Here is a 72,089-nt window from a genome sequence, read left to right as displayed (position 1 = left end):
AAAGTGGACTTTGGTTCGGTTCATTTGAAGTGTGAAAAAACTTTCTGGATGGTTCTGGATAGTTTGGATTTTCAGACCAATTATAGGAAATTGAGGCAGCGTGTCATCATTAATTAAACAATAGAAAAATAAAAATACTGGAGCAGAGCTGCGGTCGCACAGAGAGGATCAGAGCACAACCCTGTTTCCAAAATGGTTGGGATGCTGTGTAAAATGTCTAAAATCAGAATGTGATATTTTTCAAATCACATAAACCCATATTTAGTTGAACAATCGACCAAAGACAACATATCAAATGTTGAAACAGACTCATTTTTATTGTTTTATGAAAAATATGTGCTCAATTTGAATTTGATGGCAGCAACACATCTCAATAAAGTTGCCACAACAAAAGACTGGAAAAAAATGCTAAAAGAAACACCTGGTGGAACATCTCACAAATAATTAGGTTACCTGGCAACTGATTGGGTATAAAAAGATCATTTCAGAGAGGCAGAGTCTATCAGCAGTGAAGATGGGGAGAGGTTCACCACTCTGTGAAAGACTGTGTGGGAAAATAGTGCAACAATCCAAGAATAATGTTCCTCAAAGTAAAACTACAAAGAATTAGTGGATTTCATCATCTACGGTTCATAATATCATTAAAAGATTCAGAGAATCTGGAGAAATCTCTGAACACAAGGGATGAAAACCAATATTGGATGGTGGTGATCTTCGGGCCCTCAGGTAGAACTGCATTAAAAACAGACAATTCTGGAGTCAAAATCATTGCATGGGCTCAGGAACACTCGTGAAAACCATCGTCTGTGAACACAGTTCATCGCTGTGTCCACAAATGCAGGTTAAAACTCTCCAAAGAAGAAACCAGATAGAAACATTACCCAGAAACACCGCCGCCTTCTCTGGACCCGAGATCATTTAAGATGGACTGTGGTGAAGTGGAAAACTGTCCTGTGGTCTGATGGATCACAATCTGAGATTCTTTTTAGAAATCATGGATGCGGCATTCCAGGTTAAAGAGGAGAGGGACCATCCAGCTTGTTATCAGTGCTCAGTTAAAAAGCCAGCATCTGTGATGGTAGAGGGATGTGATGGTACAGGGATGCATTAGTGCACATGGCATGGGTAGCTTGTACATCTGCGAAGGAACCATTAATGCTGAATGATATATTCAGGTTTTGGAGCAACATATGCTGCCATCCAGACAACGTCTCTTTCAGGAAAAGTCTTATTTATATCAGTGAAACAATGTCAAACCACATTCTGCATGTATTTCATACATATCATTTTAATAAAACAAAAATTCAGTTTCAACATTTGTTATGTTGTCTTTGGTTTATTTGCAATTAAATATGAGTTTACATGATTTACAAATCATTGCAATCTGGTTTTATTTACATTTTACACAGCACCCTAACTTTTTTGGGAAATTGTATAGTGGTTTGGGCCTTTTTTGCTGTATCTGAATCAGGACAGTTTTCAGTCATTAATGGAACAATGAATATGAATTAGACCAATGAATTCGAAAGGAAATTGTTAAAACACCTGTTTTGGTGTTGTATAGAGAGGCTGCATCACTATCAACAAGTGTCAGAGAGGCTGCACCACCATCAACAAGTGTCATATGCAGAGAGGCTGAAGCTCTAGCAACGAGTGTCATATGCAGAGAAGCTGCAACACTATCATTAAGTGTCATATGCAGAGAGGCTGCAACACTACCAATGAGTGTCAGAGTAGCTGCAGCTCTATCAATGAATGTTGTGCACAGAGAGGCTGCAGCTCTATCAACGAATGTCAGAGTAGCTGCAGCACTATCAACGAGTGTCATACACAGAGAGGCTGAGGCTCTATCAACAAGTGTCGTATGCAGAGAAGCTGCAACACTATCATTAAGTGTCGTACGCAGATAGGCTGCAGCTCTATCAATGAGTGTCAGAGTAGCTGCAGCTCTATCAATGAATGTTGTGCACAGAGAGGCTGCAGCTCTATCAACGAATGTCAGAGTAGCTGCAGCACTATCAACGAGTGTCATACACAGAGAGGCTGAGGCTCTATCAACAAGTGTCGTATGCAGAGGCGGCAGATCTATCAACAAGTATCGTACGCAGAGAGGCTGCAGCACTATCAATGAGTATCATACGCAGACAGGCTGCAGCTCTATCAACTAGTGTCAGAGAGGCTGCACCACTATCAGCAAGTGTCGAATGCAGAGAGGATGCAGCTCTATCAATGAGTGACGTACTCAGAGTGGCTGCAACACTATCAATGAGTGTCATACTCAGATAGGCTGCAGCTCTATCAATGAGCATCGTACTCGGAGAATCTGCAGCTTTTACAACAAGTGTCGTACGCAGAGAGGCTACAGCTCTATCAACGATGGTCAGAGAGGCTGCAGCTCTAGCAATGAGTGTTAGAGAGGCTGCAGCACTATCAGCAAGTGTCGAATGCAGAGAGGATGCAGAGAGGATGCAGCTCTATCAACGATGGTCAGAGAGGCTGCAGCTGTATCAATGAGTGTCAGAGAGGCTGCAGCTCTATCAATGAGTGTCGTACTCTGAGAGTCTGCAGCTTTTACAACAAGTGTCATATGCAGAGAGGCTGCAGCTCTATCAACGATGGTCAGAGAGGCTGCAGCTTTATCATCAAGTGTCAGAGAGGCTGCAGCACTATCAATGAGTGTCATACACAGAGAGGCTGAGGCTCTATCAACAAGTGTTGTACGCAGAGAGGATGCATCTCTATCAACGAGTATCGTACGCAGACAGGCTGCAGCTCTATCAACGAGTGTCAGACAGGCTACACCACTATCAGCAAGTGTCGAATGCAGAGAGGATGCAGCTCTATCAATGAGTGGCGTGCTCAGAGCGGCTGCAACACTATCAATGAGTGTCGTAATGCAGAGAGGCGGCAACACTATCAATGAGTGTCATACGCAGATAGGCTGCAGCTTTTACAACAAGTGTCATACACAGAGAGGCTGCAGCTCTATCAACGACTGTCAGAGAGGCTGCAGCTCTAGCAATGAGTGTTAGAGAGGCTGCAGCTCTATCATCAAGTGTCAGAGAGGCGGCAGCTCTATCAACGAGTGTCGTACGCAGAGAGGATGCATCTCTATCAACGAGTATTGTACGCAGAGAGGCTGCAACTCAATAAACAGGTGTTTGTACACAGAGAAGCTGCAGCTTTATCAACAACACTCCTCAACATGGTTCCAGCTCCTGATTTCACTGTATTGGAAGATTGTTCTTTTTTAACTTTTTTTTTTTTTACATTTAACAGTGTTTATAAGATGCAGGTTTTTGTTTTCTATCATTGAACCTCTTCCTATACTGGGCAGCGGTTCTCATAATACCAGTGAAGCGTTATTCATAATATTCGTTACCTCTTCACAGCTGATTTATCATCATCATGGTGAATGACGACTGCAGTACCATAAATTCAGCGATTAGAGCCTGAACCTCCAGATAAGTATGTCAGTTTCCTCCTATGTAAAGTTCAGATGGTGGTGTTGGTCTGCTCCTTCTTCAGTCATTACAAACTGACAATACGCTGCACCACAGAGGTTTTAAAGGGGAGGGGAGGACCTGATCTGATTCCACCTAATTATCTACTCCTCCTACTTCATCACTGCACCGCACTGCACCAGAGATGCACCTGTGCTTGTGCTCAACAAAATACCAATACCAAAAAACCCATTGGCCACACCTACTTGTGTCCTGGCACACCTGCACCTGCGCTGCTACTAGGTGGACAAACAAAGAGCCTCAAGGCAGAGCTGTCTTTGCACCGTCACTATGCTGGTCGGAAAGAGGCCATGGGGTAAATGTTTGAACTATATTTGACCTCGTCTTATTGGAACATCAGAGTATACATGAGAGTACTAAAGTACAGCATTGTAAAACATCTATTGCAGTTTTTTGTGTATTGTGTCCAAATGTCTAACATTCAGGATAATATGGTGTTAAATAAGTTACGTTTTAGAAACAAACAGCTTCCCAAGATAAATTATACTGTATTCTACAATAAGGATCTCACAACAGGATCATAAAACAGCATGGCTTCATATGATATTCTTAATTAACATCATTTAATAACCTTCTCCTGTTCCATTAGTTAAGCTCTCTGCTCAGTCTGTTCTTACATCACCATGTACTTTGGCTCTGCTCCACTGTAGAACAAACAGGTGTCACTGTTAATGGCAGGCATTAGTGCCTCTGGATCAACATCTGTCCTCCTGCTGTCCCTGACAACATCTCTTAGCCTGACCCACTAATCACCCTGAGTGAGAACGAAGTGAAGCATGTTGCGATGATTTCTGCGACACAACATCCCTGAACTCACCTCAGACTGGGGACAGTCACTGCCTGCATGATCAGTGAAGTCGCTGGTAGAGATGGGAGGTAATGTGGGTATTTCCTTCTTCCAGTTCACACCTGGCTGACAGCTAAAAGCACAGGTGTGAAAACACCCATGATTCTTTGAGGACGCGCTGAGATCCGATCTGCTCAGACCACATTCAGTAGTGATCTGGGATGCATGTGCCCTCATTCTTTTAACAGGGTAAATGGTAATGAGTCCTGGGTCACACTGAAGGACCATCTGAGTAATCAATAGAAGTATTGAATTGAAACAAAATGCTGTGTGATTGTGCCAAGTGAAGCTGAACTGTACAGGAAGTCAGATCGACCTGCTGACTGCTGGCTGTATTTATTCACCACCAGAGCCTGACTCTATAACCTGCTGGAATAAATTCAGTAACGAGAACCTGAACAGATCTGATCGGTCCAGCATGACGGGGTTCAGGTGAGAGTTACAAAACGTGTTCAGATGTTTCTCTTTTCCTGCACAACTAGTTTTCAGAATGAGTTTCATCTATTCTGTGTATTTTGTGCACAAAATGAAAGAAAGCCCTGAGAGCCTGCAGCTCCTAATTCACCCTGTTAATGTTCTCAGGAGATCATTGCTCTCCAACGTGTTGTTCCTTGGTGTACCGATGAGAAACTATTTATCCACAATGGAATAGTTCAGAAATGTGACATAACAGGTCTTATCAGACTCAGCTTCACCATCATCATCATAGAAATATCTATTCACACAGCTCTTTTTAAAAACCTGTTCGTGCTTCACAACAATGTTGAACAGAAACAAAAGAAAGGAGGTGGAGTTGGATATGTGATGATTTATTGTATTTCCATATTTTATATGACAATATAATTTGACAGTATAATTCGCCGTAATAAGTTGCAGATGTGAAACACGTCATAAGTAGGCTAATCAACAGTACATTAAAATAAGGAAGTCTCAGTCTGGTGATTGTCTGTTACTCTCATATTACATCTTTATTTATTTGTTTATTTACATGATCTATGTGTTTATTTATCTACAGGGTGGTGAAGTACAACCCCAATTCCAAAAAAGTAGTGACGCTGTGTAAAATGTAAATAAAAACAGAATGCAATGATTTGCACATCACATAAACCAATATTTTATTGCAGATAGACTAAACACAACATATCAAATGTTGAAACAGAGAAATTTTAATGTTTTATAAAAATATATGCTCATTTGATGACAGCAACATGTCTCTTAAAAAGTTGGGACAGGGTCATGTTTACCACTGTGCTGCATCACCTCTTTTAAAAACACTCAGTAAAAGTTTGGGAACTGAGGGAACCAGTTTCTGGAGTTTTGAAAGTGAAATGTTGTCCCATTCATGCCTGATATAGGGTTTCAGCTGCTCGACAGTTCAGGGTCTCCTTTGTCATATTTTTCATGTGATGATGCTCCAGATGTTTTCAATGATTGACATGTCTGGACTGCAGGAGGCCAGGTATCACCTGGACTCTTCTACTACAGAGCCATGCTGTTGGAATACGTGCAGAATGTGGTTGGACATTCTGCTGAAATAAACAAGACCGTCCCTGAAAGAGACGTTGCAGCATATGTTGCTCCAAAACCTGAACATACAGTGCATCCGGAAAGTATTCACAGCACTTCACTTTTTCCACATTTTGTTATGTTACAGCCTTATTCCAAAATGGATTAAATTCATTTTTTTCCCTCAAAATTCTACACACAATACCCCATAATGACAACATGAAATACATTTTTTTGAAATTTTTGCAAATCTATTAAAAATCAAAAACGAAAAAAAATCACGTACATAAGTATTCACAGCCTTTGCCATTACACTCAAAATTGAGCTCAGGTGCATCCTGTTTCCACTGATCATCCTTGAGATGTTTCTACAACTTGATTGGAGTCCACCTGTGGTAAATTCAGTTGATTGGACATGATTTGGAAAGACACACACCATCTATATAAGGTCCCACAGCTGACAGTGCATGTCAGAGCACAAACCAAGCCATGAAGTCCAAAGAATTGTCTGTAGACCTCGGAGACAGGATTGTATCGAGGCTCAGATCTGGGGAAGGGTACAGAAAAATGTCTGCAGCATTGAAGGTCCCAATGAGCACAGTGGCCTCCATCATCCGTAAATGGAAGACGTTTGGAACCACCATGACTCTTCCGAGAATTGGCCGCCCGGCCAAACTGAGCGATCGGGGGAGAAGGGCCTTAGTCAGGGAGGTGACCAAGAACCCGATGGTCACTCTGACAGAGCACCAACGTTGCTCTGTGAAGAGAGGAGAACCTTCCAGAAGGACAACCATCTCTGCAGCACTCCACCAAGCAGGCCTGTATGGTAGAGTGGCCAGACGGAAGCCACTCCTCAGTAAAAGACACATGACAGCCCACCTGGAGTTTACCAAAAGGCACCTGAAGGACTGTCAGACCATGAGAAACTAAATTCTCTGGTCTGATGAAACAAAGATTGAACTCTTTGGCCTGAATGCCAAGCGTCATGTTTGGAGGAAACCAGGCACCGCTCATCACCTGGCCAATACCATCTCTACGGTGAAGCATGGTGGTGGCAGCATCATGCTGTGGAGATGTTTTTCAGCAGCAGGAACTGGGAGACTAGTCAGGATGGAGGGAAAGATGAATACAGCAATGTACAGAGACATCCTTGATGAAAACCTTCTCCAGAGCGCTCTGGACCTCAGACTGGGGTGAAGGTTCATCTTCCAACAGGACAACGACCCGAAGCACACAGCCAAGATAACAAAGGAATGGTTTCGGGACAACTCTGTGAATGTCTTTGAGAGGCCCAGACAGAGCCCAGACTTGAACCTGATTGAACATCTCTGGAGAGATCTGAAAATGGCTGTGCACCGACGCTCCCCATCCAACCTGATGGAGCTTGAGAGGTCCTGCAAAGAAGAATGGGAGAAACTGCCCAAGAATAGGTGTGCCAAGCTTATAGCATCATCCTCAAAAAGACTTGAGCTTGTAATTTCTGCCAAAGGTGCTTCAACAAAATATTGAGCAAAGGCTGTGAATACTTATTATTATTTTCGTTCTTTATTTTTAATAGATTTGCAAAAATTTTAAACAAACTATTTTCACTTTGTCATTATGGGATATTGCATGTAGAATTTTGAGGAAAAAAAATGAATTTAATCCATTTTGGAATAAGGCTGTAACAACAAAATGTGTAAAAAGTGAAGCGCTGTGAATACTTTCCGGATGCACTGTATCATTCAGCATTAATGGTTCCTTCGCAGATGTACAAGCTACCCATGCCATGTGCACTAATGCATCCCTGTACCATCACAGATGCTGGCTTTTTAACTGAGCGCTGATAACAAGCTGGATGGTCCCTCTCCTCTTTAACCTGGAGGATGCCGCGTCCATGATTTCTAAAAAGAATCTCAGATTGTGATTTATCAGACCACAGGACAGTTTTTCACTTCACCTCAGTCCATCTTAAATGAGCTCGGGTTCAGAGAAGGCGGCGGTTTTTCTGGATCATGTTTCTATCTGGTTTCATCATTGTAAAGTTTTGACCTGCATTTGTGGATGCAGCGATGAACTGTGTTCACAGACGATTGTATTCAGAAGTGTTCCTGAGCCCATGCAGTGATTTCCACTACAGAATAGTGTCTGTTTTTAATGCAGTGCCCGAAGGCCCGAAGATCACCACCATCCAATTTGGTTTTCAGCTTTGTCAATTGTGTAGAGATTTCTCCAGATTCTCTGAAATCCACAAAATCTTTAACATTTTACGTTGAGGAACCTTATTCTTGGATTGTTGCACATCAGTGATCAGTGTGAACAGTGTGACTGATCACGAGAAGCTACAGTGATGAAGGTTTATTTTTAGGGGCAGCAGCTCAACATGATGACTGGAAACAGTGAGGAGGTAACATGATATGAGAGGGACATGCTCCTCCTGGCAGCGTCATAAAACTAATCACTAAGGGAGGAGATGGCTGCGGGATGGGATGTCTGTAGTGGCCATGTCAAATGGTTGATGTCAGCGGTGGACATGTCAAACTGTTTTGTGTAAATCAGTGGTGGACATGTCTGCTCCTCAGTGAAACTCTGTCCTCTTAAGGACCTGCAGTGTGTGCTGTCTATGGGACATTTTCCTTCCTAACAGTCAACAGTGTGTCCTCAGCAGAAGGGTGTGCAGGTGTTTCCGTGCTGACAGATTGGTCAGATGCTGCAGAGACCTCCTCTTTTATGTGAATGCGCTCAGAGCTGAAAGCAAAAAGTCTGAGTTAACAGAGAAAGCTGATAACCACCGTCGCACTACCGATTGTCTCTGACGGTGAGTTTCTGCTTTGTTGAGCAGCTCGGACAAAGAAAGTCTTGAACTTGCTTTGTAGTTCACCCCTCTGTTCCCATGTTGTTACCTGCCTCATATTGTGTTTCCTGTTTTGTCACAAACATTAGGACTAAAACTAAGATGAAACGTTCAGTGTAGATTAAACTTTTAGCGCCTCGTCACGCTGCTGAGGTTAATTAAAAACACTAAACTCCTTGGTGGACATGGGTTGTCGGTAACACTGCAGGTGACACGGCAGGTAACACTGCAGGTGACATGCTAGGTGACACACTAGGTTACATGGTAGGTAACACGGTCGGTGACACGGCAGGTAACACTGTAGGTAACACTGCAGGTAACACACTAGGTTACATGGTAGGTAACACGGTCTGTAGGTAACACGGAAGGTAACACGGCAGGTAACACTTCAGGTGACATGCTAGGTGACACAGTAAGTGACACGGCAGGTAACAAGGCAGGTAAAATGCTAGGTAACATGCTAGGTAACATGCTAGGTGACACGCTAGGTTACATCGTAGATAACACTGTAGGTAACATGGCAGGTAACATGGCAGGTAACACGCTAGGTAACATGGCAGGTAACACGGTAGGTAACACGGCAGGTGACAAAGAAAGGTAACACTGTAGGTAACATTGCAGGTAAAATGCTAGGTAACACACTAGGTTACATGGTAGGTAACACAGTCTGTAGGTAACACGCTAGGTTACATGGCAGGTAACACGCTAGGTAACATGACAGGTAACACTGTAGGTAACACTGCAGGTAACACGCTAGGTAACACACTAGGTTACATGGTAGGTAACACGGTCTGTGGGTAACACGGCAGGTAACACAGTCGATAACACGGCAGGTAACATTTCAGGTGACACGGTAGGTAACATGGCAGGTAAAACACTAGGTGACACGCTAGATAACATGGTAGGTGACACGCTAGGTAACACACTGTTACATGGTAGGTAACACGGTCTGTGGGTAACATGGTAGATAACACGGTAGGTGTTACCTACACGGTCTGTAGGTAACACGGCAGGTAACACGGTCGATAACACGGCAGGTAACACATTAGGTGACACGCTAGATAACATGGTAGGTAACACGACAGGTAACACGGTCGGTAGCATGGTAGGTAACACGGTATGTAACATACACCCAGGAGTATGGAACAACTGCAAACGGTTCTCTATGGAGCAGTACCAGATCCAAGTATTCACCCAGTAAATGTGTCGGTCTGACTACACAAGGCTGAGTAGACGTGTCATGTCTTGTGATGTCTGTTTCTGGGTTGCTGCAGGTGAAGACACTCAGAGTTATATTTAACCATGAGACTGAATATAGAACACCCTTCTCCTCCTTCTTGGAAAACGCTGACTGAGTATTAACGAGTGCACAGCCTCCCTATGCTGTGGTCACATTACAAACCGACGGTGATGTCATGGAGCAGAGTGAGGTGGTCACACACATACATGGGGAGGGGTCCAACACATACTAAAAGCATTCACATAGTACAAGAGTGTGTGTGTGTGTGTGTGTGTGTGTGTGTGTGATACTTATAATTATCCACATCACATGCATATATGTATATATCTACACACACACATACACATATTTACACACATAAAATATAGAGGATAAATCTGGAATCAATCACGTTTTAATAAACTGATAAACTCTCATGCAGTGAGCTCTTCAATATTTAGTCACATGCAATCATGCTGCCTTTGTGTTTAGTGGATGGCATCCATATATGTTTTATAAATTATAAAATTATAATTTTTTTTTTTAATGAATGTCGGTGCAGTAAAAAAGGAAACTTTTTGGGTATTTTGATGAATGCAACAGTGAAGGAGGAGGAATAGATAATTAGAAGGTGTGTCACAGCTGACTGCAATCACAGCCAATCAGATAAGCTCCTCTCCGCCCCTTTAAAACTACTGTGGTGCAGCATGTTGTCAGCAGGTTAATGTCACGATGGCAAAAGGGGAGGGAGTTTTGGAGAAAACATGCATGCTGGCCATGAAGCTGCAACATCCTTCCAAAATGTTGGATTAGATATGGCACACATACACGGACACACTAGGTTTATGTTTGTGGGAGGTTACTCTGACAGACTGGGTGACCTTCTTCCCTTCAGTAGCCCACACTTTGACTCTACTGGATGCAGATTTGGGGCCCAAATGAACATGTTTATACATTTACAGTTTACATGTAAACTTATTGAGTTGCAAAGGTCCATGGGGGGTTTGTAAAGTCCTGCTCTTGTGCAGAATAATGCCACCTGATTTCATGCTTACATTCTCAATTTGACCACCTTCAAACAATAAGTCATAAAACTCAATGAGTCCAAGATCTCTATTTCTGTACTGGCACAAAGCTGTTCGAACAACATCTGCACACAGCGGGAGGCTGTGGCTCAGTCAGTAGAGTGGGTTGCATACTAATCAGAAGGATGGTGGTTCAATCCCCAGCTTCTCCTGTCCACATGCCTAAGTGTCCTTGAGCAAGACACTGAACCCCAAAATTGCTTCCAATGGTGTACCATCAGTGTGTTGTAAGTCACTTTGAATAAAAGCATCAGCTAAATGAAATATATAAAAAAAAAAAAAAAAAAATTAAATGTTGGTTCAGCAGGGACTTCTTCTGTCCAGTTGATAATTTTGTGTCTTCACATGAACCCAGCTATGCCATTATGAGCAGAACAGCCCAACAGGAGGCATATCGGTGAAGACGGTGTCATCTTTGAGGTGACATCACGCTTGTGTTCCCGCCAGTTGAAACCAGGTCAGACTGAAGCGTAGCGGATGAAGGGCGATTTTTCTGACTTCAATCCACTTTACATAAAAAATAAAAACAAGATCTTTTGAATGCGACTTTTTGAGTCAGTTAATCATAAAAAAATTAAGCTGAGTCTTGCCTGTTGAAGTGATGTGAAGTCAGTTGGAACACGTCATGCCAATCTCAGCCGATTCCCTGCTACTCATTGTAAAATCTCAAACAAGCTGCTTCAACCCGTCTACCCTTCTGCTTCCTCTGCAAGCCGCTGCGAAGGCTCCCACATGACAACGTCTTGGCTATCCTTGTACACATTTCAACTCACCCTGCAGCTCATCATGTCGATGCTGGTCCATGATGAGGATCCATGGCAGATTGTCTGCATCATGGACTCACAGCACCAGAAACCTGAAGCAGAGGAAGCACTTGGGAAAAGAGCACCGTTTTCATCCGTAGCAGCTCTCGTCTGGCAAGTAAAAATTTTTAAAAACTCTCAGCATTACTGAATCTCCAGTGTGCAGGCTCCTGGAGGCCTGAGGCACTGCAGTTCCAGTGTGCTGGACTTTCAGCCCCAGTTTGAAAGCCAGCTGACCTGAAAGGATAACTCCATCTAGTCAGCCCTGTCCAGCATCCAGTCATCACTTGCTAATATGATCTCCAGAATCCAAGCCCTGGAGTCCGGTTCGATACCATCAGAATCATAATTTCATCCATGCTCATTCGGCCCATCTTCCTCCTCTGCCCATGCCTCAACCACGCCGCTGATCGATGACATCACTCCAGCCAACGTCAATGGCATTACAATCCAGCGGAGGACGCTGAGAAGTGCAGTTCCAATTTCTAGGATTCCCTTCTTCCCTCCTGCTGCTGAAATATCTGCCAGTCTAAGGAGCTAAATCCTTGCAGGTAATAACATCAACCTAACTAAAATGTAAGAAACAAAAGGAGATAACTGACAGACATATTGTGGACTGTGGAGACGTGTCAGTGATGCAAAAGGATAGAGACGCCCGGCTTTCCAAACCCTAACACTGGCTGAATCTAATATGGCTTTTGGCGTGTTCCGTGATGTCATACATGAAGCGTACCCATCTTATACTGTAGAGTCCAGTTGGACACTTATTTGGTCATCAGATCAGATTTGGCCATGACCTACGGAGGGACTCTATTCTGAAAAAAGTCTTTTTCAACAAAAGCTGCCACAAATATTTAGGGGTTCAACCAGAGACCGGACTGGTCAGTGGTCGACCTGGCTCTCATCAGCAGACATTTCTCCTGCTCCATCTGCAGCTCCTTCTGTCACTCCCCAAAAACACAGTCGGTGCTCAAAATCTGTGGCTGTATGCCAACTCCCCAAACCTTCCCTAAGCCCAAACCTGGAGATACTAAGCTACCCAAACTCTGTGGCTGTAGGACAACTCCCCAAGCCCCAACCTGGGGAGACTTTTCAACAAAAGCTGCCACAAATATTTAGGGGTTCAATCAGAGACCGGACTGGTCAGTGGTCGACTAAGCTACCCAAACTCTGTGGCTGTAGGCCAACTCCCCAAACCTTCCCGCAAACTCTGCGTGCCTGAGATGAACCCGCCTTGTGAGGAAAGACAGGTAGAAAATATATCAACCTGGATCAACATCCCTGAGCTGGGGAAAGCTCTGAAAAAGCATCCTGACCGCTGTTTGGTCAAATATTTGATAGGTTCAAGGGTTCATGGCTGGCCTACATTTGCAATAACTTACAATCTGCTTTGAAGAACCTGAGATTGTTGATGCATTACTGGAAAAAGAGGTGAAAAAGGGTTTATGATAGGTCCATTTGATAAAGGCTCACCTTCGGTTGTCGCAGCACTCCAAAAGTATTTGATACCTTGTCAGAGTGCTCTACTACATTCTGTTAAATAACTGCAAACTGCCCTTCGTACTTCATCCTTAAGATTATTTTCTGCTGGTGGATTATCCAAATTCAAAACCAAATCAATGCATCTCATCCCTCAAGCATACCTTTGCTAAGTTGGGTGTCCCTTTATCTGAGGGAAAAACCTCAGGCCCTCTTAAGGTTATGGAAGTTCTAGGTGTCACCTTAGACAGTAACCTGATGCTTGGACATCTCAGTTTTGCAATGCACATTATTCCCCAGAGACATTCTTTAATACTGAGTCTCTTCAACCTCTTTAAATCTGTTTAGAAACTCCATGACGCGATGAGATGGATGAAGGCTGCAGGTCAGAGTTCAGGTCTTAGTCTCTCGTGATAAACGGAAGGCATTTCATTCTTTTATAATGACAGCCAGGAATCATCCTTAGCGTTCCAGCCATAAAGAGACGCAGCACCTTTTCTGTTTTTTTTCTCAAAAATGAATGGTTTACTGATGAATGGCTACAACAAGGGTCATCTTTGCAGTCGTTATAGCTCGTCTTCTGCTGACTCTTTGACCCATTCTGAATTTCAGAAATTCCACCAACTCAGCTCCATCCAGCCTGACCTGCCCTGTTCATAAAACAGGGCTAGACTAAACACAACCCTGCAATCATATATGTATGTATATGTCATATCTCCATATTAAAACTGTATGATTCTGGATGGTCTTATTTCCGTTCTTTTTGTGCCACCATCTCTGTGGTTATATTGCCTGTCAATATACCCATCATAGGTGCTTTCATAGGTCACTGTTTTTATCCTGACTTCACGCAATCTTTTGACCCTTCATTCGACCACACTATAGCCAATGAAATGATTCACCCTCACCACGTTTCATATCATTATTTTTATAGCACTCTAAGACTGATAGGGTTAATGAAGGAACAACCATTTTAATCTTGGGGATTCACTTTTTTGATCTCTGTCCTCTACGATGCACCACCTGAGAAGTCGTCTCCATGGCAGCAGCCAGGAGATTCGTTTCGCCACTGAGGAGGGAAAACCCATGTCACCCACCTGGTTTGCCTCTCGCCTTCACCTCCTCTACCAGTCCTGTGGGCTCCAGACACAGCACAGTCTTTGCACGTAGGAGCAGCAACAACTGCAGCATCTAAAGCTCCCATCGCGACACTCAAGGCTATGGGTCGATGGTGATCATCTGCCCATTAACGCTACCTACGACCAGGGGCTTAAGCTATCCTCAATGCTCAAAAAACCTTGAATGCCCTGTGATCTGATGGCTTATTGAATACATGTTTTGGCAACTGCTGAGCTCCCCTTGTTAATCTATAGCTGCTGTTGCTCCAATATGCAACTGTGTAGATTAATATAGTCTAATTGGCCTCCTTCTTAAAATGCTATCTAGTTCCTTCTACAGGTTCTCCCATGTAAGTTTGTAGGAGGCCAGGGAAGTTTGCTGGTATTTTGCAGGTCTTTCTGTTGCTCCTTACTGTTGTTATTATCTCCCTTCATGCTGCCTGAGGGGCAGCACTGCATTAAAAACAGACACTATTCTGGAGTGGAAATCACTGCATGGGCTCAGAAACACTTCTGAAAACCATCGTCTGTGAACACAGTTCATCACTACATCCACAAATGCAGGTTAAAACTCTCCAAAGAACAAACCAGATAGAAACATGATCCAGAAACACCACCGCCTTCTCTGGACCCGAGATCATTGAAGATGGACTGAGGTGAAGTGGAAAACTGTCCTGTGGTCTGACAATTTGAGATTCTTTTTGGAAATCGTGGACCATCTGTGATGGTACAGGGATGCATTAGTACACATGGCATGGGTAGCTTGAACATCTGGAAGGAAGCATTAATGCTGAATGATATATTCAGGTTTTGGAGCAACATATGCTGCCATCCAGACAACGTCCCTTTCAGGGATGTCTTGATTATTTCAGCAAAACAACGTTAAACCACATTCTGCACATATTCCAACAGCATGGCTCCGTAGTAGAAGAGTCCAGGTGTAAACTGGCCTACCTGCAATGGAACAGTGCTAAACTAAATGGAATGGAAAAATGGCCAAATAGTGGCACTAATAGCCCTCCATACCAAGTATACCAACACCTTTTGTAGATTGAATGTATGTGGGTTAGTAAAAGAGAGAGAGAAAGGAAAAAGAGAAAGCGTTTAACAAGCAGTCTGCTGCCGTGGGAAGTGTGGTAATAAATACTTTTATCATGCAGGAACCAACGCACAGACGTGTTCCGCGGGTCTCGTTTCTGGTCTTTTATCCAATTAAAGTACAGATTGCTGGCTTAACACGGTGGTGGTGACTGATACACACAAACCCAGTGAAACACTGTAACAACACAACAGTATGGAGCTTCAAACCGCACAACATAACGGGACTCGGTGGTCCGTTCAGAGACGAGTTTGTCAAAACACACTTATAAACTGTCTGCACAGACAAAAGATTCTTTATGCCTCTATTTCTTCTGATCGCTTTGGCATCATGTGTTTTAAAGTTATATCCATCAGTGTCCAACTGCGACTTCTGCGTCAGCTCCTCGACAGACTCTGATGTGAGTGGAAGGACTGTGGTCTAGACTTACAAAAAAAAGCTCGGAGGTTCGCTGTTGCCTCTTCTTTTGCAGCAACGGGAGTCGCACGTGAAAAGAGACATGTGTTCTTAGAAATTTAACGGGCACATGATGCTCATGGGATTCCTGCTTAAACTGGTACTCTACCTGCTCAGTGTTCAGAGAGTTCAGAGACCCAAAACCTCTGTGTCTTTCCCCGGTGACTTTTATGAAGTATAGATTAATGTCATTGTGTTTTTTGACTAAAACATTCATACATGTCATGAGAATGCATCTTATAATAAATAAATTTAATGAAATATCTATATGCAATTAATCTGATCTTCCTGTCTACTTATGGTGATAATATAAGTCTTTCAACTTCGGCGACACATTCACATAGTCAGCAATGTTTTGCACATCCTTCCATCATTCAGCTGATGCAGCTGTGCTGCTCTCAGTTGGATTATGTGTTTAACTTCATTATAGTTTTTTTTTAAATTATAATTTGCTCCTCGTTTTTAAAATATGTGACTATCAGTACACTTGTCCAGGTTGGTGATTGGTCAGATGCTGCAAACTCCTCCTCTTTTATTTGAATGTGCTCAGAGCCGAAAGCAGAAAGTCTGAGTTAACAGAGAAAGCTGACAACCAGATATGTTGAACTTGCTTTGTCATTCACTCCTCAGGACTGTCTGTGTGGTCCAGGACTCCACCTTTCCTGACCCGGTCTGATTCAGGTTCCTCTGTTGCCTCAGTGACAGGACATCTTTCATCTGTTCAGAATCTCTAACAGTTCTGTCATATTAGCTTTTTAATATTTCTACTTCCTCACCTTGAGGCTCTTTGACCCATCAGAGCCATCAGTGTTTACATACCTGTGTGAGTGACACCTGGGCCTCTTTATCACCTGTTCTGGCTCTAAACCTCTTCACTCCCCTGACCTTTGACCTCTTATGTAACAGTTGCTGATTGTCGTGGAGGTCATCTCGTATACAGAAGGTTCACTGTGCTGGTCTGAAGTGTGACACTTAATCATACTTCAGAGTCCGGAGCACTTTGTTAGTCTGCAGTGAGCCGGAGACGGAAGTGTGATTCAGTGTTACACAGAGCTGTGTGTGTTACTGTGTGTCTGTGTGTGTATTTTTTCCTCCATTCTTGCAGGTCATGTCTGTAAATGATAAAATGTTCTTTCTGGTCAGCTGATAGTTAAATAGTTAAATATAAAATCTAACTGTTGAGGAGTCACACTGAACATTCACAGTGTGTTTGTGGTTATTGTGTCTTTGCGGCTTCATTTTATGTCCTTCATTGATCTTTAAACCTGATTCAGCTGCTTGAACTTTTAACCATGATCATTAACCATCATTTTGAAATAGTTTGTTTTATTAAAAAGATGTAATTTTTTCTCTGTATTACCACATACAGGTTTATATGTATTTGATTTTCAAGTGTATTTGTGATTCCCTTTACAATGAAAGGAGGTGATGAAGAGTCCATCTATGTGTGTGTAGGAGGGACAGGTGGTGGGAGTGGTTCATTGGGACAGGTAACAAGGACAGGTGTCCCTGTGTTAACGAGTTACTTTGTCTTCCTTAACGTCAGCAGCAGACTGGGACAGAGCGGCTCTGACTGAAACTGTGTTTACAATTAAAATTCTGTTAAGAGGAAAAATCGAACGGCATCATCTGTAATAATAATAACGATAACAATAATAATAATAATAATAATAATAATAATAATAATAATAATAATAACAATAATAATAACAACCGGCGTCAACAAGGAGCTTTGTTATACTCTGAAAAACATAAATGTTGAATTTATAATGGTTAATTACTGTATTCTGACCCTCATAGATAGATAGATAGACAGATAGTTACTTTATTAATCCTCAAGGGGAATTATTTTTGCTGCAGCAGCATTTATAGATACAGGAAAGCAATAAAATAACAGTAACAAATATTAAATATAAAAATGCACAGTATATACAATCAAATAGAATAAAATAAAATAGAATAATTAAATTAAAACTAACTAAACAATAGTGCAAAGTTTTTATTTTTTTATTTAAACAAACAAGAAAAACAGACAACAGTGTTATTGTTGTGTGATGGATTTTTGCCATAGGTGAGTTATTGTACAGTCTTATTGCAGTGGGCAAGAATGATCTCCTGTATCTGCCCTTGTGACAGCGGAGCTGGAGGAGTCTTTTGGAGAAAGTGCTCCGCTGTCCCTGCAGCAGGTGGTGGAGAGGGTGGTCAGGATTATCCAGTATGGATAATAGTTTCCTCAGCGTCCTCCTCTCCACCACCTTTTCCAGGCTGTCCACTTTGCAGCCAATGATGGAGCCAGCCTTCTTAACCAGTTTGTTAAGTCTGTTGGTGTCGATGGCCCCAATGCTGCTCCCCCAGCAGACCACAGCGAAGTACAATGCACTGGCCACAACAGACTGGTAGAACATCTCCAACATCTTGCTGCACACATTAAAGGATCTAAGTTTCCTCAAGAAAAAGAGTTGACTCATCCCCTTCTTGTAGACAGCGTTGATGTTGGTCTTCCAGTTCAGTCTGTTGTCGATGGAGACACCGAGGTACTTGTACTCCTCAACCATGTCCACCTCCTCTCCCAGAACTCTCAGCGGTTGTGGAGCCGTCGTCTTCCTCCTGAAGTCGACCACCATCTCTCTGGTCTTGGCCACGTTCAGGAGCAGGTGATTTCTTCCCGCCCACTCCACAAAGTCCTCCACTACTGCCCTGTACTCATCCTCCCGTCCATCCCTTATACACCCGACCACTGCAGAGTCATCAGAGAACTTCTGCAGATGGCAGGACTCTGAGTTGTACTGGAAGTCAGTGGTGTATAAGGTGAACAGGAAGGGAGACAGAACAGTTCCCTGTGGAGCTCCAGTACCACTGACCACCGCATCAGACGGCACACTGCCCAGACGGACAAACTGTGGTCTGCCTGTCAGGTAGTCAGTGATCCAGGAGACGGTGGACGTGTCCACCCCCACCACCCGCAGCTTCTCACTCAGCAGCAGTGGTTGGATGGTGTTAAATGCACTGGAGAAATCAAAGAAAGTGATTCTCACAGTCACCGGTTCCATCCAGGTGCGACTGAGCTCGTTGCAGCAGGTAGATGAGGGCGTCGTCCACTCCCACATGAGGCTGGTACGCAAATTGCAGCGGGTCCAGTGAAGATTTTACCAGCGGCCTGAGGTGGGCCAAGACCAGCCTCTCCAGCACCTCATGATGAGGTTTGGAGAATAAGGCTGAATTTGTATGAGATTTACAGTCAGCTCTGAAAACACCTAGTTTGCCTGTGATGTCATTCTAACCTGCTGAGACGACGATGTCATCTCAGAGGTGATTTTCTAAGATATGATAATGTCCAATTAGTTTTCTTTTGCTGTTCCAAGTGAAGGCTGGAGCTAAATAAATAAATATTCAGAGGAGTGACCTGTTCCCAGAGGCAACGACTGAACCTATGAACAGGTGTTTTCTATCAACAGGTAGATCTATGACATCAGATACAAACTGCACCTCGCCACACTGGAAGAGTTTTCTTCAAACAAAGTGTTCAGAGAATTCTTTTAAATGGGTCGTCAGTGATGACATAATTGGATTACGTGTCATTGTAAAAATGATGTCCAATAGGATCTAAATATATAATCCTTTTCTCTTTTGCTTGTGTTCCTCTCATTGTGAACGTCCGACTGAAAGAATGAAAACAGAAAGAGATGATTTGAGTGAAGTGAAGCAGAGAAGCAGAATGAGCAGTTTTCAAAATGTCTGGCGCCAAAGTTGGAAGATGTTTCTGTCTGATTGAAGGATTACTGTTCTAACAGTGGTGAACATGTCCAGTCTGTCATGAGTCAGCACACACACCCACATCGCCAGTCAGCCAGACGACTCCTTCCTGTGTCCGACTGCAGCTCCTCATAGCAGCTCAGTTGGGACGAATGTCTCAGTGCTTTGATGTGGTGGATGTAAAAACAACCACGGTTATCCCGTCCTCTGGGTTCCTGCTCAGGTCATTCAGGACACAGCGAGCACGTGGACGAATCAGAGACAACAAACAATGACTGAGGTTTGTCTTCTGTTAGAAAAATTACTCAGAGGCTGGATTCAAAATCAAACATATCGGACATTTATTCTTGCAAGAAGGAGCAAATACATGTACACTCAAAGGATGATGCCCAGCATTGCTCAACGTCACTCTTCCGTAGGGCAGCTTTTATACAGTGTGACAAACAATTGACAGTCACCCCCATTTCCTTTGTACCTACTTTCATATGGTAATATTGAGTTGGTTGTAGGTCACAAGATAAGGACACAGGGGAGTCGTAAATTAGATGCCGAAAAAGAAACAAAAGAAACTTTCCGGAGCCAAATGCAAATAAGATGAAACAATCTTATTTTCTTTCCATCATCTTCAAAGACACAAGACCAGGAAGCTGTTTACCAAAAGGAGAATAAAGAGATCCAGAATAACGGAGTAAAACCAGGCTTCATAACCCAGTCAATCTATCCTTAATCTGTTTCATCATTACTAACCTGGCTGATCAGGTGCAGTTACTTCAAACCAGATATAATTAATCTGGATAAATTAACATTCACGTCTGTCTTCAAAAGACCACAAGGTCGATCACAGACTCATTGATGGAGAAGCAAAGACATGTCGCATGGCCTCTTACTTCTTGTGAGAAACATACAAGGAGAAAAATGATAAAATATGTAAAATAAATTAAACACTACTGCTGTAATTAAAGAGCGTCAAAAGGTGTTTTTAGGATACTAAAATAAACATTTATTGACCACTGAGCTTCACTAAAACCTTCATTTTGCGATCCAGGAGTGAAAAAGTTGTACTTTTTTTTATCATGTCATTCATGTTTGTTTGTAAAATTCCTCTTTAATGTAGATTCTTCTGTGGCCAGGGAATTAATGAAAATGTCAAAATATTGTCCCTTCCGACAATCGCCACCTTAACGTGGTGGAGGGGTTTGAGTGGGTCAGTGATCCTGGGAGCTATGTTGTCAGGGTCTCTCAAGGCAAACTGGTCTCAAGGGAGAGTCGAGACTAAGAGCGGTTCAAAAGACCCCCGATGAATAGCAGCATAAGGAATGAAGACACCTCACCCGGCTCAGGGAAACCGGGGCACCCTGACGGAGCCAGACCTGGGAGGGGAGCTCGCCGGTGAGTGTCTGGTGGCCAGGCCTCCGCCCATGGGGCCTGGTAGGGTTCAGCCCGAAAAAACATCATGGAGCAGCCACTCTGTGGACCCACCGCCCGCAGGGACAAGCATCGGGGTCAGGTGCAATGCAGACCGGGCGGCAGGCCGGGCCGGGCCAGGGTCCCAGGAGGGCCGATCACCGGCAGCATAGACTACCTCTTGGGACGTGGAACATCACCTCGCTAGCGGGGAAAGAGCTGGAGCTGGTTGGGGAGGTGGAGCGGTACCAGCTAGATAAATTTGGGCTCACCTCCAAGCACAGCACTGGCTCTGGAACCAGACTCCTGGAGAGGGGCTGGACTTTATCCTTTTCTGGAGTTGCCCAGGATGAGACACTTTGTCGTCATATCATCTGATCTGCGGCCGTATGTCTTGGACACTCGGGTGAAGAGAGAAGCAGAGCTGTCAACTGATCACCACTTTGTGGTGAGTTGGATCAGATGGCGTGGGAGTCGTCTCGAAAGACCTGTCAAGCCCAAACATGTCGTGAGGGTGAACTGGGAACATCTGGTGGAGGAACCTGTCCGGGAGGTCTTCAACTCTCACCTCCGGAAGAACTTCTCACACATCCCGAGGGAGGTTGGAGACTTGGAATCTGAGTGGACCATGTTCAAAGCCTCTATTGTGGACGCGGCCGCAGGAGTTGTGGTCGGAAGGTCATCGGTGCCTGTCGTGGGGGCAACCCGAGAACCCGGTAGTGGACACCAAGGTTGAGGGAAGCTGTCAAGCTGAAGAAGGAGGCCTTTTGGGCCTGGTTGGCTCAGGGGTCTCCGGAAGCAGCTGAGAGGTACCGGCAGGCCAGAAGGGCTGCAGCTGCGGTGGTTGCGGATGCTAAAACTCGGGCATGGGAGGAGTTCGGGGAGGCCATGGAGAAGAACTTTCGGTTGGCCTCAACAAAGTTCTGGCAAACCATCCGACAACTCAGGAAGGGAAAGCAGGGACTACCCCAGACTGCTCTCAGCAGGGGGGAGGGGACTGCTGACTCGGACGGGGGACATCGTCGGGCAGTGGAAAGAGCACTTTGAGGAACTCCTAAACCCAGCCACCAGGAGGGAGCATCTGAAGACTTGGGGGGCTCGCACCCATATCTCTGGCAAAGGCCTCTGAGGTAGTCAAAAAGGTCCTCGGTGGCAAGGCACCGGGGGTGGATGAGATCCGCCCTGAGATGCTGAAGGTGCTTGACATTTCTGGGCTGTCTTGGCTGTCACGCCTCTTCAATGTTGCATGGGGGTCGGGAACAGTACCATTGGACTGGCAGACTGGGGTGGTGGTTCCCGTTTTCAAAATAGGAGACCGGAGAGTGTGCTCCAACTATCGGGGTATCACATTACTCAGTCTCTTTAGATTTACCGGTCGATCTACTGTCCGACCCTCACCGATGGTCACGAGCTCTGGGTCGTGACCGAAAGAATGAGCTTGCGGCTACAAGCGGCTGAAATGAGTTTCTTCCGTAGGGTTAGCTCTAAGGTCAGCCTTAGATATAGGGTAAGGAGCTCGGACATCAGGAAGGATCTCGGAGTAGAGCCACTACTCCTTCGAGTCGAAAGGAGTCAACTGAGAGGATGCCCCCTGGGTGCCTCCCTCTGGAGGTTTTTCAGGAGACCCCGGGGAAGACCCAGAACACGCAGATTATATCTCACAGCTGGCCTGGCAACGCCTCATAATCCCCCAGGATGAGCTGGAAAATGTTGCGGGGGAGAGGAAAGTCTGGGCCAGCTTGCTTGGCCTGCTGCCACCGCGACCTGACTCCAGATAAGCGGAAGAAGATGGATGGGTGGATGAAAATATTGTTTTAATGTCAAATGTACTCTTTTAATAGAGCAGCTAATAACGGCTCTGATTAGATTTTCAGCGTCTTCTGCTGAATGAAAAGAAACATTTCACTTAAAAAAAATTTTGCCTAGTACTTTATCGTCTATTTCTAATAATCTCAACAACTACCATAAAGAATTCCTCAAATCTCAACGAGCAATGTGAACAGCAGTCTTAATAAACCTAAACTTATTTTAATCACTTATTTCAAAGTAAAATGGCCGACTTCCATCAGAACACAAAATAACTGTAAGAAACTAGTTTCTGATCAGAATAAACACAGAATAATACTAATGTGCTCCAGTGATGGCACATTTCCTGCCGAACTGACCACACACACACACACACACACATACACAGACAATGCAATGTGAATGGAACCCTTGGCAGAGGTTCGTAGAGCTTCATATTATCTCAGTTCCTTCAGCATCTCTCCACTTTATCTCTGAAGAACACATGACAGAGTCAAACCGTCACCCGTCAGGCTTCTCGTGCTCGCTGTGATCCATTCGCACTCTGACACTGTTCTTTCTTTTTCTCTGTGTTCAGCCAGACAGAGCAGCTGCAGCTGTGTTCACAACTAGAAGATGAAATCCATTCCAGTTTGGCTTTTTCACATGAATGAGCAGTAAATGCAAAGTGTCCCATCATCTCTCCTTCTTGTGGTATTCGCAGAATGTTTCCTTTAACTGACAGCGTGTTGTAGCTGAACTGCACTAACACACTGTCCATGAGGACCAGAGCAGCTGAGTGCAAACGGACAGGAAGGAACAAGAAGAAAAGTATTGCAAGGTAATGAAAAACCTATTGCAAGGGAACGCAAAAGTAGTCCTCAAAATTTTTTTGCCGTGACCCTCTGGGGGTCCGTAATGACTAAATCCCTAAAAGACATCCAAATACACAAATGTTAACAACATTTCCTTCCCTCTGTTGGAGATTTTTCTCCCTTAAATAGTAGTTTTTCCCCTCCTTGCTTATGTGGGGATTGTTGGATTGTTGGATTTCTCTGTATAATGCTGTACAATTCTGTTGTAAGGACTTTATTGTGTTAAGTACCATGAAATAACCTGTGTTGTGATTTGGCACTTTATAAATAAAATTTAATTGAAATTAATTGAACACGGAGCTGAAATTAAGAGCTTGAGGTTCCCAGAGTTTCCAACAATAGAACTGGAGGCTGAACCTTCATCTTTCCTAGACTGTGGAACCAGCTCCCAGTTCTGGTTCTCCTGTGAAACCGGCTCCCAGTTCTGGTTTTCCTCTGGAATCAGGTCCCGCTTCTGGTTCTCCTGTTGAACCTGCTCCAAGTTCTGGTTCTCTTGTGCAACCAGCTCCCGGTTCTGGTTGTCCCTTGGAACCGGCTTCTAGTTCTGGTTCAGGGGGCAGACACCCTCTCTGCTTTCAACATCAGGTTTTAAGCTCTACTAACTACTAAGTACCTGCTCAGGTAAATTTGAGTCAACCCTTTAGTATAATTTACTGCTATAGGCCATAGGCTGCTGGGGGATCTCCCATGATGAACTGGGCTCCTCTTATCTACACCCAATTTAACTCTCCATATATGCGGACATTGGCTCATTTCATGGTTAATTGGTGGTGTAGATTAACAAAGTAGTGGGAATAGATGATTAGAAGGTGTGTCAGTCATGGCCAATCAGATTAGCTCCTGTCATCCACTTTAAAAGTGCTGTGGAGCAGCAGACTGTTATTTTCTAATGACTGAAGAAGGAGAAGACCAACACCACCATTTAAACGTTACACAGGAGGAAACTGGCATACTTGTCTGGAGGTTCAGGCTCTAATCTCTGTATCATCAACCGAGATACTCATCCTGGAGGAGGATGTAACAACCTCAACCATCTCAACTGTGAGCATCAGGGGTTTGTCAAGTATCAAGGTGGTAAAGGTGATAAATTAGAAATCTGGGTAATTTAACTCTGAACAACAATGAACAACACTGATGAAGAGCAATGTGCTCCAAATGTCGCTGATGCTGTGGTGTTGATAAATAAACTGATGTTGTGGTGTTAATACATATACTGATGTTGTGGTGTCATTTTATAAACTGATGTTGTGGTGTTGATAAATAAACTGATGTTATGGTGTTATTAAATATACTGATGTTGAGATGTTAATAAATAAACTGATGTTGTGTGTTAATAAATAAACTGATGGTGTGTTAATAACTAAACTGATGTTGTGGTGTTAATAAATAAACTGTTGTGTTAATAAATAAACTGATGTGTGTTAATAAATAAACTGATGTTGTGTGTTAATACATATACTGATGTTGTGGTGTCATTTTATAAACTGATGTTGTGATGTTGATAAATAAACTGATGTTATGGTGTTATTAAATATACTGATGTTGAGATGTTAATAAATAAACTGATGTTGTGTGTTAATAAATAAACTGATGGTGTGTTAATAACTAAACTGATGTTGTGGTGTTAATAAATAAACTGTTGTTGTGTTAATTAATAAACTGACGTTGTGTTAATAAATAAACTGATGGTGCAGTGTTAATAAATAAACTCATGTTGTGGTGTTAATAAATAAACTGATGTTGTGGTGTTAATTAATAAACTGATGTTGTGTCACTAAATAAAGTGATGTTGAGGTGTTAATAAATCAACTGATATTATGGTGTTATTAAATATACTGATGGTGTGTTAATAAATAAACTGATGTTGTGTGTTAATAAATAAACTGATGGTGTGTTAATAAATAAACTCATGTTGTGGTGTTAATAAATAAACTCATGTTGTGGTGTTAATTAATAAACTCATGTTGTGGTGTTAATAAATAAACGGATGTGGTGGTGTTAATAAATAAACTGATGTTGTGGTGTTAATAAATCAACTGACACATTAGTCTCCCCCTCCCTCCCACCCACTCTTCCACACACACACACACACACACACACACACACACACACACACACACACACACACACACACACACACACACACACCAACATACTATACTGTCGTTTAAATGGGTTTACAAACCAAACAGAAAGACACTGCAGTTGTGAGGAGCAGGGCAATTTCCCAACTGTTGACTTTTCACTTAAATAATTACTCAGGAAAATCAGGCAGGTTTCACCAGCGAGACCGGAGGGAGTGGAAAATACTGCCTGTAATCTCTCTCACTGCTCCTCCCCTCCCCTCTTACAGAGCAAATAATAACACAAGTACACACACACATACACCCACACCTACTGTTTCCAATGTGTTCACCCAAGCTGGTAGACATAAACTCCCAACAACACAGACTGGTACAACTGGCAAGAGGCAGAGTCATAACATTACTACTGACTACAGTCAGTGTCTCAATCTGTCATGAAAGAAAGAAAGAAAGAAAGAAAGAAAGAAAGAAAGAAAGAAAGAAAGAAGGAAAGAAGAAAAGAAAGAAAGAAAGAAAGATATAAAATTAGATTGGGGGTTTCTGCGTCATCACTCTATCTATATTTCATCATTACTGGAAATTAACACAATGGAAAAAACAAGATAAAGCACAAACACACACACGCAAGTTTGTATATCTTTGAGGGCATTCATTGACATAACCTGACCTAAACTTTAAACCTTAAACAGCCTTTTGAAGTGAGTCTGTTGGTCTAACACTCTCACTGGTCCTCACAAAGATGGTCGTACAATGGTAGATGATGGTCGTCCCTCCAGTCTTCCCTCCGGTTTCCCTCTGGTCGTCCCTCCGGTCGTCCGTCCAGTCTTTCCTCCAGTTTCCCTCCTGTTGTCCCTCCGGTCATCCCTCAGGTTGTCCCTCCAGTCTTTCCTCCAGTTTCCCTCCAGTTTCCCTCCGGCCGTCCCTCCAGGTCGTCCCTCCAGTCGTCCTTCCAGTCGTCCTTCCAGTCGTCCTTCCAGTCGTCTTTCCAGTCTTTCCTCCAGTCGTACTTCCAGTCTTTCCTCCAGTGTCTCCTCCAGTCGTCCTTCCAATCATTTCTCCAGTCGTCCCTCTAGTCGTCCTTCCAGTGTTTCCTCAAGTCATCCCTGCAGTAGTTCCTCATGTCGTTCACTTTGTAATCATCCTGTCATTGTCCTCACTGAGGTATCGTCCTGTCCTCCCCACACAGCTTCATGATGACAGTATTAAGTTGTCATGTGATGGATTTTAAAAACAAGAACCGATTCTGCAATTTTGTCCAATTTGGCAAAATACAGGTTACGAAGCAGTGTCCAATGATGTCCATCAAATTATGTCTGTCCAGTGATGTGTGTCCAATGATGTGTGTCCAATGATGTCTGTCCACTGATGTCCATCAAATGATGTTTGTCCAATGATGTCTGTCCAATGATGTATCCAATGATGCCTGTCCAACAATGTGTGTCCAATGATGTCTGTCCAATGATGTATCCAATGATATTTGTCCTACGATGTCTGTCCAATGATATGTGTCCAAAGATGTTTGTCCAAAATGTCTGTCAAATGATGTCTATCCAGTGGTGTGTCCAATGATGTCTGTCCAATGATGTGTCCAATGATGCCTGTCCAACAGTGTGTGTCCAATGATATCTGTCCAATGATGTGTGTTCAATGATATGTGTCCAATGATATGTGTCCAAAGATGTCTGTCAAATGAAGTCTGTCCAATGATATCTGTCTAATGATGTCTGTCCAATGATGTCTGTCCAGTGATGTGTGTCCAGTGATGTGTGTCTAATGATGTCTGTCCAGTGATGTCGGTCCAGTGATCTCTGTCCAATTATATCTGTCTAATGATGTCTGTCCAATGATATCTGTCCAATGATGTGTGTCTAATGATATGTGTCCAATGATGTGTCCAATGATGTGTGTCCAATTATATCTGTCCAAAGATGTCTGTCAAATGAAGTCTGTCAAGTGATGTCTATCCAATGATTTCTGACCAATGATGTCTGTCCAATGATGTCTGTCCAATGATGTCTGTCCAATGATATGTCTAATGATGTCTGACCAATGATGTCTGTCCAATGATATGTGTCCAACGATGTGTGTGGAATGATATCTGTCCAATGATGTGTGTCCAACGATGTCTGTCCAAAATGTCTGTCAAATGATGTCTGTCCAATGATGTCTGACCAATGATGTCTGACCAATGATGTCTGTCCAATGATGTCTGTCCAGTGATGTGTGTCCAGTGATGTGTGTCTAATGATGTGTATCCAGTGATGTCTGTCCAATTATATCTGTCTAATGATGTCTGTCCAGTGATGTCTATCCAATGATGTTTGACCAATGATGTCTGTCCAATGATGTCTGTCCAATAATGTCTGTCCAATGATTTGTGCACAATGATGTCTGTCTAGTGATGTGTGTCCAGTGATGTGTCTAATGATGTCTGACCAATGAAGAGTCCAAGGATGTCTGTCCAATGATGTCTGACCAATGATGTCTGTCCAGTAATGATGTCCAATGATGTCTGTCCAGTGATGTGTGTCCAGTGATGTATGTCTAATGATGTCTGTCCAGTGATGTCTGTCCAAGTATATCTGTCCAGTGATGTCTATCCAATGATATCTGTCCAATGATGTGTCCAATGATGTCTGTCCAATGATATCTGTCCAATGATGTCTGACCAATGATGTCTGTCCAATGATATATGTCCAACGATGTGTGGAGGCAGCAGCACTTTACAGAAATATTAAAAACAGGTCAACAGGGGCGGCACGGTGGTGCAGTGGTTAGCATTGTCGCCTCACAGCAAAAACGTTCTGGGTTCGAATCCGGTCCTGGGCCTTTCTGTGCGGAGTTTGCATGTTCTCCCTGTGCTTGCGTGGGTTCTCTCCAGCTTCCTCCCATCATCCAAAAACATGCACCTCAGGTCAGGTTACCTGGCGCCGCGCTAGTGGCAGCCTGTTGCAGCAGAGCCCCCCTGCTGTAGCGAAGAATTTCCCCTCGGGGATTAATAAAGTGATATAAAAAAAAAACTCAGGTAGTTGGTCTCCTGTTTTTGATGATTGTGAAACGTCATCAGGTTCCCACTCTGAGTCTAATTTCAGATGCACTGGCTGTCACTGACTGAAAGCTGAAACTCTACAACCTTTACTGAACAGAAAAAACATGCTGTTGTTATGCTGAGCAGACAAACAGACTTGTTTCTGTTAGAAACAGACTGACACATGCTCCTCTGTTATTAAAATAAATTAAAAACTTGTCTAAATACTGCCTGCAGATAATTTATCCAACAATAACGATAATTAACTCACAACCTAATAAACTACATTTTCAGAATCTGTCAGTGACCAGTAATGCTACCAAACATACACACTGACAATAACTAGCTTTCTAAAGTTACACCTACATACAAGGAAAATATTACATTTAATAAATGGAAACTTAAATTTAAACATGTAAACAAAATTAACTGATATTCCATCAAGTGGCACAAAAAAATATCCAATCCCCTGACTGTCCCTGTCTGGAAAAGATATTTTAAAACTCCCTGATATTCCCTGACCTGTGGGAACCCTGACTCATATTTGTTCTCTTCTGTCCCAGTCAGCTGTATCAATACCAACACTTGAAAAGATAAGCTCTGAAACTTTCAATAAAAAAAACATTTGTATTTTCAAAATAAATGTTTTAATAGTTACACTAACAACAACTTTTAATATGTAAAACATTTTACAGCACCAATAAATATATTAATGTGAAAATATACGAAAAGTGTAGCTGTACAAAGTCATTTAAATACAAAAGAAGAGAAGTGGAAAGACGTGGGCGCTGAGCCAGCAGCCTGTCTCCGTGGAAACACTCTCAGGCCTCCAGTGTGAGTTTGGCAGCGTCGCACTAACAGCAGTGGTTCACTGGCACTAAAGGAAACCCAACCAGGAGACATGAGGAAACACATGGAGGTTCTCCAGGAGGCAGATTTATACTTCACGTGTTGGACATGAACTTTTAGTTCAACTCATCACAACAGTCGTGACTACTTGGTAATAACTGAATCATTTATGTCTGTCCTCGGTGGGAAAAGGACCAAAACCTGAGTCTAAAGTTACTGAGTCCAAGTCGAGACTTCTCCTGACATTATTGTAGAGATTCACAGGTATTCAGAGCTCTGAATGAATAAATTGTGTGCAGAAACTAGTCTTCATTTCAAATACAATTGTTATTATTATTGAGGCAGAAAAAAGTTCCAGCTGGGTCTGGTTGTTTCTGTGAACAAATTCTTATCATGAAATCATTTGTTTCACTCGACTTTGTACCGTCAACAGTGACAGATTACTGCGGGGGGGACTACAAGGGGCACACTTGCAAACAGTGGCAGTCAGGGATTAAGGTTTTAAGTACTTATTACAGTTTTCTTTTTTACTGCATTTTAGAATATTTCAGGGGATATTTTTGGTTTTCTTTCGCAATTAAAAATTTAAATTTTTGCACACTCTGCAGTTATCTGCCGGGTTCTGTAGAACTGAGGTATGTGTCAGGATTCTGGTGATTACATAATGAGCTGAAAACACTGCTCCTGGACAGAATCTGACCCAATTATCATCTAATAAAACATTACTTAAGCTATTATTAGTAATAGTTTTAATGTGTCCTGTTGTAACCTGCTGCTCCTTTATTAATATATAAACCGTATCTGGTGAATTTGTCCTTCACTAATAAATAAACTGTATCTGGTGAATTTGTCCTTCACTAACAAATAAACTGTATCTGGTGAACTTGTCCTTCACGAATAAATAAACTGTATCTGGTGAATTTGTCCTTAACAAATAAATAAACTATATCTGGTGAATTTGTCCTTCACGAATAAATAAACGGTATCTGGTGAATTTGTCCTTCACTAATAAATAAACTGGTGAATTTACAGAACTTTGTATTCTTCCCTTCATCATGTCTCTGTTGAGGCTCCTTAGTGAGGCAGCTCTTCTCATGTGGTAACAATTAAATATGAAGGGATGAGTTCAGGGGAAGGGGCGGAGCCTACTGAACCACCACTATATGTAATACTTGAGGACAATGCGAGCGTGTTTGATGAGTTCAGTCTGCCCTCACACTCGAGGCCTCCGTCTGATTGGACCAGTGACATTAAGACTTTCAGTCTTCAACATGACGAGAATGTTCAGATCACATGTTCACTTTCCCAGTCCAAATGAGAAACACCTGTGTTGGCACATCATTCCCGCACATGTTGGAGGCTGGGGTTTTTATCGGCCAGCCGGCTCGCTGATCTGCTCCAGCTGCTGAGAAACAGCTTCACTTTAAAAGGAATGTCAAAGCATCGTCAGTCTTTTTCCCACAACTTAAGTTCTGTGTTCAGATCAAAACCAGAAAAATAACCTTAACACTGCATATAAATACAAAATACTGAACAGATCTATAAATTAGATGTAGTGTCACAGAGATATCTAATAAGTATATACAGATCGTTCACCATAAACTGCTCTGTTGTTCTGGTGGGTGTGTGTGTGTGTGTGTGTGTGTGTATGTGTGTGACCTGACAGCAGAGGGGTGAGGCTCTATAACACACAGGTACCACATAGTGGCATCAACAGTGAGCCTGTGGTTCGGTTCCCGGCCGGCCGGACCTTCGCTGCCCGTCCCCTCCAGGTTCTGTGTCGACTCTGTTCTGTCTTCACAAACGGGCCAAACATTGACTAAAGGAAGCTGGAAGGTTGTGTGTTGATCTGAGATCTACTTCTTTCTCTGTATATACCTGCAGATATCCCTTCAGACAGCCTTGTCTCAACATGTTATGTGAAAAGAACACACCTCAACATGAAAATAATACACATAAATAACAGGACTTTGTTACGCGAATGAGGCGTGATCAGAAGCAGCTGCGTGTTCCAACTCAAACCACACGTTAACATTTAAACCGCTCTGACCGCCGGTCTACACCATAACCCATCCTCCAGGGAACAAAGTCTTCTTCACAGTTTCTGTGCCCGCTGCACAGAGACGCTGTCCTCTGTCCCTTCAGGACACGTTTAGTGTTTTCAGTCTCTTCGTACAGCGGCGACAACTTCACATCATGTCTCGTAGGGAGACACTTCTTGGACACTTCACAGACAACAGAACCTCCTGCACCTCATTGCCACCCCTCTGTCCTCCCTGTCCCCCCCTTCATCCCCCTTTCTGTCCTCTCTGTCCCCCCTGTGTCTCTTCGGCCCGGTTTCAGAGTTAAGTCCAGGTTCTGTTGTTCCGCTCAGTGAAGTAGTGATGAACCACTTTTGTTTCCAAGAGCTCTCAGACATATTTATGTCCACAGCAGACGATTATCCAGTGAAGAGTTTCATAAAATAAAGATAAAGATGTGTCACAAGTTTCCGTTCGTACGCCACCGGCGCAGTCGTGCCTCTTTTAAGTAGTCTCTCCGTGTAGCAGCAGTAAACATTGTCGTGGTAAATGAACGTATATATTAATATCTTTAAACACCATCAGCATCCAGGACGTCCTGTGTTATGTTTCGTCCTTGCAGGGAGTGATCATCGGGTCAAAGTGCTGTGCCATGAACATACTTCCTTCATGCCAGTGTCATCGTCACCTCGGTCTGTCACATCTGTGGAGGACAACATGAACATGTGGTTACCAGGAGATGTCTCACACATCACTGCTCCAGTAAAGACAGAGACAGGGACAGGACAGGAAGTAGAGGTGGACAGCGAGGATGGATGATTATTGATCTGAGACAGTTTCAACCTGCTATGTGTGTGTGTGTTAAGGGGGAAGGGTGGGCTGAGGGAGAACTAATACACCCCGAACACTAAACAGCCGATCAGAATCAGTCTGCGGTCACGAGTGTGTGTCTGTAACTCCGGAGCAGTGTGGGGGGGGCCAACAGTGTGGGGGGGTCAGAGGTCATGTGGTGGGGTGGGGGGGGTGTCAGGGCAGGTCGTGGATCAGCTTTGTTCAGTGAAGCAGCAGCTCCAGCTTCTCTTGGTGGGTCAGAGTCTGAACTCAGTCTTTCATTCTGATAACACACAAGTCAAAACCAGGAAGTCAAAACTAGGAAGTCAAAACCAGGGAATAAAATCCTGGAATCGTGACACGCGGAACATCTTCTTTGCTCTCAGTCACCTGGAAACCTGCTTTTACTCTACGTCAGTCTGCGCGTTTTCTACTGAACCAGTAAAAGTGGATTTTCAGGTTCTTCTCGTGTTCATGCTGAAACTTTTAGGAAATAAATTCTCAGTTCAACTTCAAAAACAATTCTACATGCAACAAAAAGCACCACAAATAATCTTAGGACACTTTACAGAGTGAAGACAGGACCTGACAAACAACCCAGAGGAACGTAACAGCAATCTGACAGGAGCCACAGACGGGAGGAAAAACTGCCTTTTAACAGAAAGGAACCTCCAACAGAACCAGAACCAGACAACATTGGCCTTGACCGGTTGGAGAGCAGAGAGAGAAAAGAGCAGCATGAAGACAATAAAACCAATAAAAGTCCGTGTTAATCCACCAGCTAACTTTTTCTCTTTGCTGTGTCCAAAGACTTCATCTGAAAGGAGCAAAGTCTGTCCGCTGATGAAGACCATGAAAGCACTGGGAAAAGAGGAAGCAAGCTGAGATTAAGTGAGGAACATGTTTCTGGGCCTCCACTTCCTCCGCTTCTCCTCTTAGTCTGCTTCTGTTGGAGGTTTCTTCTGTTAAAAAGAGTTTTTCAGTGGAGGTAAATGTTGAATCGTTGGTTTTCTCTCCATCATGCTGTAAGGTGTCGACCTTACAATGTAAAGACCGGATCTTACGGTGACTCTGTATCACCTCAGAACATACAACGTGGCTTATTATGGGATGGGCGGGAGGGGAGTGTCACGGGTTTCACCTTTAACCAGCAGAACTGCCTGAAAAATGGCATAAATGTAGGTTTCTTTGAAGTACTGAAGTTCCTGTGAAGGAGCTTTGTGGTCTGTTAGAAGTGGAAACAGATGTTTTCATGTTAAATGTTGTTGTGGTAGTTTTTCATTGTTCCGAGCAACCACAAATGAAATGACATTGAGCAACATTGTTCTGTGGTGGCAGCGAGTGGAAACCTTAAAACCAAAGTGACCAAACAACAGATACCACCAGAGGTCATTGAGAAAATATGGGAGAACGAATTCATCAAACCATTTAAAAGAATTCATATGAAGTCTGTTGGTTTCTGAAATAAAAACACTCTTCACCAAAAAAAAAAAAACATTGAAAAGATGATTTTCTCTCAGCAGCTGCTGATGTTGATGGAAAGGTTCAAGAAAGAACTTTTTCTAAGATGTCGTCTGAAGTCTGAGCTCATCAACTTGAATGTCGTACAAACAGATGGAATGCATTTCATCTTAAACATTCAGACGACATCAACACGTATGTGATGGTTCATCAACAGGAGACACTTGCAAGCACAAAGACGTACAGACTCCAACACAGCAGGACACGGCAGGGACAGGCATGCTTCAGGAGGACACAGAGCATCTACGCAGGGGGCAGAGCGGGGCAGAGACAACGGGGAGGGAACACAGGCTTTTCATCGGGACACGTACGGTCAACAAACCTGCAAGTTCTTTGGTTTAACTCAAGCTGCCTGGCCTTGCAGTCTAACTGCGTGAGTGTGCAGGAACATCTACAGGTGAGAGGGTCCTGCACAAACAAGCGCTTCCTTCTCTCTGAACAAGGCGCACAGTGGCTGCAAGGGAAGCAGAAAGGAGAGACAGAGAGATCTAAGCTGCAGAGAGAGACTTCAGCAGAGAGAGCAGATGCAGACACACATGCACCCCCCCCTCCCTGATTGGCACCATGCTACCTGGATATCAGTGAACCCTCACCTGTGACATTATGTTTCATTCATTCCCCAAACGACTAGTGTAAAAATCTGTAAAAACCTTCCCAGACATCCAGTCTCAGTATGCAGCAACATGATCAACATTTAAATCTTGACTTTAAACTCTGGAGAAGGGAAGACGATTTCAGTTTTTATAAAATAACTTTCATCACTGTTAAACCTGAACTCTAGAGCCAACCAGACAAGACACCTTCTCCCTCTTGTTAATAAGACCCATCGTGGTGCAACAAAGATGAAATATGAACACGATTTGGAGTCGGATTAGACATTACAGACTGTTACAGTGAGGTTTGGAGATGAAGGTCACATCATAGACACAATATGAAGATGTAGAAGAGTTCTGCTTTGTCTCTCAGCACACATCCCAGTAGCACCATCGGTTCTGTATCGTCCTGTATATGAAAACATGAGCATGGTAGCCCAAAGCACAACTTATCTACGACCTTCTCAAGGCTGCACCCGTCTGAGCGTCTGCACTGTAATACTGTAAACAGTCAGTGTAACACTGAAACTAAATGAAGCGCATTCAACTGAGAAAAAATAATTAGGCAGCTTCGCTCATAATTATGACAAACTCATAATTATGAGATCCAGATTTATTTAAGGTGAAGGAAGAAATATGCTGTCAGATTCAAACTTTCCGACTCAATAACTCAACGCTGGTAAAACCCAAATGAAGGTTATGTCCTACTGAAGGAAGGTAGATCCAGCTAGTTATCAATTTATTTTTTGGTGCTGCACTTTTCATACGGTCCCGTCCCGCTTCCTGCAACAGGAAACAAACATCGATTGGCTTTTAACAATGTTTAGTTATTGACTTATTGATCCGGAAAGTTCAAATCTGACAATATCTAACTTTATCATAGTAGCGAACATTAATGCCAACAGGCATCTTGACTTTTCTCATAATTATGAGATCCAGATCTCATAATCATGAGATAGTAATTCATAATTATGACATAATAAGTTATAATTATGAAATAGTCAGTCATAATTATGAACTAATCAGTCATAATTGAATGCAGTGCTCTTCCATTAAAACTAAAGGAAACATGTCAATAAATGAAAAGCTCAAAACAAAGTGCAGCACACTTTAAAACAGCCTTACAGCCATTCATCATAGACAGCAGCAGTGTTACCATAGTAACATAATTTTACTGCTACACAAACCGAGTACAGGTAACACTGACGACCTGTCAGACCTCCAGACAAAACAAGGTGAACAGAGACACGCTGGGGTCAACAGCAGCAGAACATCAGATCTAACCTGTTTCTGCAGTAGAACGTGTTCTCTATGTCTCTGTATTAGAACATGTTATATGTCTCTATCTATTGTATATACTGTGCATTTTTATATTTAATATTTTTTACTGTTATTTTATTGCTTTCATGTATCTATAAATGCTGCTGTAGTGAAAACATTTCCCCTTGGGGAATAATAAAGTATCTATCTATCTATCTATCTATCTATCTATCTATCTATCTATCTATCTATCTATCTATCTATCTATCTATCTATCTATCTATCTATCTAGTAGAACATGTTCTACGTCTCTGCAGCATAACATGTTCCATGTCTGTGTAGTAGAACGTGTTCTCTATGTCTCTGCAGTAGAACGTGTTCTCTATGTCTCTGTAGTAGAACGTGTTCTCTATGTCTCTGCAGTAGAACGTGTTCTATGTCTCTGGTTAGATATTGATCCACAGACTGAGTGTATCAGACTGAACACCTCCATGAACTGAACACACCCTCTTTACTGCACCTGTGCTCACCTGTCGCAGGTGAAGCAGCTGCCTACGTGCTCCTTGTCAGGTGGGCGGAGCTTATCTCCCTTCAGCCCAGTGATAAACCGATTGGACTGAGATCCTGTTATCCAATCTCTCCTCCACCCATCCATCAGGTTTAAACCTGCTGAGCTCAGTTCAGCTCACAGACACTCCTCTCAGTTGATTAAGCAACCTGACCTCCCGCTGAGGAGCATGAACACACACACACACACACACACACACACACACACACACACACACACACACACACACAACACACACACACACACACACACACACACACACACACACACACACACACACACACACACACACACACAAACACACACACACACACAGTCAGCTGGGGCACCTCCTGACTCCTCTGCAGCTCCCCGTCTCGTCTCCCAACTCATCCTCTATTTACAGCACTAAAAATATAAATAGGTTAACTGCATGACGCCTGCCGCTGTGATCGGGGGGTCAGTTTGTCCACCAGCTGGGATCAGGGGGTCAGTTTGTCCACCTGCAGTCAGACCTCACTGTTACAGACACTAGTGTAAAGTACTAGTGTCATAAAGAAGAACACTGAACGTGGGACAGCCCGTTAAAGATCAGGAGAACTCTCTGCAACTCCACGAAACACGACCTACACTCACCGAGCACCGACACATCGTTGTTGAAGGGAACGATGACATCATCTGTTCATAACACATCTGCAGCTCTGAACGCTGAAACGCAATCATGCTGTCACTACTGAAAATAACTCAAACACTTCCTCTTCCTGCTTCTCAGTGATATGAACAAAGATGGACACAGTGAGGGAAGGTGTGCGCTTCTGAAATGGAAAAGAAAACAACTCGTACTTACTATTCTTTCTTCGCTTGAACATCCGGTCGAAGCCTGAAAGAGAAGCAGGGATTATTGGTGATGTCACTGCGTCAGCGTGGCGGCATGTCAGAGGAGGTGAGCTCTTACCTGCATTCACACTTCTGATGTTCCGTGAAGCTTAAATGGATCGTATGCTGTGCTACCTTTGGTCTGAACTGTATCACCTGGAGGAGAGACAGACAGAAGAAGGTTTACATTCACACTTCATCACAGAACCGGACCGGAACCGCTCGGAACCGAACTACATCGACACCTCAGAGCTGACTGTGTGGTCTGGAACCACTCAGAACTGAACAACATGCACAGGAAGCAACCATCGCTGCGGGAGGCTGTAAACAACGTGAGCCGAAGTAAACAACATATCTGCCAAACCTGTCTAACAAGCTGCACATTTACTGAATGTACACAACAACTACAACAACAACGACAACAACATCAGAGGGGCGTTCTATGAAGCAAGTTCAACATATCCAGGCTCTCTTTGTCTGAGCTGCTCAACAAAGCGGAAACTCTCCGTCAGAGATAATTGGTACTACCACAGCTTTCTCTGTTAACTCCTGCCTTCACATAAAAGGGGAAGAGTCTGCAGCATCTGACCAATCACCAACCTGGACAAGTGTACTGACAGCTGAGTCTCACGTTTTAAAAACAAAGAGCAAACTATAATTTAAAAAAAAACTATAATGAAGTTAAACAGATAATCCAACTGAAAGCAGCACAGCTGCTGAATGATGAAGGATGTGGAAAAAAATCTCAGACCATGTGAATGTGTAGCCGAAGTTAAAATACTTATAATATCACCATAAAGATCAGAGGAAGATCGGACTAATTACATGAGCATATTTCATTAATCTATTATTAGATGTATTGTCATGACATGTATGAACATTTTAGTCTCATCATTTCACCTGCAGCCCCGAAGGAGTCAAACAGACCGAGGAGCAAATACGAAATAAATATAAAATCATAATTCAAAGCGAGAGGTAGGTTTACTGTCAGATCTTATAAGTACAAGTGAAAGGCTTCAGTGCTTCAATCAGTCCCCTGTTGTACGATGATATCAGTTAAAAAAAAAAACCACTACATTAATCTATCCCTCATAAAAATCACCGGGGAAAGACACAAGTTTCTCGGTCTCCGAACATTCAAAGTTTGGAGATCACAGCTACCACCTGCAGAAAACACGTCTTCCCACAATGCTTTGCGAGATGATTGCCGCGCGGGCGCACGCACTCACCTGCAGCGTGACGTTGCGCGTGTCCGTGGGCACGCACTCCATGGCCTCGTCGCTGCAGCAGCCTCCGCAGCGGGCCAGAACCACGCAGGACGGGATGTAGTTGTGTTCCGTGTCCTCCGGGTACTCGTGCGCGATGTCCACCAGAACCTCCCGCGGCTGACACATGCTCTTCGTGATGACTTCCGTGAAAGGGATGACTGCGAAACACGAGAGAGGGATCATCAGCCGCCGCTTTCACAATCAGAGACAAACGTGATTTATATTCATGGAGTAACGGATGAGTATTCCTATTTTATTTCAATCCTCAGTTTCCCAACAGCAGCAGACAGCAGCCGGGCTGCAGCAATCACACCGTGTCCCTCCGTCCCTCCAGGATCTCCCTGAGACCGGATCAAACGTGTTTGATTGTACAGCAGATTCTCTTTCTTTGTTGTGTTGAAATTGTGGAAATAATAATAAAAAAAAAAGATAAAACATTTTTTTTTTTTAGCACTACCTGATAATAGCTTCCTATGATAATAATCCTGCTGCACATGACAGAAATATTTGACTTGTAATCTTTTTTCCTAAAAGTGACATAGCTGTTTGGAAAGGCGACTTTATGCCCCGATACTTTCAGCAGATTTTCTGTTGACAACAGTTTTTGTTGGAAAATTTTAGGAATTTTGCTAAATTGCAAACATTGTGGAGATTGCTTGAATTTGCTGTCATTATTGCATTTGCAAAATCCAGACTTCCTGGAGGGACAGCTGAGGAGGCAGAAAAAAAACATCTGACGGCACATTTATCTGGTGTGATGGAGAATTTAACTTTGATTTGTGACAACTGTTCATGTTAAATGAGTTCATGTGGAGCTGACACAGAGTAAAAATAAAAATAACTCCCACTGCTGTGTGCAAACAGTGAAAGTTGAACTCCAACATCACCAGAAATTGCAATCATCCCATATTTAGAAGGAGACGACCCATCACATGACCATGTAACCAAAAGTCTAATAAGAGATGATTTTGTGATGAAAGTGAAGCAGCTGCGCAGACAGACGCCTCCTTCACTGAGATGGAGAAATCAAAAGTTTTAAAATCCCCTCAGCGGCGACATCACAGCACACAGTCATGGAGGACACGTGAAGATCACAAGCAGAGAGCTGGCAGATACACTCAGACCGAAGCCACACAGACCACTGGCCTGCCCTCACTGCTGCCCAAAATAATCCCTCCCACAGACTCGGCTCCCCCCGACCCCCCAGAACTCCTGACCCCTGATTGGTCAGAGCAGCCGTGACCTCTGTCACGGCGGCGCCAGGGTTCACCTCTGACATGTGACCCCGGGAGACCCCGGAGGCCGCTGGGAGTCTGAACGAAAATCTCTGACTGACTGTGGGCCGGTGGGCTTCAGGGTTAGATCTGATGTCATAATACCCGGGTGGCTCCTTTAAAGCTTTATTAAGTCTCTTATGAAGAATCAGTGGAATGTTGAGTAACAGTCAGAGGGAGTCTTCATCACTTCAGAGGAACACCTCACTGCTTCTTAATACACACTGACGTTGCAGCAACATTTGTTCCTCCAGATCTACAATGAATGACTCTGCAGATGTAAACTGACCGAGTTCCAAGACGGAGAGACGCTGAGGAGGCGGAGACGCCTTCTGTCTACACACTCAGCCTGGTTTACCTCCTCACTGGGGACAGAGGTCATACACTCAGCCTGGTTTACGTTCTAATGGAGGACAGAGGTGACATGTCGTACAACTCCAGCATTCAATCTGCCCCTGAAAATAGTCCCTAAAAAAACAGATGATATCTTCTGGTTTCAGTGGTGTTTAAAACGTCTTTTAAAATGGGATGTTGTTCACAAACATGAACGTCCATGATGAGTCTGGTGTCTAAGGCCGCTTCCATGAGCAGTGTGATCAATGTGTGTGACGCAGACAGCCTCCACAGCTCATAACGCGAGAGGCGGCTGAGTGATGCAGTTTGTACCGACTGTCTGTGTCTCTCTCCATCAGCAGGTCACCGCTCCAACCCTGAACTCAACATAATAAATCTGAGCATGGCCTCGAATCGAGGCTGACTGTTCTGCCCCGGAGTCACTGGAGAGGCCTTCACTTATTTCTCTCTCATGATAACTCTTGCTTTGAAATGTTCACCACTTTTATGGCGGCTCCAAAGTCCCACGTCAGACCTTTGACCAGTGGGAACTTGGACTCGTGTTCGCCCTACTGAGCTCGTACTGCGGAATGAACAGATGATAAACCTGTCTGACATCATCTTCTTCCACTTACCCTCATTTTTACTCTTGTCCACTGCCTTGTTCAGACTGGCAGTCTGTAAGAGATGCACATTGACCACATGTTAATATTTATTGTATGAACTCACACACACATTCATGACATTTTTTATTTTATTTTGCTGCTTTTCATGTTGTGAACCCTGTTTTAATAAAAACTAAATAATGCTGGATGTAAACAGACTCCACATATATCTGATTACTAAAACGGGCAGTTAGAGCTATTAATCCTGTCAAGTTAGAAACACGCAGACCGGAAAAAAGCTATTTCACCTTCAAAATAAAGGCACTAAAGCCTGTTGCGCCAACAGTTGAGTCAAATGTGTGAATCAAAAGATAATAAAATTACATTTTAAATTTAAAAGGTCAGCTCATTGTGTATTAATGTTTTAATCATTTGACGGTGAACATGGAGTCTTTTCACCATTATTCGTGCCTCCCAGTGCACGTCACACATCTGATGTCCACAGCACGGGGAAATGCTGCTGTGACAGTCTTTACGTCACTTCCAGTTTCAAACTTTAAGGCCTTTGCAAGTAAAAAGAAAAAAGCTCAGACTCTCACTTGATTCACTTCACTACGTTTCTTGCGGCGGAGCTTTATTTTGAAAGGAAACAGGAACCCACAGTTGTATGAATCGGAATTAGTGACAGACAAATGGAGACAGAGCTCTGTGTGATCTCCGCTGGCTGCTGCAACCGTCGTAGATATTGCGTGAGAAAGCGGGAACGATGAGGGCACAGCAGGACGGGAGGACCCGGATCACCGGGAGGACAGATCCGGATCACCGTGAGAAAATACTGGATCCCGAGTGTGGAGGGCTTCAAACTACAGTCATCTCTGAGCCTTAGAGTTCTCAGCAGGCAGAATTCCATTCAGAAAATTGGCACTTTAAGATAGTGACCTGGCAGCAATAATAACAAAATTGAATTTTCTGAGAATTCTTCCATCCGGATCACAGATTTTCATTCAAATGACACCTTTTCTACCTCTGGATGTTCCCGCTAAATTCAACACTTCACGGTCAAATTAAACAAGTGTCCTCCTCATACTTATTTTCTGTCTCTAATAAAGCTGTCCAACCTACACACTCTCTTCATTAAAAGAGGAGGACTGTTCAGTTTCCGATGAAGACTTTTAGATTGACAAAAAATGTTAGAAGTTTAAATTCATGAACAAATCTGTTCCAGATTCACTTCAATATATTTTTACTGGAGCACGTTATTTCCTTCGGTTCATTCTTAAAGGACAAACACGTGTTAGTTCACCTGAATGAGAGAAGAGCAGAAGTAAAGACTCACCTGTACAGGCAGGTGAAGCACCGCTGCCAGCAGGATGTGTACCAGACTGACACCAAAGTTCATGGTTGGAAATCCGCACGTTGATCCTGAAACCTCTGCGCTCGTTCAGGAGTCAAAAATAAGAACAACGTCTACGTCACAACAGGCACGAGGTAAAAAATAAAAGAAATATTACAAAAACGCGGCAAATGTTGGCTATAGTAAAAACAGATCCATGTCTTCCACGCGCATGTGGCCCGTTCACAGGGACCCCTGGAGAGCGTCCCAGCAGCGATCCATTGTAAACCTTCGCGTCCAACGAGCCCACTCCGCAGACAAAGACACTACGAGGGCCTCTAGATCCACACAGGAACCGGGACTTCAGGATCCGGAACCTCACGAACCGGGACCTCACAAACGGGGACCTCACGAACCGACCGGTCCTCCGTAGTAGAAATGTTGGAACGTATCAACTCCCCAACTTTACGCGCAGGTGTGTGTCTTTACGCTCATTGATCCCACAACAGAAGGTGTGTGTCTCTGCGTGTGTAGAGGCCGTTTGTCGGTATAAACCCTCTTCCTCTCTACGGTGTTTCTTCCTCGGTGTCCGGTGCCTCCTCTTCTCGTTATGAAGTCTTCAGGAGAATCCTCCACGTCATTCGCTAACCCGCTCCTCGGTACCGGCCCGTCTTGCGCTCCGTGCCCTCTTCATGCGTTATTAAAGGTTTGTGGGCATCAGCGGGAGCAGGGCTGAGGGGGCGGGGCGGGACGGCGTGAGGAACCAATGGCAGAGGGGGGGGCGGGAGGTAGACCGGCCTTCAGCAAAATGACAAATTCACAAAAGCAGGAAAAAAGGAGCAAGCTGTGAAATAATCAGCACGGAGGGGTAGTTGTTCATCAGTCTGTGAGCAGCTTCCTCCTGGTTCATATAAAAAACGTTTTATTCCCAACAAACTATATGAAACTCTTTTTATTCCCAACAAATTATATGAAACTCTTTTTATTAACAATAAACTATATGGAACTATTTGTATTCATCACAAACTGTTTCATATAAACTATATATATATATATATATATATTCATATATATATATATATATATATATATATATATATATATATATGTATATAAAGCTTGTACTGATCAGATGTTATTATGCTGTGATTGAAGTTGTCTTCTACTTTTGTTCCTCATCCGTTTTAAGTATTACACATTCAATTATCAACATGGATTAATAACAAAATCAGCAACTGAAAACAGTTTTTATGTTTGTGTTCTTGTAAAGGAATATTTTTTTAATTAACACAATAAACACAGACTCCAATCAACATAGTATGTGATTACTTAGTAATCATCATAACAATTCATTCATTTGTTTTCCAACTTATTCCTGTAAAAAGAAATATGAAGCAAAGAGCAACAGTGATCTGCGTAGCACGACATGCAACTAATCGAGCTCTCCATCGAGCTCACCTGAAAGGAAGGAAATGAGGTTAACACAAGCAGTGGAACCACCTGCCATAGAATTGCATGAGAACACTCATGAGGTTCACCAGCTTTCTATCATTATCAACAAAAGTAAAATATAAAAAGGGGAAAAATCCACTTACATTCCTCAGGGACACAAGGCACCTTCACCACCGTGACGGATTGTTGATTGTGGAGTCCCACACGTATTCATCTTACCTGCTGGTCTCAGATGAGGCAAGTAAGGCAAAGAGGTAGAGTTTGTTTATAGGTAGATGATGGAATCATTCAAGGTAAAGACCGTGGTGACGGTCTGAGTGATGTCGAAACAGATCAGCGGAGAGACTGAGCGGAGCATCTCTGTGACGGCTTAATGGAAACCAACCAGACTGCTGGAGGGAGAAGAGAGGGAGGAGGGAGAGGAGGGGTCGGAGGTGTTATCAATATTTTGAACAGAGGAAGATAACGCTTGTCCCGTTGTGATATGTACCACCTATTCTAATTAAATCCAGTCCTAAATAAATTCAAGAGTTGGCAGCCTCCTGCACGCTTTCAGCAGCTCACCGAGACGGATGTCGGCCTGAGAAGACAACTCCTGAAAAACTGACTGATCCGATGTAAATTAAAAAATATTCTGCTCAGATCTTCAGACAGAATCTACATGTCCTTCTTTGTAGAAGCAAGTCAGGCTTGCTTGTTTGTGTGGGGGAACACCAGAACCACACTGTTCTGGGAGATGGTTCCTCTAAACCCAGTGTGGGAGCAGGCCTGGTTCATGAGTGGGCTGCAGCTGGGAGGGATGGTGGGATGGTTCCAGGTGGGAAGTAATTAGCTCAAGTGTTTGGTGTTAACTGATGACTCTGTCTACTTTATATTAGCAGTAGTGGACCAGGACACACCAGCTCACTCTGGAACCAGAACCCAGAGTTCAAGTGTGAGCTGTGTCCTTTGTCTGGAAGAGTAATGAGGCTCAACAACTGCATGCAGCTCTACAGAATGTCACCTTGAGTTAATGAATGAACAGTGTGGGTCACGAGGAGGCTGTAGAGTGTGTACTGTATGTGTTGCTAGGCTGCCTCTCTCTGACCTGTCTGAGGGGACATGATATCCTTCCCTGCAGGTCTTCGTCAAGATCCTGCTTCAGCACGTTTATCTGCGACGATCTGCTCTTCTCCGTCTGTGTCTCTTCAGTCTGATATGTGTTGCACTGCACTCTGATATTGCGCCAAATTGAACATGAGTTATCAGTCCAGCCTACTGTATCCTCAGACAGTCTGTGGCATCTGCCTGATGTACTGTACAAACTGTTTTAATCAGCTTGTGATAAGTGGTTGGACAACAAGTTAAATGCTTTGGGCTGATATCTCTGATCTCCATGACAGTGTCTTACTGCGTTAACCCAGATGTTCCCTCACCCAAACTCTACAAGCATTCAGGTCAGATCTGCAGTATGTTCGAACCCTCAGCAGAGCTTTGCTTCACAAGACCTCTCACATGCTTTCTGCCAAATTATGAAGTCCGGATGGAACTTGCAGGGGAGTCACAGTGATAGTATGTGCACATGCAGAGGCTGGAAAAACCATCAGGGCGTACTCCTGCTGCATGAGGAGGGCACAGTGAGGGAGGTCAGCGAGGAGAGAGTGTGATTACAGGGAGTTCCTCTCTGCTGTGATGTAACCTGATGTAGAAGGTTGAGGAAAACACCAACACATCTTTTAGTTTGGAGATTTAGACTTTATTTGAAGAATAACAAGACATCATGTCTGTCAGATCCTCCCTGCTGATCACACAAAATCCCACTGAACAACACATTAATGAGCACACACACACACACACACACACACACACACACACACACACACACACACACACACACACACACACACACACACACACACACACACACACACACACACACACACACACAGGCTCATTTGTCACCCTGTAATTTGAAAGTTGGCTAAACAGAAGTGTAAAACTGCATATTTAATATTTTTCATCCTGACACTGTGTTAAATGACAATCTGAAAACACTGTGACGGAGAATTATCAGTTACATCTGCAGCTCCCTTCAGCTTTTTATCACATTTACCTGCGTATCACCAGACAGCTGACAGACACAGGAAGAGAACAGCTGGTAAAACATAGTAAAGCATTCAGCATCTAATGAGCCAAATATTCCCCTCAGTACTTGTCAGAGACAGGAAACAGAGCTCTCCTTGTTCAGAAAGCAACACAGGAGTAACCTCAGTGCTTAAGTTTAACATTAGCAGCGCCCAAGAATCTCATCTGTTTTGGTTAACCATGCCACCACAGTGGACCACTGATCTGGACGTGGATGCCAAATTCATATTCATTTCTTCAGTCTGCTGTTCAGGAGCTCTGTGTGTCTCATGATGCCTCTCTTACATTTGACATTTAGATTTAAAATATCATGACGCCTTGAAATGTCTCTTAGATAACCATCAGGGTGCTGAATCAGTCGGCGATCATTAACTTCCTCTTTGCAGGAGTGTATCTGAATAACAAAGCTGCTATAATGGCCATAAGGAGAAAACACTTCTTGGTGGAAAGCTTTCTTTACTCCAATCAGCCTTTTGCTCATTTGGACCCCCTTCATCAGCCTCCTCAGCCCCCTCAGTCTACAACCATCCCTGAGGCAACATCACATTGAACAATCCGTTAATCCTTGAAGTCAAATGGAAATATCACAAATACATGTAAATCCTTTCTATTGCTTTAAATGAATGCAAAAAAGGGCCCAAACAATAGAGTCAGATACCATTTCAAGAGGCTTTCTTGGGTTATGCGAATGACTCTCCACTTCCACTCCCAAAGCACAAATGAAGAACACAGTTGTTCCAATACTTAGATTCTGATTTCATTTCCAATCAGTTAAATTGGCCTTCTCCATTCATCTACAGTAAATGACTGACAATGACAAAGACATCTTTCTAAATGTACTGAAAATCCAAAACTGAAATCTTACATTTACATAAGTATTCAGACCCTTAATCCACTCGGTTACTTTGTCCTGGGTTGGTCTCTATTTCTGGAGCTTTGCTGACTTGGACTTAATGGCTTATATTTTGGTCACATATTCAGTGTAAATTGTGGGACCTTTGCATAAAAAAACTTAAATCTCTTTGTTATAGCAAATTATACACCGATTCAACATGCCTTTTAATTTAACAAATTGGGACAGAGACGTTTATTTGAAGATTTTTAGTCAGGAGTGCGTCACAGAAACAACACTGGTGAAAGTTACAAATGATCTTCTCATTGCCTCAGACAATAGCTCATCTATCCTGCTGGATCTCAGAGCAGCTTTTGACACCATTGATCACAATATTTTATTACTGAGAGCAGGGCGTGTCGTAAGGATTAAAGGAACTGCATTAGACTGGTTTAAATTATTACATTTATTTATCAGATAGGTTGGAAATGTCAAAATTTGACTCTGATTTACACAAAAGCTAGTTATAAAGCTCCACATGAATACACAGATTTTCATTGCTATGCAGATGACACCCAGCTATATTTATCTATAACAGGCCTGGCCAACCCGCGGCTCCTGAGCCGCATGCGGCTCTTTGCCTGGTTTCATGCGGCTCTTACGTTCATATCGAAGTTTGTGTTGTTGTTTTTTTTCTTTTAAAATCTTTTTATTGATTTTGCAAATACTTTAGACAGAGAGGTAGGACAGGATTACCCCTCCAAAAAAATTGGGATATACAGAATAGGACATTCAGTTGTAAGTCTCTTGGAGGTAGTGTTTGTGTTTTTTTTAATGTGCGTGTTCGCTTCACTTGAGTTCAATACAGTATTTTCGTCAAATGCACATGTGCGTGAGATGAAAATACCGCAAAGTTTCCCAGTAGGGGCAAGATCATTTGAGTAAACAATTTGTGTCCAGTTCGCTCTCAAAATGGCAGGGAAAAAATGCACAGCAAAACGAAAATATGAAGATGAACACAGGACGTTTTTAACAGAATGGGAGAGTTTATATTTTTTTGCTGAACGTAATGGCAAGCCATTCTGCCTTATATGTCAGGCGTCATTAGCGCATTTCAAAGCTTCAAATCTTCAGCGCCACTACAGCTCACTCCATGCTAACATCGACCAGGAATTTCCAAAAGGGACTGAACTTTGCAAGCACAAGTTGGTCACTTTGAAAAGTCAGGCAGAAAAGCAGATACAGTTTTTCCAAAAATTTACAAAGCACTCAGAGACCGTAACGCTTGCATCGTATCAACTGGCTTGGAACATTGCACGGGCTAAAAAGCCATACAATGAAGGGGAGTTCGTTAAAAAATGCCTTGATATTGTGCCATTAAAAGACAGAACCCGTGGCATAGATGTGAAAGAAACAATGATGGCTGCATTTGCAAAAGCAAATCTGCCCACACCGAAACTAACTGCAATAGCCACGGATGGAGCGCCAGCCATGATCGGATCTGTGAACGAGTCTGTGTTTTCTACCCTGAAACACGTGAAATCAAAGCATCGATCTGTTCTGACTGACACCCATGTGAAAGAATTGCTTTGAGTGGCAACAACGGAATACAAGCCAGATTTGAAGAGGATTGTTCAAGGCAAGGAATGCCAGAAGTCCCACTAAGCAACATGCATAGTAAAAGAAAAACGCTATTGTAAATTATTATATTTTTGTTTGTGGACTTGGTTGAACTGAGAGTTTGTGTGTGTGAGACAGTGCACACAATGTTCATTGTTGAAAATGACTGGCCTGTGGTCTTAGTACTGTAGGAGTCAATTTCTGTCATTATCATGTTGGTGTGTGACATTTACAATAAATCTGGCTGAGCAGAGGTCTGTGTGTGTGTGTGTGTGTGTGTGTGTGTGTGTGTGTGTGTGTGTGTGTGTGTGTGTGTGTGTGTGTGTGTGTGTGTGTGAGGAAGGGATGGGGTGATGTTCATGTGTGCCCATGTGTATGATGTGGCTCTTTGCGGTAACACAGTAAAAAACGTGGCTCTTAGTCTCTGACTGGTTGGCCACCCCTGATCTATAACACCAGATAAAACAAATCAGTTAGTAAAACTTCAAGCAACTTCAATATAGAATTGCATTGGCCTCATGCACCATGGTGAGAAACCTTGGATTACATTTTTTACCAGCATATGTCCTTTAACTCACACATAAATCAGGTCCGAGGACTGCATTTTTCCACCTGCACAGATTGTCAAAATTTTAATTTCCACCTTGCAGTTGTATGCCTCCACCAACCAGTCTATGAATGTCTGTCCATTTCCATGTCCTATGATATACAACCCTGTTTTCAAAAAAGTTGTGACACTGTAAAATGTAAAAAAAAAAAAAAAGAATATGATAATTTGCACATCATGTTAGCCCATATTTAATTGAAAATAGACCAAAGACAAAATATAAAATTTTGAAACTGTGAAATTTTATTGTTTTATCTAACAAATATGCTCATTTTGAATTTGATGGAACCAATACATTTTTTAAAAGTTGGGAAAGGGTCAACAAAAGACTGAAATGGTGATATAACACACACACAAACAAACAAAAAAACACCTGGTGGAACATCTCACAACTAATTAGGTTACCTGGCAACAGATCAGTAACATGATTGGTATAAAAAGAGTATTTCAGAGAGGCAGAGTCTCTCAGCAGTGAAGATGTGGAGAGGTTCACCAGTCTGTGAAAGACTGTGTGGGCAAATAGTGCTAAAATTTAAGAATAATGTAAAATTGCTCAGAATTTGAGGATTTCTTTGTCTGCGGTACATAAAATCATACAAATTCTGAGAATCTAAAAAATGTCAGGCGGCACTACATTGAAAGTAGTCACTATTCTGGAGTGGAAATCTCTGCATGGGCTCAGGAACACTTCTGAAAGCCATCGTTTGAACACAGTTCATCGCTGCGTCCACAAATGCAGGTTAAAACTCTCCAAAGAAGAAACCAGATAGAAACATGATCAGAAACACTGCCACCTTCTCTGGACCCGAGATCATTGAAGATGGACTGAGGTGAAGTGGAAAACTGTTCTGTGGTCTGATAGATCACAATCTGAGATTCTGTTTGGAAATCATGGACGCTGCATCCTCCAGGTTAAAGAGGAGAGGGACCAACCAGCTTGCTATCAGCACTCAGTTAAAAAGCCAGCATCTGTGATGGTACAGGGATGCATTAGAGCACATGGCATGGGTAGCTTGAACATCTGGAAGGAAGCATTAATGCTGAATGATATATTCAGGTTTTGGAGCAATATATGCTGCCATCCAGACAACGTCTCTTTCAGGGAAGGTCTTGTTTATTTCAGCAGAACAACATCCAACCATATTCTGCACGTATTCCAACAGCATGGCTCCGTAGTAGAAGAGTACGCTGATAAACTGGCCTGCCTAAAACTCTTAATTAAATATTAGTTTACCTGATTTGCAAATCATCACAATGTGTTTACTTTTTGTTTTCACATGAACACCTCGTGAATGAAGCTCATTGCTTCAAGCCAAAGACTTTCTGAAGCATTTCAAGGGTCTCTGTTGATGATTTGGAGTTTGACTCGGCTCATGTCAGGTGACTAATGCTGCGATTTATCGTAATAGAAACAAAATGGAATTGAGCTAAAACTCGTTCCGACCCGTGGTTTGAAATGGGAAGTGAATGGCGGTCTCTTGCACTTCAATCTGAACTGCGGCACTTCTCCGGGACACTGTATTGTTGTTATGTATAAAATAACTAGAGGCTGATTAACTATAAAACGTTACTGTGGTCATAATGTGGCCGGGCTTGTGTTTAGGAGGAGAACCGTCTCTTTTTTTTTTTTAAAACCATAATGTGTAACAATGGATATGGCCCTGCTAATAGTTACACCCTATAAGAAAACCCTTCTATGACTTATTCTAGAAGGCAATTACAGATGACACATTTTTTAATTTAATTTACTTTAATTTCATTTTATTCATGGTGATGTGTTAAGTTAGTAAAAGTAACTGCTGAGTGCAGCAGGGAACCTTTGTCCTCCGTCATCTCCATCTTTCTACCTTTTTTCTGTAAACTTTTAAGAGAAATTTGTAATAATCAGTCTTCATCAGGAAGACAGAGAATGTGGGACATGAATACCAGTATTTAAATTGCCCTCAGACATTATATAATTATATAATGCATTATATTTTAATGGATTACGTGACTACGAGGGAATATTAATATCATGCATGGCTTCATTGGTTGATGTAAGCCAGAGCACAGCGACTGCTCGCATGCCTTTGACTGGCGTTTTGAATTGTGTAACATCATCCCACTGAAACAGATGTTCCTTTAGGTTCCTTACGTCTCACTCTGTACCATGCTGCCTGTCTGCTGAGTGAACACAGACGACTGAGCTTTCTTGTGACAGATCATATGCGTCACACAGACAAGTTAAACCACCAAAGAGATAAATAATTAAACTCCGAAGACTCCTGAACACTAACATGTTTTGTCTCAGTGGAGCTGCTCTCATGCCCGACATCCGTAAGCCCTGTAGGATTGTGACCTAAAAGAGCTCTTTGCATTGATTCACGATTGTGCTTCACAACACGGCCTTCACTTTTTGGTTTCAGGAAGTAATAAAGTGCTGGTCTTCACAGCCAGAATCACCTTTCCCTCCTTTAACAGACTGATTTTCTGCTTTTGGGTTGATTCACTGTATCTATCGTCATTGTTGATTCACAACACAATTATTTTTTTTTTATTACAATCCATGTTTTTGGCCATAGGATATGTAAAAAGTAATCTCAAGTAAAGTAAGAAGCCTCTGGTGCTATAAGTCCAAGCTTCATCAAAACGAAACAGACAAAACTCTAGGTCACCATTCACAGATACGGGAAAACAGAAACAATATGAAGAAGAGAGAGAGAGAGAGAGACAGAGAGAGAGAGAGAGAGGATAACGAGGAGAGATAACGCCAGACAGCTTGGACACTCCTCAGGTAGGGGATAAAAGAGAAAAAGAGGTTATGAGTGAACTCTTTAATGAAAAAAATAAAACAATTTTCATCAAACTAGGCACAGCGTAAACACAAAGTTGTGTGGCCAAGTTTTTATGTAATTGTTGAACATTAATACAAGTAAATCTGTGGCGCAGCGTGGAGCCGTGGTAAAGTAGGAGGAATAGATAATCAGGTGTGTCACAGCTGACTCCCATAATGGCCAATCAGCCTCATCATCTGATGCTCACCGCAGTGGAGGAAGAAGCGACCCAAACAGTCTCAGCTGTGCCCGTCAAGGGTTGTTGGGGTGTCGAGGTCGGCATATCATGAGATGCATTGGAAATTTAACTCAAAACTTTGTTTGTGAACAAAGAACGCTCATTCATTATAGTGGATGCTGAGTATGCTGGAAGTATGAGGAGTGAGCAGAAGTAAATTACACACATTTAAAACCCCCCCAATGCATTTATTAACACCACTGATGAAGAGCATTCTGCTCCAAACTTCACAGATGTTGTCGCGTTAATAAAGAAACTGCATCGGGAACTTTGAGAGTGAAACATTTTATTTCCAATGATTAATTAAGTGACCTGTGCTGTCATGTGTGAATTAACCTAACCTTTTCAAAAAAAAATAAAAAAAAAATAGAGTTTTAATTATTCATGTGAGTGGGATTAAATATGTAGAACATCCACCGAACCTGTGTTTGTGTCAGGTTCCCTGTCTGACCCTGTGTGTTTTGACCTTTGTTTCCCCAGATCTCCTCTCCTCAGGTGTGCTGTCATTCCCCTGTTTATTGTGGTGTGCCATGTGCTTTGTGTTTTGGTCTGTGTCTCTCCACTTCCTGTCTCCAGAAACCTCCCATGGCCACGCCCCTGATCAGCCTGAACAGCTGCTGACAATCCTCCACCTGATTACCACCTGCAGGTTGACACACCAGTTCCTCATCCCACAAATCACCTCAAGACACTATATCAACCCTGGTCCTGCAGTCCGAGGGTGTTGGTTCATTACGTCTACTCAACTGGTGTCACGCTGCCACAGATACTGTAAGTGTTGATCCTCCATTTGGCTCTGACCACAGTTTTTGTCTGCCTGCCTTCAGCAACCCATCAGCTAGTGATGGTGAGATGAAGCCTCATGAGGCATCGAACCACTTCAGCCAATTGGTTCGAGAAAGGCTTCATTTCTCGAAGCTTCATGTGCACACGAAACCACCTACTGGCCAAGTGTATAATCACAGGCAGCTGTATCTGAACCACATAATGTGATGCATTGCATTTTTGTGTCTGTTATGGCTGTTGGGAATGACTATGAATTACAAAAATGTATGACCAAATAATTTCTGTACATAAATTATCACATATGTGCATAATAAAATATTTTTTGAATGTATTCTGTGTGTGTAGATTTTCCCAAAATGGTAGTATCATATGATATGACAGGTTGTGTAATCATGTTTTTCTGTCACTTTAGGAAAATGGCATGGGCTTAAGCAGGCAGAGGACAGTGGAAGTGCTTGTGGAACTAGGAAGAGGGGACTGAATATGCTTGTGTAACTTGGACAATGATGTACAGGACAGGGGACATTTTATTCATTTTCATTCAGAAATAACAATTTCTCAACAGTTTTTGGTTTTGTGGATGTCCACATGTCAGAAGTAAGGCTAACAGCAGCCACCTTTTTCACTTTAGCCTTAGCCTTCTCCTTAGCTGACTCATACTTGGCCTCCACCATGGCCTTCAGAGCCTAAAGGAAAAAATATATAGTGCTGAACTGTGAGACACAATAAAGTACTCATTTGTTTCATGCATGCACCCATACATACCTGCCTTGTAGGGAGAACATAATTAGGATCCAGTTTGGACACAAATGCCCTGAATCCAACATCATCCACAATACTGAAGGGCTGTGTGTCCTTCACTATCATGGAGACGAGGGCTTCATCCAGCTCTTGTTTTCTGGTGGCTGGTTAAAAGAGAATAAATACAGTGTCTGTTACCTGTCTTTATTTGCACAATAAACAAAAGTGAACAGGGAAAAATTGTGATGGTGCATTTGTAATATTGTAATGACTTACCTTGGCTGGGTGAAGCTCCAGTTTCCTCCTGCAAGGCACGGTAATGCCTTAGCATGGATGAGGTGTTGTTATTGTACCCCAACTCCTTGGAGCACAATAAACACCTCACCTTTGAATAAAATAAGAAACTGTGAAAAATACAGTTCTTGATAAGCAAACCTAATGTGTCTGAAATAGAGTTAGATTTAGCTTACCTTATTAGGAGTTATCAAATCAAAGTGTTCCCACACAGGGGAAATCCTCCTCTTCCTATCTGGCTCCATCTTATCACCTATCCTTCTCTCCTCACTCTCCTAAATCTCCAAACTATCTCTCTCTCTCTAACTTCTCCAAACTATATAAACGCTATCCAAACTCTCAACTGACCGCAACTCTCCACCAACAACCCACATTTTGAATGGAGCCTGAGGGGTTTATATTACTGTCAAACCTCCCGGCAAAATCTGAACCACTTCTCGAAGCAGTCACGTGGTACAGCCGGGCAGCGAGGCTTCGGACGTCATCATTTTTGGCTCCTCCCCTAAATGAAGCAAGCCTCGACACGAGCTTCGAGGAAACGCCCCCTCCATTACTCAACACACGCTTTGAAGCGTCGGTACATCTCGTAACATCACTACCATCAGCGTACCTGCAATCTTCTTGACCTGTCCCCTCGTCTTTTGCCTTCAACTCTCACCTGTTGTCCTGCTTCATCCACGGAGATCGTCACGGACATCAAGCCTGCTCCTTCCAAAGTCCCGCCTTTGTTTCCTCCTCATCTGTCTCACCGCTGTTCCACCAGTGTGTTTCGGACTCAGCCCCAGCAGAAGAACTCAGCCCTGTCTCTGTCTGCCCCTGCTGGCAAACTCTACTGTTAAACCTTTACACACAGTCTCACCTCAGAAGAGACTGGATTATCCAATGAAACTCCATCTACAACTCCTGTTAACAATAAAATATTCTATTTTATTCTCACCATCTACACCTCTGGTCTATTGGGTCCTATCCTCAACTCCCCTGACAGTTTGATTCTGGATAGATCTGTTCATGTGTTTCTGAACACTGAAGCCATTAAGATAGCACCCCGTCGGCTGCGTTGCACTTAGACCTGGTATGAGTATGCATGCGCATATATACACACACACACGCATATATACATATTTCCATATTTCGATTATTAGTGTGCAATCACTTCTGTGTAATCATTTCTTTCTAGATGTAAATAATGGGTTCTCCATAACATTTAAACTTTTTTCCAGTGGAGGTTTTCTTCCTTCTCCCATCATTCATTTATGTTTCAATTGTACACTATTACATGTATTAAGATAACGCCAAGGTAATCTGAATAAGGAAAACAGGTATTAATGCAAAGTGTGTAAATGATGAAAGTGTAAAAACCAGAGGAGTCAGACTTACTGACAGCTCTGGTGTAATTACATCAGCTGTTAAATAACAATTTAACAGCTGATGTAATTATACCAATTCCTGCCTCGGTCAGCTGACTGTCAACTGGAGAATGTTTATATTGCACATTCCAACAATTCATTCACATGATAGTTGTAATATGCTCTCTCCTCTCCCCATTTTTTTTTATCATGTTTACATAAAACTTATCAAAATAAGTCGTACATACGAAAAAAAAAGAAGTCATTTTTGGCTCAACACCCACTAACTGTCATCGACTCGCATATAATACACAACAGTTTCTTTACAATAACTCGTTAATGACACCATAAAGTCCACTTTGTATCCCCGTCTATCTTCAAGTCTTCTGTAGGAGAGGAACGGAGGCCGAGATGGTGGTAGGCTTGTGGTGGGTCGGCAGAGTGACTCGGCTTCGTCCAAACTTGCACTTTCCGTACAAAACCTCTTGAATGTTGTAAGACTTTCCTCATAGTCCTCGAGTTTCTTGGAGCACTCGTCAGTTATGAGGACAACGTCTCCTGGGATAAAATCCGGTCCATTTGTGTCATTCTTCAACTTAAGGTACGTCCTCCTTTATCCATTGCTTCAAAAAACAAGTCGGCCTCGTACCCTACCCGATGCCACGTCTTCTTTCTCAACAGTTCCTGGGTTGAACGCACCAGACGGAAGGAACGGGGTGTGATTCAAGCAACAAAAGATGGTGAGGTGTAATTGATTCCACATCTCTAGCATCATTAAACACTTTGTTGGCGGGGCTGTCGATGATGATGGCCTCCACTTCACAGACCAGTGTGGTGAGTCCTTCCCTCTCCAGCCTGTGGTACCGTGTGAGGCACTGGGAGAGTGTCTGACGGGTCCTAATTGCCTTCCTAAATTTCCCACATCCCAAATGCTTGAAGATGTGCTGGATGAAGTAGAACTGTGCTGAAATTGAGGTCTTATGTTTTGGGGTCTGGATCGGATGTCATTGCAGGCTGTCAGTAACACCATCAGCACTTTGATTTGAAACAACATCCTGAGCAGACCCTTGAAGTGCCTCCTGTCTCCAGACAGTTTATTCACCTTCATGTTTGGTGTTTGTTTACAAATGTCCATATTTGGATGAACCTATTCAGGTAACGGAGTTGTGGTTCATTATAAACCTCATTCATTTCATGAATTGAGTCTCATCCATCTAATGTCCTGAATCAGGTGTCAGTATTTCAGTGCTCATATTCATGAATAATGCTCAGTTTTTCTAGCGGTTACTTTTTGGCTTTAAGAATAGCTTCTTCGTTTTTCAGAGCATGTTTGCAGGTAAAGCCTGGCAACTGACAATCCAACTTTCAGTGTTCCACCTTTAGCTTAGCTCAGGTGAGAGGACCGACTATTGTCTTGAGGTTTAACTTTTTTTGGTTTACCAGAATTTTTAGACACATTAGGAACGAGCCTAACAACCCGTTTGGATGTGGTATACCATTGAATCAATTTTCACCACTTTCTCCTACTCCTTAGAATTAAAACTCTCCCATTTATCAAAAAAATCTATCACCCCCTCCACATCACAGTATTTTTTTTGTCTGGGTCAAACACTCCTTGATGCCATCAGTCGCTTGGCCTATCCACAAACACAGAGTATTTATCACTTTCCAAACTTTCCAAGATCCTTAATTCTTGGTTCAACTCCAGACAACAACACCCTTGTTTATGAATATTTATTCATTGTTGTCAACCTTTTGCATGGCGCATTTGCATTTATCGGGACAAATTTTCCACAAATATCAGAAATTTCCAACTGCAGTATATTTTTTGAATGCATCATTGTGGTGATGTGATTGCTGATATTCATCCAGGAGGAACACTTAGATTCCTTCATAACACACGAAAGTAAGATGGAATTGATTGAAGTGACTGTTTTTTTTTTTTTTTTTTAAGTTCACGGTACAAACAATCCTGGTAAACATTAATTACATCCATCTTTATAAACCAAATCAAACAATCAGAGAGAATTTGGCCTAAATATAAAACATTTCCTGTGTATTATTTCTCAGTCTGCATCCTTGGTGATGTGCTCTGAGCAGTGGGATCCAGCTGGGTGGTCCACTGTCCCACCGAGGCTCAGACAGACGGGAATACTTCCTGGTGTCCGGCTCCATGGGTCTGCCCAGGGGAATGCAGGGACTGTCCACAGAGACACAACCTCCAACTCTCTCCGGTCTATTTAAGTCACTGTGCTGAGCTGGATGACTGCAGTGGTGTTTGTACAGAACTACAGTCGTTCTGCACACAGTCCTTTGTAAAGCTACTGTCGACCTGTTTCCCCTTCTTCTTTCTCATTTGTACGTTTTCAGGAGTCTGGAGACAATATCTATTCTAACAACACTTATCAATGCCAAATCCTGAAATGGCGAAGAAATAATAGGAGATGTTTGAGTGAGTTTGAGTTACGATACAGTGGACTGATCCAGGGATGCTCCTTTGTCCTTGAGCTGGATGAAGATGTAAATCCAGCCTGTGAGCTGCAGCTAATCTGCTGAGGAATGGTCTTTCAGCGAGTATATGGGGGTATATTACTGCTACAAGTTCAGTTTGAGAGCACCATTTCTTGTTTTCATAATCGAGTGTTGTAATTTCCGCTCTCAAAAGTCTCCACTTGGACTCAAGTAGTCGCTGCTCCTCGAGGATCTCCTCCTGTTTATTACACACATTTCTTTTGCTCCAGTTGAACCCCTCCTTCTTCACTCAGACTGCTTTTTCTTCGTTCACGACGATTCTGCTCAGATCTCAGCTGGCGCTCTGAGACTTTTATGAAATGACCCACAAATTGAAAGAGAGTGACCGATGGAAGTAAGGCACGTACATGAGGTGATGCTTTTGTTAAAAGTGCAAACAGAATGTGCTGATGGTGTAGAAACACGACTGTGCAGAGACGAAACCCATCGGAATTAAGTGAGGTTCACGTTTGCGTGTCCCATGTCTTCCTGCATGTGATCCTTGAAGGTGAAATCACACAGATGGGACCAGTTAGCATATGATTGACGAGGAGTGTCTGACCTGTCACTTGGTTGTAACACAGTTCTTTCACCAAAATGCAAACAACACAGGTTTTGGAGTAAAAATGAAAACAGTTTTTTTTTTTTTCTAGTGTTAGCATAATGATCAGATCAGCTGGAAAAATTCAAACTGTGTTCGGCAATTTCAGCCAAAATCATTAACTTGAACGGCAATAGAGAAAACTCTGCTTTGGTATGTTTACCTGCAGCCCGTACTTTACAAGATGTTAGCCTCTGGCCCATTTTTTTTAGAATTGCATCCACGTATTAGGAGGTCGGCTTGTGGTGGCAGCAAGTCGAGCAGTCTGCGGCTCTGAGGCCAGTTTTACAAATGTTACAAATTTATGGAAATGACGTTGGAGACAACTAATGGCACTGAAAGAAGGATCAGTTCATGGTAACTGCACCGGTGGACGTTCCTGCAGTCAGTGATAACACTGCACATTTTAGAGTGGCCTTTCATTGTAATCAGTCTGAGGCAAATCTGTCCAATAATCCGGCCGTTGAATCATGACGAGCCACACCTGTAATATGGACGGATTATCTTGGCAAAGGTGAAGCGTTCACAAAGGGCTTTTTATAAATATGTGAACAAAGTTTGAGAGAAATTGACTTTTGTGTGCATCAAAAAAGTTTGAGAATCTTTTAATTCTACTCATGGAAAAGTGTTGTGAGTCTGCAGCACGATAAACATTTCAATCCACTTGTGTTGCATTAAACTTGAGGTAGCTTGCCTCCAATGTTTTAGCACATGGCACTCAAGTGTGAGTGCAACAAGGTTGTCAAATTAGTCTCATAAAATCATTAACCTTTCTATAGTTCAATATTTTATAATCAAACTACCAAATTCAGAGATGGTTGTTTGGTGTAAAATATGTCTTTAGTTCTTACATCTCTCTTGTAACTGATTCCCGACTCAAACAAACTGAACATCTCCGTCAGCAGTACGTTATTCAGAAATCTTTCCATAATAATTTAATGTCCTCATGTCCCCCACTCTAACTTTGTCTTCATTTTTACAGCCGTTGATGTTTTTGGAAAATTTCAGCAAAATTTCTCTGCATACTTAAAGCAGGTAGGAAACTTAAACAATCAACACATTTCATGCAGACATGCGTGTTTGGCTGTTTGCGGTCCAAACATGTTCGATGTATGATCAGATCCTGTAACACACCGCCGGTGCTGCTGATGAGGTGCTCCATCACATTACCGATTCTTCTTTATTTCACTGGCACTTGCAAAACAGAAAACCTTTTACCTGAACACACTTTCCTAAACATGCACCAATACTTATTTACTTTATTTTTAACACTTTTGCCTGAAATAAAAAATAAAAAATAAAAAACCAAAACCTCAAACCTTTTTCACAAGTCACGAAGGAAAACCGAGCTGGACTTGTTTTCACTGGCAGAAGCTGAATCCTCCAGTCAATGACAGGCAGAAGGACTTCACCTCTGTCTGACTTCATAAACAACATTTGAGAAGTAACTTCCCATTGCAGACGTTGGGTTTGTTTTTCTTGTTTTGTCATCGTATTTGTCTTTCCCAAGAGAACGGGCATAAATGGATTAGACTCCCCTGGAAATAAAGTTGTATGTAAACACTCTGGGAAAAGAGCATTATTCTTGTCGTGCCACCAGCTCTCTCCCAGCCGTCTGCTCCAGGCTCCTCGGATCCTGGATAAACAGCCGTGAGCAACAACACAGCATCATCCAGGTGTTTGTAGAAAGGAGTCTGCAAGTAATGATGAAAATGAGCTTTAAAATGTTGACTATGACTTTGACCAAGAGTTCAGGGAGGACTGCTCAGTAGTTCAGCTTTTAAAAGTTAGAACTTTTGACTGTTTAAGTTATGAACCCATTACATTTCTGACTCTTTGTGCCATCTTAAAAGTTATTTTCCACCTGAACTGTAAAGAAAGAACCCGAGTTTATTTTGATGGACATCGGGTCAATCTTAATTTCGCAGAGCAGCAGGGCAGGAAGTCGTACAGAGGAAAGCATAGAACATGCAATCAATTTTCAAAATAAAACACTGTGTGCAGACACCAGATCGTACAACACATCACTAAATCAACATCCAAACAGGAGGCTCATTCAGAAATGTGTTCTCCTCCTGCTACAGGCTGTATGTGATATCATTACAAACAATGATGAAGATGAAGGATTTCCAACAACTAAAACGCAACAAACTGTAAACTGTGTCAGCACGTGACTGGACTTTTGTGTTGTGCACCACACCCACTACATGAGTGAAGTGTTTGCCGATCAATTACCTGTGCGCGGATACGTCTTTGAAATGAGCACAAGACTGACGGGCCCATCACAATGAAACCTTGACAAGTAATTACAGCTGTTTTTACCAATATTATTATTATTATAGTTTTAGGTGCAGTACATCGTACACAAACATAACATTTGGACAAACATACATAACATACCGCTCGCTCCAAAGCGAAACATACAATAGATAACAGTCATGTTATAAAGTGATGTCATATATGTTGTTGCCAAAAGTATGTTCCTTTTGTTTTGTTTTTCTCGGCGAGTTTCAGTGACATTAAAATCGTTATGCTCCAGCAGATGTTGATATTTGAACCAGCGCAGATCTTCTAACTTTGTGACTCCAGTTTTCCTGTTTCTAGTTTTAATGTGTCAATCTGCCGGTGCAGAAAGTCAGCTGAATAAATACAAGTTCTCTCCCTGATCGGTGAGACCCACATATGTAAGTCCTCATTAGTTTGGAGAGGGTGTGTGTGTGTGTGTGTGTGTTGCCTTCCTTCTCCCTCTAAGAACATAATGATTGTTATAATGAAGATGTCTCATTTCTTTGTTTAATTTGAACCCCTTAACAACAAATCGATCCATAAAAACATCTCCATAACTAAGAAGTTCAGACAGAAATCATGAGCTGTGTGTGTCTGAAACTGTAGATAACTCTTATAAACAGCAGGTGTATAGAGTGAAAATGTGAGCGAGGATGAGGACAAACAGAAAATATTGTCCGGCTCCCATATGAAGCTGATTTAAGAATAAAGGTCCCAGAATTAAAAAGATTACAAATGTTATTGATATTTAGTGAAGGGTTTCTTTATCTTTTTACTTTGTGTCACTACAGGCCTGTGACAGAATCTTCTACCTGAAGGAAAACATCCTCGGTACTGCTCACACGGGTCCAACAGTCCAGCTGAACCAGAGGAAGCATTCTCGGTACCGCTTACACGGGCCCAACAGTGCAGCTGAACCAGAGGAAACATTCTCGTTACCACTCATACGGGTCCAATAGTGCAGTTGAACCAGAGGAAACGTTCTCGGTACCGCTCACACGGGTCCAACAGTGCAGCTGAACCAAAGGTTCTTTCAGTTGCAGTCCTGTCGTCTGCCACAAACAGGGAGGTGAAAATGGAAAACTCCAGTCGAGACAAACCCATAATCGACAGCTGAGTCATGGTGGTAATTATAGTTCCCACACCTTGTCCTTTAAAGAGCTGTTTGTTTATGTTTCCACCTGAGGACACCTAAAAGAGGACTTTCTGTTTGAGGGCAGAACAAATATTCAACACATTCACAGCTCTGATCGCGCTCTCCTTCAACACAATACAAATAAAATCATCGGCATGTAAACAGACTTCCTGTCTGACATTCAATGGATGAAGATGAATGTTCACCATGACTGGAACTTCTAGAACTCATCACACTGATCCAATCAGCCAGCTGGGTTAGGATAAAGGTGGAGCATCATCATCATCATCATCATGCAGAATTTATAAGCATGTAACTGTATTGAAACCATTTTCAAAATAATTAGCATATTATTGTTGTATATGTTATTAACCAATTATAGAATTTAAATAGTATCTACAACTCGGGCTCCGATCTGTTCTCAGCGGTCACACTGAACATGTTTTTTATGATCTTCCAGAAAGCCGATGAAACATGTGATGTCGGGGTTGTGGACTGAGTGTGTGTCTGTGTGTGTCTATGTTTGGTTGTCACTGATGAACACACCAGAGCTAATGCTGTTAATGGGAGATTCCCTGAGGAAGTGATCACACTCTCACACCACCCTCTCCCCAGTGGCACACACACACAGCTCATATTCTTACATAATGAGTGAACAGGCGGTGAACTACTTTCATCCAACATGTCTCCCAAACATGTAGCTGAACATCCTCACAACTTTAAAGTGAAATTAGCGGGTTAAGAATTGGTTTCAGTGATAGAATCAGGTTAAAGTAAAGGTTAGGGAATGTCAATGGGTGTCCTCACAACTATTGAGACATGTGTGGGAGTGTGTGAGAACAAAGGTCAAGAGGGGGCGTGGCCACATGGGTGGAGCAGTGCTGAACTACATTATATGATATATTGTGTTACTAATGTCCTTCCATATTAAACTGTAATAATGTGTTTTTTGTGTGTGTAAATGTAGATGTGTAGGTGTGTGGGTTAGTAAGCGAGAGAGAAAGGAAAAAGAGAAAGGTGTTTAAATGACAGAAGGTTTCAGCTGCATTGTGAAACATCGTTATTATGTTTTAACCGCAGGAACCCATTAAACGGACATAACACATAAACACTTATAAAACCTCTTTGCTCCAACAAAAGGAGCCTCAGACTGCTTTGGCACCCAAATTTATGATAGCCCGATGCTTTCCTTTAATGTCTCGATATGTAGCAAAAATAAGGCCCTATTATAATGTGGAGGATAATTTCCCAAAGTATCTGTTCAAAAAAGGCAAATATTACTTACCTTAGCGCTGGCGCTACCAGGAGTTTATCACTCATATACTGCAATTGCTGCGAAGTAATATCTACAACAGCTCATTAAACGGAACTTTTCTTTTCATTGTGAATCACCTGAATGTTGCATAGAGAAAGTGTTAAGTCATACTTATCGCAGTTCCTACATTCCCTGAAGGCAACATGACTGAGTAAGGTCCTCAAACGCATTTGTTATGCTGTCACTCATTATTCCATGCCCCTTTCAGCTGATGCCCCGCCCCCAAAAGTCTGAAACTGAAGTGAAAATAAGATCTGAAACTAAAACAATATGATCTGAATCTGAAAGCATAAAATCCACAGCTGAAAAAATAAGCGCTAAAATTTCAAAACTCATAAGAAAATGTAATTAGAAAATTATTGTTTTATTCAAAAATATTTTCAGAATTGAATCAAAATTATATTCAATTTGAAAACACTTTTTTCACGCAAAATCTTTTAGTTTAAATGCATTGTTGTATTTTGAAAAGTTCCAGATCAAATCTTGAACGTTCAGTTTGACATTTTTGTTTTTCATTTACTTATTTTTTTCAAATTAACAAAATCTGGCTCCATAACGTCATACTGTAAATGTGGATGTTAAACTAATATATTGTAATTTGAGTCATATAGAGTTTGTCTTCATGATTTACATAACAGCCTACGTCTGAGGGAAATGTTGATCTTCCCAACGACCGCATCTTTTCCCTCTGTGTTTGTATTACGTTACCCCCCTGTGAGCTTGATAAACTGTTAACCTCTGTGCCTTGTAGATGCCGTCCATGTTGCTGTTGCCTAGCAACGGTATTTTTAAAATACATGTACATATATAGTATACTATATAAACTATATATGCATATACACTATATATACCATTTACATATATACTATTTATACTACATATATAGTATATATACATATATAGTATATATACTATATAAACTAAATATGCATGTACACTAAATATACTATATACATATGTACTATATAAACTATAGATATATACTATATACACTATATATATACATATATACTACATATACATGTATACTATATAAACTATATATACACTATGTATATATATGTATATGTAAGTAATGACTTCATTAACTTCTTTACTAATAAAATTCTTACTATTAGGGAGAGACTCGGGCAGACCCTTCCTGCCACCGTCACTGATGTGATGTTAAGCACAGCAGCCCTGAAAGCAACTGTAGGACCAGATGTAAACTTGGAAAATTTCTCTCCTGTTGAGCTCTCTGAGTTAACGAGAATTATTTCTTCATCTGGATCCTCTAGCTGTCTGTTAGATCTCATCCCAACTAAACTTTTTAAGGAAGTCTTCCCTTTAATTAATACTTCCATATTAGATCAGATCAACCTATCTATTGTAACCGGCTATGTACCGCAGGCTTTTAAAGTGGCTGTAATTAAACCTTTACTTAAAAAGCAGACTCTTGATCCAGCTGTTTTAGGAAACTAAAGACCAATTTCCAACCTGACGTTTATTTCTAAAATCCTTGAAAAAGTTGTTGCAAATCAACTTTTTGATCATTTACAAAGGAATGATCTGTTTGAAGATTTTCAGTCAGGCTTTAGAGTTCATCATAGCACAGAAACAGTTCTGGTGAAAGATACTAACAACCTTTTATTAGCCTCAGATAATAGACTCATCTCTGTACTTGTTCTTCTGGACCTCAGTGCTGCTTTTGATACGATTGATCATACGATCTTATTACAGAGATTAGAAGACGTTACGAGGATTAAAGGAACTGCATTAGACTGGTTCAAATCCAACTTATCAGATAGATTCCAGTTTGTCCATGTTAACAATGAATCTTCCAGACAAACAAGAGTTAGTTATGGAGTTCCACTAGGCTCAGTGTTAGGCCCAATACTTTTTTACTTTGTACATGCTTCCATTAGGAGATGTCATCAGGAAGCACTGCATAAACTTCCATTGTTATACAGATGACACTCAGCTACTGTATATCTTTCTATAAAACCAGATGAAACTAATCAGTTAGGAAAACTTGAAGCCTGTCTAAAAGACATAAAGGCCTGAATGACCAAAAACGTCCTGCTTCTAAATTCAGACAAAATGGAAGTTAATGTACTTGGTCCTAAACACCTCAGAAACTCTTTCTGTAATCACTTAGTTACTCTAGATGACGTTGTCTTGGCCTCCAGCAAAACTGTGAGGAACCTTGGAGTCATCTTTAATGAGGATTTGTCCTTTAGCCACCATAAAAAGCAAATCTCCAGAACTGCCTTCTTTCATCTACGTAATATTAATAAAATCAGGAAAATCCTTCCTCAGCGTGACACAGAAAAACTCATTCATGCGTTTGTTACTTCTAGGCTAGATTATTGTAATTCCTTGCTGTTAGGATGTCCAAATTACTCATTAAAAACCCTGCAGCTGATCCAAAATGCTGCAGCAAGAATACTGACGGGATTTAGTAAGAGAGGTCATATTTCTCCAAGCTTCTCTTCATTGGCTTCCTGTGAAATCAAGAATAGAATTTAAAATGATCTTGATGACTTACAAAGTCCTGCATGACCAGGCTCAGTCATATCTTAGAGATCTTATAGAACCATATAATCCTAGCAGAGCACTTCGCTCTCAGTACGCTGGTATACTTGTGGTTCCTAGAGTTTCCAGAAGTAGAATGGAAGGCAGAGCCTTTAGTTTTCAGGCTCCTCTCCTGTGGAACCAGCTCCCAGTTTGTGTTCGAGAGGCAGAAACCCTCTCTAGCTTTAAGATTAGACTCAAAACGTTCCTTTTTGATAAAGCCTATAGTTAGGGCTGGCTCGGTTAGACCTGAACCAACCCTTAGTTATGCTGTTATAGGCCGAGGCTGCTGGGGGACCTCGTTACATGCTGAGCTTCTTTTCTTTCCTCCTACTCTTTAACTGACTCATACCTCACCATCCTCCCATAGCATTTTCTTATTGTCTGTTGTCTCCATTCAGTTCCCTCGCTCGCATAGTTTCTCTTCTTTCTTTTGCAGATGTCCCGCCATGGAGATGCATGTCTCTGCCCTGCGCTTGTCGTCTCCACCAACAGTTCTTCTCTTCTGTCTCTATGCTGTCCTTTTCTCTCTATGCTCGGAGGTTTCTTCCTGTTAAAAAGGAGTTTTTCCTTCCCTCTGTTGGAGGTTTTTCTCCCTTAAAGAGGAGTTTTTTTTTTCCCTCCGAGCTTATGTGGGAATTGTTGAATTGTTGGGTTTCTCTGTATAATATTATAAAGTCTTGCTGTAAGGACTTTAATGTGTTAAGTGCCATGAAATAACCTATGTTGTGATTTGGTGCTATATAAATAAAATTGAATTAAATATATACTATATAAACTACATACACTATATTTACACATATTATATAAACTATATATACATATATACTATATAAACTATATATGCATGTACACTATATATACATATGTGCTATATAAACTATATATACTACATATATACCATATATACTATATACACTATATATATACACACATATATACTATATAAACTATCTATACATATATACTATATAAACCACATATGCATATACGCTATATACATATATACTATATATACACTACATATACATGTATACTATATAAACTATATGTACATAGTATAGTTCCCTGGCTGCAACAGGAAGAGGATGTCAGGCTCCATCTGCAGCCCAAAGAGGTGATGTTACAGAAATCTGTCACCCAAGCTTATCAATCAACCTGAAACCTAAACTTTGTTATAACTCTTTAAAAAGCTTTACTCAAATCCCAACTGGAAAACAAAACCAAACCTATTGTATTTGCTGTAGCTCTGCCTCATTCAGAGGTTTTATCTGAAACCTTTGACTTTTTGTCTGAATTAGTTCAGAATAAGGAGAAGATGAGAAGATTCCGTCAGTTAGACACACAACCATCGACATGTCCGGCTCCTGGGAACTCAGTGATGATAGCTGCAGCATGTTGTCTACATATGCAGGGCAGAAGCTTTCTTTTGATTCTCTGATTATTTCCGTGATCTGTGGTTCGATGGTGTGAATGTGCTTGTGAGTATGTGTGTGCAGCTCTGCCTGCCAGATGATCAACATTATATTGTTACCAAACTCAGGCAATTATATAATTTCCAAGATTTACTGCAGATAAATTACGAGTCCATTTTCCCAGAGCTGTATTTATTCATCCTTCAGGATGGAGTTCTGTCTCTTTGGTTCACAGGGAGGAGAAAAATGTTTCCCACAGTGGATCAACGAGATTTACTGTTGTTCAAAATACACTCACAGGATGTTGTACTGTGTACAATCCTTCAAATAGATCACATTCTGCACATATTTGAACAATTGAAGGCAAAGACCTGATGGTTTTAATGCAGAGAGAGTCATCAAGATTAAAGTCATTGTGATTTCACTGTTGTTGAAGACGCTTCAGTTTTATGTGAACAAGTTTTTCAGTTTGAACTCACTGGTGAGGAATCTCAGACTTTTACCCTCTTATATAAATATATATATAAACATCCAACAAAAAGTTCAGAAATTTGTGTTTGGTAAATTATTTCTCTGTTGTAACAATGCTTCTTGGCAATTACCGTTGGAAAGCCTGTTTATTTCCCTTTTAAACGGTGCCCCATTTGTAAAGAACAGGCATTTCTGGAATGAGCAGCACAGCTGAGTATGGGGGTTGCGCCCATTAAAAATTTGCCTCGAGAGTAACACCTTTTCGTGGAGGCAGTGTGATGGTGTGGGGCGGCATCTCCATCACTGGAAAAACGAGGCTTGTCTTCATTGGAGGCAATCTCAATGTCGAGAGATATCGAGATGAGATTCTGCAACCAGTGGCAATCCCATTTCTCCACAGTCTGGGACCAAGCTCCATCCTCCAAGATGACAACGCTCGCCCCCACAGAGCGGGGTTTATCAGAGACTACCTCCAGAATTTGGGAGTAGAGAGAATGGAATGGGCTGCCAACAGTCCTGACCTCAACCCAATTGAACACTTGTGGGATCAGCTTGGGTGTGCTGTTCGTGCTCAAGTGACCAACACAACCATGTTGGCTGACTTGCGACAAATCCTGCTTGAGGAGTGGAATGCCATCCCACAGCAGTGTGTGATCATATACATACATATATATATATACATATACATATGTATATACATATGTATATATACACATAAATATACATACATACATACATACATACATACATATATATATATATATATATAGAGAGAGAGTCAGGGTTCAGGGTTTAGGATTCAGGGTTCAAGGTTTAGGGTTCAAGCTATAGGTAGGTAGGTAGGTAGGTATGTACTTTATTAATCCCCGAGGGGAAATTTTTTAAGGGTTCAGGGTTTAGGGTTCAGGGTTCAAGCTATAGGGTTCAGGGTTTAGGGTTGACGTGGGGACAAGGCCAAAGTGAGAATAGTTGTTCAGCTTCCATTGTAAGCGTCAGATAAGTGGTGCCATTGACCACCTCCGGTTTCCTGTTTTCAGGCTCCTCCCCGGTCCACTCATCCTGGCACGGCTGCGGCTCACTCCACTAATCACCTCCTCATTGTAAATGTACCCTGTTTCTTCTTCACTCCACCGGCGTCGGATCAATTGGTCAGTTCAACCCTAACCCTAACACGACTCAGACCTTTACCTTGAACTTAAGTCCTAAAACTTTTGTTGACCCTGTCCTGTCTTCAGCCTGAGCCCGGTCTGCCCTCTACTGCCTGCTAACCCTCCAAGGAGATGAACCCTTCGAGCTAGCCTGTTAGCGGCTAAACCCGGAAGCCTCAACCTGAACTCAACCACTGAGTGTCACAGCTCTGCTCTGAATTCTACGGATACTCACCTGCTGCTATCTATCTGTAGCCGGCTGATCTCCGCCTCAGCGATGTGGAGTTAATCCTTGGGCACTGGTACCTCACCTACTCACCTGTCCACCTGCTGTTACCTTGCAGCTGTCCTCCTCTTTGGGAGCCACCGCTTTTTCTGCACCTGCGACGCCAGATACCCGGTCTGGCTAGAAGTAGCTAGCGCCTCGGGTTACCGCCACCTCCTGTCTCCGGTCCAAAGTCCGCTCCTTGCTCCATGTGAGCTGAACTCTGGTTAAACTCACCTGACTATGTTCTGGGCCTCAACTCCCATTCAGCTAGACTTTAGTCCCCCACCTGGACTTTGTTCAACAACCTGAACATACTGCAAGCTTGTAATAAAGACTGTTCTAACTGAATCTGTGTCCTTTGTTGGGTCGGTTATCACGATATTATAACAGTCGAAGGTCTTTGTTTGGTTCTGCCTGCCTCTGGGTCGTGTTTGGTACCTTGCTGTGTTGAACTGTGACAGATGTTGCTCTGACACAATTGTCTTCCTCCACTTTAAGGTATTTAGACTGATGTGTTCACGTTTGGTGTCATTTATGGTCTTACTGCTCTGTGAGGTGCACAGACCTCACAGACTGTTAACTAAATTCATATAATGTGAACCGTTTCCCTATATATCATGTAAATGTGAAAAGAATAATTTGGATTTAGGTTGCAGAAATACTTGTAGGGTTATCATGTGTGTACATAGTGGAGCCAGTCTCAGCCAAAGCCTCCTCTCTTGTCATAATTAGATGAATGCTGATCAACTTTCCAATTGATCCAGGTTTCCTTGTTAATTTTAAGTGAAAACATTTATAAAGGGCTGAGGTGAATATATGTAAGAAGTTAAATATTTCCGTTAACATACAACTTTGAAACTACTGCTGGACTTTGGCTGGTTTCATGACAGAAGGGAAATAACTGTCCTTAAAAGTAGGGCTTGGACTCGATTACTTGAGAACTTTGTTTTTTAGTCCATGAGTAAGTTTGTAGCGCCACCATGAGTTCACCTCAGTGAGCCTCCCCTTCATAACCCTTTCTTAAAATCGAAATAGTTCCTATTGTCTAGTTATAGCTAAACCGACCTCTCCAACAGGAACCCCTTCAAAGTCAGTGGGTGTGTTTCCTCAATAATAGGGTGGTCCAATCTGCTCCTCAGCCAAATGCATTCAAAAATCTCCACGTGCACACATTAAATTTTACAGCTCAACCGGTAAGCTTGTGGTAAGAGCTTTGACACCAAAAAGTCTATCCCTAATTTCAATGATCCAAAATTCGACTTACTTTTTAACATTTAATGTAAATGATATGAGTGATACAGATGAAATTTTAAATGAATATATAAATATCACCATTTAATTTGATCCATTCTATACTCTAAAAGCTCTAAACCTCCGTAATAAATGTTGAGACTAAACAGTAATGAAAGAAGCAATGAGCCAGCAGTGTCTCCTTTTAATGCAGTGCTGCCTGATGGCCCAAAGATCACCACCATCCAATATTGGTTTTCAGCCTTGTCCTTTGTGTACAGAGATTTCTCCAGATTCAATATTATGAACCGTAGATGATGAAACCATACATTTTTTTTTTTTGAGGAACATTCTTTTTTTCAATTTCAACATTTTGTTATGGTTTTATTTTTAATTAAATATGGGTTTACATGATCTCACATCACATTCTGTTTTTATTTACATTTTACACAGCGTCCCAACTTTTAGGAAACGGGGTTGTATTATTATTATCATCATGTTAGAGGTGGAGGACACCGACAGGTCAGATGTCAGATGCCCAACTGGAGCTGATTATGGCGTACTTTATCTGAAAAGAAACCTATTTATAAACCAGTAAACTGTCAGTGAAGATGGAGCCAGAGTGTGTGTGGCCTCTTTTTAGAGTCAGTAGGGACATGTGTGATTTCACACCTTTCACATAGACAGGGTGTCCTTTGACCCTGCTACCCCTGGACCATGCACAGCAGCACCGCCAATAAAAGGCTAGAGTCAAAAGGTCAGGGGTCACCCACAGTCATGTAGTAAAGAAGCAGCCGGTGACATCGTAGTTCTCCGAAAGACTCTGCGTTTGATCTTGACTTTAAGATAACAAGGAAAATGAAAGAAGTGTGTGTGTGTGTGAAAAATATTTTCACATACACACACACACACACACACACACACACACACAAAAGAATAACAGCAGTGACAACTGTTAACACAGGACAGTCAATCTATGAAGACATCACTCAGTACAGACACAGCTGACCATGATTACATAAATCATGAATTAGTGCTCAATAAATCACTATGGTGACTCTAAACAGCAACAACAGAAGCAAGACTTTGCTTGGACTGCAGGGATTTCAGCTGCCTGCTAACCTGCTATATTTTCTTGAGCTCTGAATTAAACTGCAGTCAAACATCCTGAAATACAGCTTTAAAGTGTTATTTAACCAAAAGCACAAAAATCTCTCTCCCTCTTTTAGTGGTATCTCACCAAGCAGATAATATTGGTGTCATTCCTCCAGATTCTGACACATCAACTTCTGAGATTTATTTTTCCTCCTAATTGATACAAAACAATTAAATTTTGTGAAAAGGCACCAAAAAATACACTGCTCAAAAAAATAAAGGGAACACTTAAACAACACATCCTAGATCTCAATGAATGAAATATTCCAGTTGAAAATCTTTATTCATTACATAGCGGAATGTGTTGAGAACAAAATAACATAAGAATGATCAATGGAAATCAAAATCATTATCCCATGGAGGTTTGGATTCAGAATCATACTCAAAATAAAAGTGGAAAAATCAGATCACAGGCTGATCCAACTTCTGTGGAAATTCCTCAAGACAAGTCAAAATGAGGCTCAGTAGTGTGTGTGGCCTCCACATGCCTGTATGCACTCCCAACAACGCCTGGGCATGCTCCTGATGAGACGACGGATGTTCTCCTGAGGGATCTCCTCCCAGACCTGGATCAAAGCATCAGTCAACTCCTGGACAGTCTGTGGTGCGACGTGGCGTTGGTGGATGGAACGAGACATGATGTCCCAGATGTGCTGGATTGGATTCAGGTCTGGGGAACGGGCAGGCCAGTCCATAGCATCAATGCCTTCATCATACAGGAACTGCTGACACACTCCAGCCACATGAGGCCTAGCATTGTCATGCATCAAAAGGAACCCAGGGCCCACTGCACCAGCATATGGTCTTACAATGGGTCTGAGGATCTCATCCCGGTACCTAATGGCAGCCAGGGTACCTCTGGCTAGCACATGGAGGGCTGTGCGGCCCTCCAAAGAAATGCCTCCCCAGACCATCGCTGACGCACCGCCAAACCGGTCA

General features: G+C 42.3%; 1 protein-coding gene across 2 annotated transcripts; it reads right to left on the bottom strand.

Annotated features, from left to right (window-relative positions):
* Positions 1 to 32,044: 32,044 nt before the first annotated feature.
* Positions 32,045 to 42,892, bottom strand: vegfaa (vascular endothelial growth factor Aa). Of its 2 annotated transcripts, XM_069172032.1 has the most exons (7): positions 42,213 to 42,892; positions 40,907 to 40,949; positions 38,626 to 38,822; positions 37,476 to 37,552; positions 37,368 to 37,400; positions 34,443 to 34,574; positions 32,045 to 32,471 (listed from the first exon to the last, which is right to left on the bottom strand). In XM_069172032.1, the coding sequence occupies exons 1-7, from the start codon at positions 42,273 to 42,275 to the stop codon at positions 32,453 to 32,455; spliced, it is 564 nt and encodes a 187-aa protein (XP_069028133.1). In that variant the 5' UTR covers positions 42,276 to 42,892; the 3' UTR covers positions 32,045 to 32,452. The 2 variants fall into 2 exon arrangements, with proteins under 2 accessions (XP_069028133.1, XP_069028134.1); XM_069172033.1 differs by lacking the exon at positions 34,443 to 34,574.
* Between the last annotated feature and the right edge of the window lie 29,197 nt (positions 42,893 to 72,089).

The sequence above is a fragment of the Embiotoca jacksoni genome, unplaced genomic scaffold (genome assembly GCF_022577435.1).
Source record: "Embiotoca jacksoni isolate LCO1_2020_lvr unplaced genomic scaffold, fEmbJac1.0.p SCAF_50, whole genome shotgun sequence".
NCBI lineage: Eukaryota > Metazoa > Chordata > Actinopteri > Embiotocidae > Embiotoca > Embiotoca jacksoni.
This window is presented reverse-complemented; position numbering and strand designations above follow the sequence as displayed.

What these genes read in the sequence shown, in the direction of transcription:
- vegfaa (XM_069172032.1), bottom strand. Translation starts at nt 42,275, where the DNA reads ATGAACTTTGGTGTCAGTCTGGTACACATCCTGCTGGCAGCGGTGCTT. An exon ending in TGCTTCACCTGCCTGTACAG is followed by an intron (nt 40,950 to 42,212) that starts GTGAGTCTTTAC and finishes CATCTCTTACAG; the next exon opens with ACTGCCAGTCTGAACAAGGC. An exon ending in GGACAAGAGTAAAAATGAGG is followed by an intron (nt 38,823 to 40,906) that starts GTAAGTGGAAGA and finishes CGTGTTTCGCAG; the next exon opens with TCATCCCTTTCACGGAAGTC.